Genomic DNA, 69227 nt, shown 5'->3' with positions numbered 1-69227 from the left:
TTAATGGGCACCAAACCTTTCTCTTTGACGATCTTAATTAACCCACACTGGCTCTTTATTCTTCATCATCTCAGCCAAGCTCAATCTCTTCGAACCCGTAATCCGCAATATCAAACTGCTCGGCCAATAGCTTCTACAAATGCTTCCACTTGAACACATTCTCATTACTGCAATTAAAAGCTTCATTTTTTATATGGATCCCCAGCTTCCCAAATCTGCATCAGAAGCATCCGAATAGGCCTTCCCGCCCATTAATTCCAATTCCCTGGAAACATCAGCGGAAGATGTGGCATATATATACCTTCCCCGGATCTGGAGAAAGTACATGTGCCAGAAGTTATCATCACTTTTGATAATCACATAACCATCATCTGCATTAGATTCAAAATTAACTCCAATCAAACGAAGGAATGTATATGGTAAAGTTTGAGAAATTAGACAGCGCGCTAGGGTTATACAGTTTTGTGAAATTATAAGATTTGGCGAAGATGTGGCTTGCGGGTTATTCTTAGGGACAAATCTTGTATGCTCCAGCTTTTGTTTCCTTTCTTTATTTGAGCCTTACGGCGTCATGGTGTTTTATATACTGAACCAAACTCCGGTCATCGAAAGCAAAAATTTTACTTCTGTTGTTTTGCTATTGTGATGAGCAACAAGAATCTCTCAACCTATAATTAAGAAATCGAAACTGATTTCCGACGTAACATATTTTCGGTGACTAAGCAAATCTCACTTCTTCTTTTTTATTCGCATTGAGACCTAATTAGTAAAAGCAACTAACCATATAACATATAATGTGTAAGAAATTATAGTACAACGTGAGCTAGTATCCATTAATTATTCGATATTCTATTAATTTATTCAAAACCGATCGAGTCTTATAAACTATTTGATATATCACATTATTATATAAATTGAGATGATCTAAATAATTTAGTAAAATAGAAACAACATAAAAAACAAAAATAAAAATCTTTGATGCAATACATAAATTAATATATATAACTTAATTTAAATGGATAGAATATCAAATGGGTGAGCACTCATGATACAGTATTGAAGTTTTTTTTAAAAAAATCTCCATCTCCTGAATCTCTACCGCTCTTATTAAGAGAATATTTGAAAATATGATAATAATTTTTTTTAAAGTGTTTTTTTTATTTAAAAATATATCAAAATAATAATTTTTAATTTATAAAAAATTATTTTTTTTATTAACACATCAAATGATCTAAAAATATATAAAAAAATAATTTGAAACAAAAATCAATAAAACAAATTAATTTTTTAAAATATACTTTTAAAACACAAAAATAAAACTTAAATTTAAAAGCTGAGAGTAATTCTAATAAATCTTTCAGTATAGAGTCTTGAAATATCAGTAACTAACCCAACGTGCATTACTAGTAATAAATATCTAAAGATCAAATTGGGTAGCTGTAGGCCCACCTGGTTTTCTACGGGAGAGAGACAGAGAGCGCGCGATCATGAGACATTGACTGCATGTAAATTACCAGTATTAGTGGTCCTAGTCTTTAAAACGACCACGTTATATTCTTTAATTTACCATGCAAAAGGTGCCATTGAATTATTGACTTTTTATAACCACCTCCCACCCACACCCACATATATACACTCGTCCACCTCGATCGATTGCAGACTTTAATGTACAGTGAAAGATCGATATTAAGTGATAATTATTTTCTTACAATTTTCACATAATGTAATATATATATATACACACACACACTCGGCCACCTCGATTGCAGACTTTAATGTGCATAGTGAAAGATTAATAATATTTAGTGAGAATTATTTTTTTTACAATTTTCACATCATTTAATATTAATTTATCACCACTATTGAACCCTAAAAATGGCAGCACGATCCATGATTAATTATGAGAATTTTGAAAACCTATGCGTTATAATTACATCTTTGGTGGCTATTGACTCTACCAATGGTTTGTATGGCGACATGGTGATAAAACCACTGTTTCTTGCCTTTTTTTTAGTGCATACACAGTTCGATCATGCATTGATCTCACACTCCCATTGTAATCGTTAATGGTGATGAATATATAAAACAACGCAAATTCTATGCGTGGTACTTTTAACCTAGCTTCAGTTCCTTTAATTATCTCGTTTTCTATCGCCAGTTTGTTTTTGAAGGGAAAAAAAATTGAGATCTTGACTAAGGGTTTAAATATATCGATTTATAGCTTGTTCACGTGTTATCATGCAGACAGTTATTTGATCATGAAGATCTTGCCAGTGCTTCTCGTTGCTTTCATCTTGTTGATCTTGGTAACTCTGCGAGCTGATGCAGAAGTTGTCACCGTGGAGTCTAAGTGGCCAACCGTCATCTATTGAGTGAACCGTCATCTCTTGGTCAAAAGGGTTAACGCCGGTGCTAATGTTCAAACAAGGGCAACAGCGACACAAACTAGAACTGACAGTAGCGTGATGATGATGATGATGGCAAAACGAACCAAAGCCTTCGCAGCTATGGAGGTGGATCATCCATTGACACACATCTCTATTATCCAGATGGTGGTAGTCCTAGATCACCATACAAATTAAAACTAAGCTTGAGAATTGAAGTCAGTGCTGAAGCTTTGACCATGTATGTAGCCATGGAAACACAGTTTGTGAGTGGCACACGTATTGTTTCCTGGGATATAGTAATCAGTTTTCACAAAAGATATTGTTTGAGATGCAAGTCTGGCTCTAATTTGGCCAGATAATATTAATTATAACTTAATTGCAGGGAGAAGCAGTAGTTTTGGTTTACAACTAAACAGCATCTAGACTTACAGAGGCAATACTGAATTAAACATTAATTATTCTCACAGGAATTTAATGAAAATGAGGGACAGTCAATTCAAAAGGTATTACTTTTTGAGTATTGATCATAATGTTTTTTCTCATTAATGGACTATGAAGTAAGATTTTTATAATACTGTCTCTTGAATAAAAAAATAATAATGATATGCGACTTTGACATTTGCAAGATGTGTTTGATGTTATTTTTAATTATATATGTAATTATAGGCTATTTAGTATTGATTTTCAATATATTTATTAAGAGAAGAATTAATCAAGTAACGAATAATTTGGTCAACTAAGGAGTTTTTGATGATACTGATGGCTATAGTTTTTATTCATTTAATTTTTCCTGCCTTTGATTAGGATTCTTTTGTTTTGTTTGTAAATTTTCTGGCTTAATTTTGTTAAGTAATGTTTTTAATGGCTATAACATGTAACTAATAGATGATTCGTAATTCATAAAAAAAAAAAATTATTTCTCATAGTTAATTGAAATAAATAGGATCATCGAAATAATCCAGGAAATAATATGTGCTGGCAAATTTTTATTGGTTAATTAATAAGCCCCCTCCTAGCTTGCTAGATCAGCGTTTATTGGGTTATCACCCTGCCAGGGGTTTAGGCTCCCAAACACTCTCGAACCTCCCGGACATGACTCTCTCAAAGAATACTTCAAAGGCAAGTAGTCCGTGTGGATTTCCACAATCGAATTCGAAGGAAGACAGATGCGAACCGCCCTATTAACAGAGCACAAAAAGTTTTGGCCACAGTGTTCTTCATTCAACAACCTCCCAACTCCGTTCCTGCCTATAAAAAGCCATTCCACACAAAACCCATTCACAACATTTTTTTATTTTTCATTTTTTTTAATCTAAAAGCCCTCAACAAGCCCATTTTCTCTACTAAAAAGAGGACTCATATCTCTAGTTTGTTCGTGGATCTGACGCCATCACAACCGTTCATTTCACGACCATCCAATGGCGTTAGATTCACGCACAAACTCGCGATCTGTCTCCTCTAAACACCATATTGCTCCTTTTTGGCGCCGCCTATTCCGATTTTACTTTGATATTTTCCCTCCCTAGTTAACATCGACACTTTCAATTAATCTTTCCATAACAGATTTTGAAAGTCAAAAGAGAAAAGATCAGAGAGATTCAGAAGTAATCAGATCATGGATACGGAGGAATCAACGAGCGTGATGGATGATTAAGAGACGTTGATTTCGTCGACCGCTGTTGAGCTCTTGAAAAGAGCGTGGCGTCACGAGAAATCTGCTCCGGAGATTCTTCAGTTTAAGGCTTCTTTAGTTCAAAGAATTAAAGAGCATATCGAATTAGTGGTACCTTTTCTTTTTGGCATCATAAACCCCAACCTTCTGTTTGTTTCCTGAGAAAATCAAAATCGAACTAGAGAGTACAATTTTTTATGGTCGCGTAAAATACAATAAAATAATTGATCGTGCTAACGTTTTGATTTTATTATTGTTAAGTAATCCTTCCTCGAGATGTTGGCTTTAGCGCTGAATTTTGAATGATTTGTTATTTTATTTTATTTATGTATTTGTTTGATATTATCATAATTATTATTATTATTATTTGTAAATACAATTATATGAAGCTAAAAAATAAGAAGCCTAAATTGAATTATTGTTGTTTTTTTTTTTTTTTTGTCGCTATTTTACTACATAAACTAGTCTGTCGGAAATGAAAACTGCGTCACGATTTTGCTTCCTAAATCATTTAAATGGAGGTGAATTTGTGTGTATTTTATAGGAACAAAATGTGGAAATATTTGAAGCAAATAATATAGATCCTCACTGTCTCGCTTTACCAAATGGACTTTGGATAGAACTCAATTTTTGTTGAGATCGTATTTTCGGTTCGCCTTCAAAAGGTAGCAAGTTCTTGTGTTTTGTTACGGTGTGTCCGGAGAGTATGTTGAAGTTGATTTGCTTGTTGGGTTCCGAATGCAGATTGAGAAGTATTTATTCTATATTTTGAAAACTGATGAGTATCTAAACCGGCTTTCTAAGCAGGAGCAAATGTTTGCTAGAAGGTTAAGAGTTTGATTCACTGTCTTGTTTGTGATAAAGACATGGGGCTTGGGGTTAATTGGATTATTAATTTGTAAAGTTGGTTATGGGATAACAGGTGCACGGATGATTTGGGAAGGCATCTTGACGATACTGTTTTGGCAAAGTTGCCTGATAATTACCCGTCCATGTTAAAGCAATCTATTACCAGTGAAGAGGATGATATGGGTACTCAATTCTTCTCTAAATCGTTTCTACATTTGTTTTGAAGTGTTGAAACATTATTGTCATTTACTAAGTATGTATGCATGTATGGTTCCAGAGCTATGTACTCTTCAATCTCATGTGGTGATGCCGGTTGTATATTGACCCATAACATGCAGATATTTTTATATTTTGTTTGGAAGCTTGTGAGGTAGCTTTGCCTGGTAACCCTTTCGTTCCTTAGTTGGCATTTTCAATCATTATCGAAGAAGCTCAAGCTATTTGTTGTGTTTGGAATATGCAAATGGAATATAGAAATTGTTTACATTTTCCAATAAGCATTTTGTAGAAATCCTAATATTCTTGGCAAGAGAATATTTATCTGCTTTTGTAAAAAAAAAATTGTTTTACCTGTAATTTTCACAATCTAAGTGACAAAGGAAGGATTTCTAGTATAGTCAGCCATTCTATCATCGGATGCACCCAACTATTGCTCTCATAATGTATTGATGTTATTTTGTGATGATGATGTTAATACGGTCTGGTTAATGCTTGAAACGTGATTGTGAAACCAGACCTAAGAATGCAATTAGCTCGAACATTGCTGAAATTGCTGCTTAAGTTCCTTGAGATACTGGCCCTGTAAGTTGCAATGCACTTAAAGCAGTGAACGATGTCCACATCACATGCCTTGTTACTCGGAAAGGCATCTAAATTCTTGGCACCGAGGAGTAGTGTTCTCTTATTGAGCTTTTTGTGTCCATGCTTTGTCCTGTCATTTTATCCTGGAATTGATGGTTTACTTGCTAATTTGCATATGTATTCTGTCTGTGCCTTTGAATCTTTCTGCTCACTGAATTGTATTTTGGTGTTTGAATTTGACTACTTTTTCACTATTAGTCGTTTCCAAATAAGGTTGTCACCGTCTTTCTAACACTATATGATCACTAACAACACTACGGATGATTTGGAAAGTCATCTTAATGAGACTGTTCTGTCAAATCTGCTGACATTTACCGGTCCATATAAAGCAATCAATTAGTGAAGAGTGTAATATGGGTACTCATTCTTCTGCATATCACTTTTGTTTTTACTTTTGAAGCATTGCTGTCATTTATTTATTTGGTTCTGATGCTTTTGATTCACCTATTCTGCAATTTAAAGTTGCATATTGAATCAACACATGCCAGTCTTTTTAATTTGCTTGGAAGCTTTAGATGTAGCTTTACATGTTAATGGGTCATTCCTGAGCTGGCTTTTACAGAATCAGTTTCCAAGAGGCTAAGGTTGTTTGTTGTGTTGGGACTATGAAAATGGAATATTGGAATGATTTTCCTTTTTTCTGTTAAGCATGTTGTAGGAACTATAATATTCTCAATGAGAGAATATTTTTGGATTTGTGGACAAATCTGTTTTAGTTGCAACTTCCTAAAGCTCTATGATTGAGAGAAGGATTTGACCGTACTTGACCTTTATACTGTTAGATGTGCCAACCAAGAACTGCTATCGTGAGGTTACTCTTTGATCATAATGCCAATCCAATCATAGGCTACACAATGATTGAATTAGCTTGTTTGAAGCTTTGTCGCTGCGCTCTGTTTCATGAAATTGTTGATCAAGTACCTTGTAATACTATTCCTTAGGTCATCGTGCACAAACACTCAATGATCCTCACATCATATGCCTCGATAACTGAAAGGCATGCATCTATAAATCTTAGGACTGGTGAACGTAGTGTTCTTTATTAAGCTTGTTCTATCCAAGATTTCACGTGTTATTTTATTCTAGAATTGGTTTTCTTGCTAATCTGCCAGTCAATTGTTTTCATGGTTGTGAACTTCTCACTTTTTAAATTTCACCTTGGTCTGCTGATTATATTACCCTCTATCTTTAATTGTTTATGAAACAATATTGTCACTTTATTTGTAGCATCATATGCTCACTAACAACATCACTGGCTTTGTGCATCTCTTTTTTCTCCCTTGCTTTTGTTTAGCCAGCCCTTACTTTCATTTAGCCATCTAGTTTGTATATTTACCACGGCTGGACACATTCGTTATCTGCGAAGCCAAGCAATATCTTTGTAGCCTTGACTTTGAGCCTGGGTACAGGTAATTTAAATGCAATAATTATTGGCCTGTACATGGCAACCCTTCTTCATCGGCTGTGTTACATTTGAAATGTTGTAACAAAGAAAATGATATATTTGTTTGCTGGCGGATAAGATTTCTATTCTGTGGCAGCATGAAAATCACAGAGATGGAGCGTGATTTACTTACCTTCGTATGTTACAAGTTCATAAAGAAGCCTTTGGAGAATGGGAAAATAGGTTTGATGTAAGCAATCCTGCTGCTCTGGGTCAATTCATTGCTAGACCAACGAGCCAGAAATTAAGGATGGCTGAGTACTTCAGTGTCTGAGCAGGATGTGGCAGTTGATGGTGTCTCTCATGACGCTCATGAATGCGATGCCAAACGTCTTGTAATATTGATTTTGAGTCAAGTGTCTCGTGTTTTAGTTATACATAATAATGTCTTTTAACTATGGATTGATTTTACAAATGATTTGCCGAACAGTTTTTAGTTTCTGCTGTGTCCTTTGCGCGGAGAAATTTTTTAGCGTCCTAGCCCTTTTTTGGGTTACAAGGGAGACGTGAAACAGAGACATGGGTGCTCTCTTGGTCCTCCGCAGGCGCTTGTGGATTCAGGGCCACAAGAGCGGGTAAAGCTCAAGGCTCGTTACTTAGCCTTTCCACGCCTAATGGCGTGCTCTGCCCCCAGAAAAGTAGGAAGTTAGCATTGAGCAACGGTTCTTGAATTTTTAACACTCCTCCCTATGCCCATCTTTGGGAACAGATTGTCAGTATAAAGGCACAGTATAAGACAGAAATTGAGTTGGTGAATCGAAATTTAGTGCGCGCTATAATATGCCCTTCTTGAGAGATTTCAGTAGAGACCTCGGAAGCGATGTAGAATGTATTATTTTAATTAAGCTTCATACAGAGTCATTTTTCCTAATACCCAACGGTTTGTCTATTGCCTGATTTCTACTGTACTACGTTTTTCCTAAACAAAAACAAAAAAATTATATTTTGTGGTGACAAGAAGCTAAACGTGGATATGACTGAAAAAGACCAGCACAAGTTTTGTGACCCCAGAAAGCAGAGGAATATCTTAATAGAAACGCAGTATTGAGACAGAAAATAAGACATTAAAATGGAAGCATCAATATCACAAACAAAGCTGGCAGTGCATCGAATATAAGACGGATTCAATTTCAATTGGCAACTCACATTCCACCAAGAATCGTGATTTACAATAGAACAATTTCATGTGGCAGAACACGAACAAGAACATGTCTTGTTCATAATTAATGAGCATCCAAGTATTGTTCTTTCAAAAAAAAGAAGGGACAATCTAAGATTAAAATTACAAAAGTACTATGCTACATGAGAATTATCAAGAGCCAAGATCTTAAGCAAACCATCGTAAGTGACAACATCTTCATCACCACCACCAGCACAACCAGCCAATTTAATCATAGCTTTAATATCATCATCAGGAGCATCAAACCCTGCCCATTGCATATAACTTTTCAAATCTTCAACACTCAATTTTCCATCTCCGTCTTTATCCATAACCTTGAACACATCCTCCATAACCCCAGAAGTAGATCTTGTCGATATCGAAGTTTCCTTGTTTTCACTAAAACCATCCAAAACACGTTCAAATTCATCATACTCAACAAACCCATCTTTGTTAAAATCAGCGACAGACATCATTGAACCTATAACATCATCGTCAGCATCATTTCTTGAAAACCCCGCGTAAAACATGCGAAGGTCATCTTTGCTTATCTTCCCATCATGGTCTGCATCAAGAACATCAAACGCTGGCCTAAAATCTGATCTTGCACCACCCCTTTTGGTCTCTGCAGCTAAACTTGTTGCAGATGGGCTCATGCTGGGTGAGAAAGGTCAGGCTGAGGTTTTCTTTCTAAAAAGTTGTTGATGAAATTAAGTAAAACAAGACAATAAGATAATTGGGCAAGTTGGTTGAATTATATAGAAAAAGGTTGGCTGGGTCCAATCAAAGAAATTAGGAGCATGTGACTTGATTGCCAAGATTTTGGAAGTATAAGAACTGTACACGTGGGCTGTTTTTATTTGTGAGGTACGTTTGTAGTGACGTAAGGGAGTGTAGAAGATGGTGAGTCATCGTTAAGTTTTATTTGCCAAGATTGCCCATCTGCTTTTTTGAGATGCGAGGTCGGCAGTTCATTATTGCTGGTAGATTTGTTTTGTTCTCTTGTCTTGGAAGTTCCGAGGTCGATATCGACTATTCCTCGCTATAATAATTTGATTCTAAGCGGCACATCACTGTTTATATGAAGAGGCACGACTTTTATTCTGAAATCAATGTTTTTCTTCTTCTTAATGGTTAGAAATTAAAGTGGTGTTTTCAAAAATATAAAAAGAATTTGAGCTTTCTTTGGCTTTCAATGCGAGTAGTACTTAGAATCTTTGGCTATTTTTTTTTTTTGTTATTAGTATATTTTAAAAAGGTATCAGTGAAATAACATGGATGGAAAAAGAAGTGGCGAAATTATACACGTCGCAAAATTAAAAAACATGATATTTATAATTTGTTGATATTTATAATAGTAACATTTAATAAAAAATATTAAATGAACAAAAGAGTAAAGAAGAAAAAATTGAATAAAGAAAAATATTTTAGAAACACATTGAAACTCTGATTATGACATAACTGGTATCGTTGACAAGATCTCAACGAGACGAATCTAACAATATCAAGAAAGGCCATCAACTGTGACCTGAGTCGGTCACACTTGCAGCCAAAGGCAAGTGAGTTACTCGCCTCCTTTGAGTGGTAATTATGACCAATTCATGTTATCATTTGTGATTTTTTTTGGTATTATTAGATTTGATTTGTTAATATTTTTCTGATGGTATTGTTGATGTCGTGATCGGAGCTTCGAAGTATCTCTGCGATTCTTTTCTTCATTTCTCTTTTCTCTCTCTTGTTCATTTAATGTTTTTTTATTGAAAGTTGTTATTTTGAATAAAAACAGGCTATAAATATCATGTTTTTTTAATTGCAACAAATATTTTTTTTTCAACTATACTATTATGCCAATATTTTTAATTTACTATGCTATTTTTTTTATAATAAAAAAAGTCTAGAATCTTGCTTTTGAACTTTGAGAGGAGATGTGGATATTTAATTAGAGAAAGCAAACCCATTAAAATTTAAACAGTGTTGGAAGAGTAATGAGCTGTCTTGAGAATTTTAGGGGTGGCAAAGAGATAATACTATTTCAAATAAATAATTAAAGACCCATCTATCATCTCAATGGATAGATTGGGATCTCCTCGTGTTCCATGATTAATTGATATTTATCTACAATAATTTATGACTCGAAGTTTAATTTTGACCTTTTCTTTTTCTTTTTCATTTTATAACAGTATTATATTTCATTACAATTACAAATTATACTAAAATGTCTACTTAAAATAGGATAGCAACTCATGATAGCTTCTTCTTTTTTTTTTTTTGGTTCTTAAACTTTTTTTTTCAACTGCAACATTCCATGTTTAAATTAATGATCAAATTATTCAAAAAATAAAAATACTAACAAAAAAATTATCAACATGTAAAATAAAGATAAATTATATGAGAAATCTTAAATTTGCTATAAAAAATTCTTGTAGTCCATCTATTTTTTTTTCCTTACTCCTATATGACAACATTGTCCAATCTGGATTTGAATCCAGGTGGGCCTGTTGTCCTTTTAGATTTTTACAAAACTAATTTTGTTTTAAAAAATTATTTTTTTATCATTTCAATTTTTAATTTTAAGACATAAAAGAGAAAGTCGCAATAGGATTTTTAGGGAGAGATTCTTCTCAATTATTATTTCATATTTAGTTTATAAAAATATTTTTTTATAGTGTTTTTATTTTTTTTCCTATTTAGTTTAGGAAATCAAATATTGATACTAGTAATTTATTTTTTTCTAATTTGTTTAGGATTTTTATTGCTCTTCCTTTAATTTCAAGTTTTCTATTTAGTTTAGGTTGGTTTTTGATAATATTTAAGAAACTGTAAACCTCTTAAAGAGGCATACTATATCATAGTTATTTATTCAATAATAAAAATATGAATTATAATTATGTGTGATAACCTTATTTGGCTTTAATTTTATATTTTTAGCTTGTTATTTTCTGCTGTATTATTTATATCTATGCCAGTTGATATTAAAAGCTAATGATCCTATTGGTTATTTGTTTATTATATGCTTGAACAATTGTGATCGAAAGAGATGGAAGAACATGACTTGGTCGTATAGGAGGAATGAGGAGGTTTCCATTTTAGAAAAGGATGTCCATGAACTTGCGATGGAAGATAAGTAGAGACTAGTTGTATAATTGAAGATAAGTGTTGAGAAACTAATGATAGAAGATATGCAAAGACATGCTGTAAAAATAATTTGTCAGTTGGCAGAGGCGTGGAGCCTGAAGAATTGTGAGAAGAGTGATCATTGATCCATAAATATTTTTGAGAACTCGTTTTAGAGGCATGAAGTGAGAAATCAACTTCTTAGTTGAGATAGATATGATGTTAAAAATAAAAGTTTTAATAATTATAATTCCTTTATGGATTTGAATGAACCATAAAAAATTGACGAGGACTATAACGATGATGTTGAAGGAGGAGTTTTAGATCTAAAATTCTTGGTTTGTGATGTTCATGATAAGGGAACAAAATTAAATATGGTTACAGAGATGATTTTTTACGAAGCATGTTGTGAAGGATGTGTCTCACACGTGATTAAGAAGAATTTTAGAATTGATAGGGTCAAAGTTGATGTCGATGTTATTATACTTCATATAAAAACTATTATTTTTTATTTAGTTTATGAAAATATTTTCCTTTAAGTTTTTTTTTTCTATTTAATTTATAAAATCAAATATTGATGTTAGTAATTTTATTTTTCTTAATCTATTTAGTACTTTTATTGCATTTTTTTTTATTTTTCAAGTTTCCTAGCAGGTTGATTTTTTAGCTTATTTAAGTAGTTGCAAGGCTTTTAGATAAGCTTACTACATCAAAATTATTTATTCATTAATAAAAACATGAATCATGGTTATGAGTGACAACCTATTAAGCTATAATTTTATCTTTCTAGCTTCTTGTTTTTTAGTATGTTATTTGTGTCAGCGTAAGAGAAAATTGTTGAATGATTATTTTTCAACGATGAAACTCTATGTCCTTGGTGTCAATGAGATTTATTTTATGAGAAACGTTTGATAGTAATGATTATTTTTATAAACTTGTTTGAAAAAAAATAGATCAAATTCCATCTAGATTTGTTGATTCAATTAATTTTTTTTTTTGTTTTTTAGTGATTCTATAGTATTTCAAGGGTGGTTGATGGTTTATAGAGATTTTTATGGTATTTTACGGATGGTTGGTGGTTAAAATTGGTTAATAAATGGATTTTCAAATAAAAACCCACCTCGATTTTCAGCCTTCATAATGGTTGCTGGATTTGAAGCAGCAAACATTAAGATGACAAGTCGTTTGCCACTGCAGGACACCCATTGCCCATTTAATAATAAAAAAACAAATGATTGTTTTAAGAGTCTAATTGTCAGACATACATACATACATACATACATACATATATATATATATATATATATATATATATATATATATTTTTTTTTTAAAAAAAAAAATTCCATTTAAAATTTAGTCCAACACCCTTACTTACCTTAAACCCTGGTTGAGAAACTAAGTTGCTAGTGGATTCAAGAACACAGGAGGGGCTAATTAATTATCTTCTCAAACCATGAAGGTTAATTAATCATCGTTTTAAACTACAGAAACTAAATTATAACCTGCTCTAACAAATGTTGTAGTCAATTACACCTCATCGTAATTGGTCTCGTGCAATGCCAGGTTGGTGGGAGAAGCGTGGGCTGGTGACTGGTGAACATACATGAACTGTGCGGAACCTGCTGTGAATGTGCTTTGGAAGTAGGAAATATATCTTCTTTCAGGCTAATTAGAAGAACACGTGCAAGGGTAGTTTTATCTCGTTTTTAAAACATTAAGGGTAAAATTAATACAGTCAAAAAAGTTCGGGATTCAATAAAAATAAAGGCATACATTTGGAGCAAATTTGAGTTGTTATAATTTTTTCAAGCCTTTTAATTTCTATAATGTTGGGTGTTTAAAAGTGTGGTAGCGGTTGCGGTTTAAAATAATTTTTACTTGGAAATACATCAAAATTTTTTTTTTTATTTTTTAAAAATTATTTTGATATCAGCACATCAAAACAATTTAAGAAAAAAATTAAATAAAAAAATTAAACTTTTAAAAAATATAATTTCAACCGCGTTACGTAGACTATCTTATCTATGTAGGTGATAAAAAAAAATAATAAAAAGCATCGTATAATTTATGTTTTTTTCTCATTTACAGGGAAAAAACTGTTTAATTACAAAATAATTTATGTGTTTTTACTAAATCACATATAATTGTTTTATATTTTAGCTTTGTAAAAAATAAAATAATTTATTTTTTATTTATATAGACTTATTTTTTATTTATTTTATATATAAAAATCCATCCCATAGCATTTTTAACAAAAACATATATTTTTAAAATTTATTTTTTAAAAAATTAAAATTAAAAATATTATTTTAAAATCTATTTTTCTTATAAACCACACTTACAAAAATTAACACAGTGCCAAATATATAGATGTATGAATTACTAGTGTTAGATAGTTTTGGACGATGGATCAATACGGAACTTGGGTTGTGCTGTCGGCGGGTAAAGGTATTTAATAAGATAACGTTCAGAGGCTGAGCTAATCATGGGTCCTTTTTGGCACTCTGGATTCTGGAAGCCTCCGGTTAGCATGACGTTTGTTCCAAATTTGAATATCCTCATGCAACGGATATTTTTCAAAGTGTGCCCGCGATACATTTTATTTCGTGAATATTTGAATAACCTCATGCAACGGATACATTTTATTTTTCAAATTAATAAATTAAGTTTTGCTTAATTATTTATCGGGGTTTACTTCGATGAGGTTAGTTTCGGGCTTATGACTAGGGTTAAATGTTTCAAATATTAACACGGATTGACCTTAATTTTTTTTAGGTTCTTTATTATTTATTTTTTACAAATTCATCCTTCATTGTTTGATTTGTAGGAAATTAGTTTTCATGTTTTTTTTTGTTTTGTTCGCTTTTCTTTCTATGGTATATCTAAATTCTATATCCATAGTCCCAAAGTTAACAGGTTAACTCAGTTTATCTATGATATATATTTTTTCATTGTTTTTTTTTCTTCTAGTTTCGCCCTTCAACATTAAATTGTTTGATATTTGAGCTTTCAATTTATTTTTGATGGGGTTACCCTGATATCATAGCTAGATCGCAGATTTTGCATGCTATCTCAAATGGATTCGGGTTGGTTTTTTTAACTTTTTTTTCTTTGTATTTTTTTTATTTATATTATAGAAATTACACGAACTTAATGATTTGGGTCAAATCAATAACCCGGGTCTTGTTTTTTTTTCTTTGAAAATGCTTGCATCGCCGTGACTTTCCTTTATGATGGAAAAAATATTATGTCAGCCCGCGGCATAGCAAAGATAACCCATCTAATATAAAAGATTTATCGTAAGTTGCCACTATTGTTTCCAAATACAAATCCAAACTATAATGTACAGAGCAAACTCATTTGCCATCCAAGCTAATTCGCTACATTTACTTTTTATTTCAATGAACTATATTTGATCTCATGTTCTCACAACCAAAACAAGTTGAAAGAAAATAAAATTTAATGCCTCTGGATAGTAAAAACAACTAAAAACGAATAGAAAGAAAGAACGAACAATATGGATTGGGTTTGGACTCAAAGCTTTAACAAAGAGCTATGGACAACTTGCAACTGGGCCTCTTTCAAGCCTGCTTTATCATATACTTTATACATATTGGGGTATCTCGGTAATTTCCAGAGACGAAAAACCCTAGCAGCTCTTGCAGTCTACCACTATATAACGATTGACATATTTCACTTAGCTTCTTCGATTCTTGTTCTCTGCTTTATTTATGCGTGTTCTTAAATTTGTTTTTGTCAAGGTAAGTCGTTGATGCCTTTTGAAAGAAACCTTAAATACAATGAAGATTGTCTTCGGGTTTCATGAACATATATTTTGTTTACAAGAGAGAGTCTAAGCGGGAATTGAGTCTTTGTACTCCACAGGCGGAGTGAATTTTAGCCTGCCAAATCTTCTTGTCTTCTTTCTTGTCGTGATAGTCTCTGTGTTTTTTTATTATGGGGTTACTAATTACTTCTGTTATTCTTTATTTTGCATTGGTGTGAATGACTCGGGGATCCTATGATGGCATGAAATCTTTGAGACCTGATTGTATTCATCTGATGACAACTATAAGCATTATTGCTGAGGACCCATTTGCCAATCCTTTTTTTTTTATTTTATTGTTGTTGTTTCTCATTGATGGGGTTTTCTTGTCGTGTGGTGATTTTGTTTCACTTAATGATGTGGAGATGATGAATATGCACTGGGCTCTGAGCAAGCTGTTTATCAGCTGCTTAATTGATGCATAATTGCTGCCTAGAAAGCTATGTCTGATCTATTTTAACTTCAAATTGTTTGTTTCTTTTTTGATTTTTGGTGTCCATGGAATGTAATGTAATGTAACAAATCTAAGTAATATAGATTTTTCCTGCTACTACAACGATTACAGAAAACTTTAAAGATGATTAAACTTTACAGAGAACTAGATAGATTGATCTATTGAAAGTGCTTGTAATGTTGCCTCTTCCAAATGGACTGTTGGATGATTCTAAGAGCTTGCAATGGAGAAAAATGCGACCTCAGGAAGTGGTCAAATAAATTTAAGATAGCAATACGAGGACTTTGCAAGTTTGGTCATACGAAAGAGAGGCTGAATAAAAAATGAAAGGGAGGACGAATCAAAATCACGTAACAATTTCACGAGGCAAAAGTAGGAACTAACAATCTCAGGATTTTAAATTTTAAATTTACGTTGTGAAAGACGATATGTCTTGCATCCTTTTTTATTTTGGCATTTAAAAAAAAATTAATTTATTTTTATTGATTCAAATTAATATTTTTTATTATTTTCAAAATAATAATGTAAAAAATAATATTTAATATTTTCAAATAAAAAACATCTTCAAACCTCACTCCTAAACACCCCCAAAAGTCTCGTAAAAGTTGATAACCACAAAAGATTTAGCTGTAGACATATTATCAAAATTTCCCCTTCTTGCGACAAGACTTCCACAGCCCTCAGTCCCCTGTTCATTTTGCCTGTATCGATTTTAAGGTTCTGAACCGACTTAGATAATACGTTAAAGAAACCATAAACCTCAATGGGAAACAGTAACCGCTAATCAATGGAACACAAGGGGGAACTCAGGGGGGGATGGTAAAAACGATGAACAAGTGAGAGAAGCTGTAATCTATCATATTGTGCTTTAAACTACAAAAGGATTAGTCAATTTCTTTTCAACATTATACTTTCGGTATAGGGCTTTACCCCACCCACCCACCCACAGTAAAACATCAGTGCCTTCAAAAATTGAGAACAGTTCCTCGGCTGGGATCGTATCATCAACGGACAGGATTAGAAAAGAAAATGACGACAAAATACACAAAGAACCCAGCAAGAAGAATCCCTCCATAGATATAAGTCTGTGAAGAATGCACAGGATATTTGTATTCAATGTCACAGCATCTCATTTTCTCTCTCTCAGAGATCAAAACATATTCAACATACCTGCATCGTGGACCCAAAACTTAATCAACTGAAATAGTCAAATTAAAGCATAATGACAGTTTGGAGGAGAATAAACAAAGACAAATCATCATCGTGCAGGATGTAATAGGTCAAAGTTAACTTACTGATGGGTGAAAAGAGCACTTTGAAGAATTTCGGAACTGTTCAAATGTGCTTCTTGTAACCGGTGATCATATAACAAAGAAGACAGATCTACAAGCTGTTCCTCAAGGCTCTGTTATTTAAACAGGAAATAAAATCAACACAGCAATTTTGCAAGTGTAAATCCCAAGGCGCTATTCTGGTCATGGGTGACTTACGTCTAGGTACTTCTCCAACCGTTCAACTAATTCATGTGGAAAAGGTTCTGGCAAGTTCGTTGTCTTTTTGTAGAACTTCTCCAACCACAATTCCGTTGTTGTCTTGTTCTTCTTGCCTTTGACAGGTTCACCAAGAGGGGTTTTTAGATACTCCGCAGCAAAAGTTTGGACATCCTGACAAAGCAGAAAGATTCCACAAGCATCAAATTATGCGAATAATTCTCATTTGAATACTTAGTGATGAAATGCGACCGAAATACCTCTGACATTTCACGAATTCTATGCAGTGCAGAATCCACACGAGCATAAATTGTGTTCCTCTGCCAAGAAAATAGAGTGAAACAGTTTCAGATACATATTAAATGTTACAAATTCAATTTTAACAAAACAAAGATAAAAGCAACACGAAATGTCAGAGGAAAAACAAGCACTTTCAATATTAATAGATCAATCTATCTAGTTCTCCAGTATTAAGTTCTGTAAGTAAAGCCATTCACAAAATCAGAAGTTTTGACAATGAAATGACCTTACCAAGGCTACATCCTGTAGCATTTTACTGACTTTAGAAGTATTAGAGAATGGTCCAAATGGGTGGCAACCAGTCGCCCAGAGCCAATTTACAATTGGCCTTTCATGCACATGAGATGCCTTTTCATATGGTGCGCTCAACCCGCCCACAGTAGAAGCAAGTCCTGCCAATATGTGGCGCTGTGCGAGTGATGGAAAGGCATGCCTTCTCTCTATCTCCGAAACATAACTGCCCAGCATGGAATCACAAATGAATTGAATTATACAAGGGGAAATATGGAAAACAAAAAAGAGGAAAGAAAAAAAGAAATGAACCTTTCCTTCTTTCTAAGAGATCCTACATAAATACCACAGTGAAATGCTAATTGTGATCACAATAAACAGTGTCATCCTTATGTTACAAACACATCATGAGAGGATACCACAGGACAAGTTCAGGCACATGTGCAAGGACAAAAGAAAAACCCAAATTCATTATTCAACTCCAAAGATAATCAGCAATAGAGTATATATAGTGTAGCCAGAAATTTTTTTCATTGGGGTCCACTTAATAGCCATCACTTCCAAAACTATTATACTTCAAATAAAGTAATTATTGTAACAAAAATACATATATAAATAAAATCAAGAGCAAAAACAGTGTATTTGATTCACCAGGTTGAAAAAACACTTACATAGTGTGGAGGAAATTTTTGAGCAAAAACAGGATTTTTTTGGCAGAAAAAATAATCTTTTTGGTTAAATTGTTAGAAAACTATTCATACTAAGGAAAGCCTTGCTTGTGGTTGTTTTTTTATACAAAGACAAACTGCCTTGAAAAAACAGTTCGAGAAACAAAGAAGCTAAATGGTTATTAGGGACCAAAATCCATGTGGTAATAGAAAAGAGAGGTTCTTAAACTTTTGAGGCAAAAGTATTGAGATGATCACATTCATTCAAGTATCTCATTATTTTGAGAGGAGTCAACATGCAATAAGCAATATAACTCCTACTGTCAAGTGACTGTAGAAATTCAAGTCAGAATTTAGCTGGGCAGATGCAAGTCAGAGAAAAACCGTACATGCAACATGAGAAATTAGCTCGGTAAAGAAAGAGCAACTAACACCAGTTAGATTCATCTTTTAGTTTCTGTTAAATACAGCTACTGTGGCACTAGAAACTTTTAAACTAGCGCTACTCACCTCAGAGGTATCTTTTCATTTAGATGCTGGAGAACAATCACAACATCTTTGCTTGTCCAAACAAGGCTTTCGTCCTCCATCATAAGATTTGGATCCACATCAGCCAGCGATAGCACAAAGCTGCAAAATAATACCATAAAACATTTAAAAAATGTAAAACGAATTCACAGCAGAGCAGGAGAGATTGGAAAGAAACACAGCTACACGAGCAAATTTATTGACTGATGCTACAATGATACTCTGAGCAAGTGAGCATCACTAGTTGAGCATCACTAGTTACAAGACAGGAAATCCCAGAAACTGACCTTATATTTATCAAATTCTTTGATCTAGGAGATGAACTTGAAGTGGAATTATTAAAATATATAGTACATTTGGATGCAATATAGTTTAACCAGTGCCATGAACACCAAGCTTCTGTGTCCGTCAAGACAAAGGAAGAAATGCTCAACGAAGTTTCAAAAGATATTACTATCTAGGTTGAAAAAGTTATACTATAAATAAATTATTAACCACCATACGATGCCAATTGTCTGTACTAACAAATGAAAGGCCAAGACAATGCTCACACAGGAATAACTCTTGTCCCATAAGTCCGTTGCAGATCTCCTTGTTTCTTTTGCAATTGCTTTCTCCTCTTCTTGACACTATTAGAGGTTTGACTGGCCCAAAGAGGTTTATGCTTAAGAATTGAATCACTTGAACCGTTAGATTCGTCCATCCAGTTCTGGGGGATACAGAATTCAATTTCATTTTAGCTGAGTACAGACAACAGGATCTAGAAAAATAAATAAATAAATAAATAAATATATATATATATATCCTATGTACAGTAAATTCCCAAAAGCCAGCAATAATGTATTAGCATAATGATTGTAAGAAGACCTGTCGAAGGAAAAATTTGCTTGAAAGAGCTGGGTCGGCAATCTCAACTAAACCTGCAGCAAGCACATCGCCAGACCGTTCCATCTCCTGCAATAAGCAATGGATACTTAGGATCTTCCAACAAGACATTAGCAAGCACAAGAAACCAAGAACAAGGTAGCAAGCTAAGATAGAATTATAGCTCAAGAGAGATAAGAACTCATCAGATTTTGCAAGATGCACCGGCTGTTCACCGGGCATCATCAAGATAGCAAGAAAATAGAATCAGCTCCTTGAACAATTAAGATGATTTGGCTGATGCACCACACCAGGGAGTGGGCTTGCCAATGCCTCTTGAAGACCATTAATGAACATTGGAAAACCAAGTGTACCTTACCAATTCACAGCCAACTTTCCAAATGATTAATGAGTAAACTATAAACATGCAGCTATTTTTATCAACAGATAAATGAATTATTTGCCATGTAATATTAGGTAATTCAATAAGTACAAGATAATACAAGAAACAAAGAAGGATGAGCCCGTGCCATCCAGAAATGTTTTGGTATGAACAAGGGAAACCAAGCGTGTCTTTATCTTATCACAGTAGACTACCAAACGGTTAAAGACTAAACTGCAAACACACGGATAATTTTTACCAACAGATAAAATGAATCATCTGCCATGCAATACTAGGTAAGTCAACAAGTATAAGATAATACAATAAACAAAGAAAGACAAACCCACTTCTTTAAGTACAGCTCCATCCAGAAATGTCTTGGTGTGGACATGGAAACGTCCATCCTTTTTAGTTTCTTGCAAGGAATGACCCCGCATTGCTTTTGATACAGCGATAGCCAACTTCTCATGACTATGTAAAGCATACGAACCACCAACAATCACAACTTCTTGTCCATCATGAACCATCTTCTTCACCTGAAATGGAAAGAGAACAGATGGCATAAATTGTCAGTCTTTCTAGTTTTATCAGAGATGCCGACATGATATCAGATAAAACATTAAAAAGTAGTTCTATCATGCAATCTTAAGGTTATAGATACAAAAGTCACATGGCTAATTAATCAATTGAGATCAGCTCATGCTAGTAAATTGACATAGTAGATCCACTTGAAAAATGGGAACATCTTATAACCAAAAAGGGAATTTATTTCATATTTAACTAACTACACAGTCAATTCAGTGAGCGAAGTGTAAAAATTACCCTGTCCAAACACATTTTGTACTTATAAAACAAATTTTTCGATAATTCATAAAAAAGCACCGAGCGAAAGGGTTCCCTTCACCCAACTAATTTGGATTAAGAGAAACTTGCGCAAGTGAGGCCATAGATCCATAAAGTTATACAATGATTTTTAATTGTGATGGAGTAAGGATGTATTAAGTTACAGACTGGGGGTAACACTCTTTATATAGACAGGAAAAGTTTCTTTTGCAAACTGAACTTGGATGCCCTCCCAGTCCCAGTTCTTTTCTGATATAGTAACTGATGAGAACAATGATTGGGATACTCAGATCCCTTTTCTGAGATGAAACAAAGTCTGGTCTACAAACTTACAAATAATATCTTGGTTTTCTCAGCGATCTCCACATGAGTATATAAAATCCCTTTAAGCATATTAAACATTCAAACTCCACATTCTTAAGTTTAGATTCTTGGATGGAGAGAAAAACAAGGCAATTGAATGCATAAATCATTTTATCAACTACTTTAGGTTGGAGTTCTTCATAAAATTCTTTTGTTGCTTTTATTAATTGTTATCCTACAAACAAAGTACAATGAACAGGAAAGTTACTTGGCACTACACCAATTTTAGAATTCAAATCAGCAAAAGTTTCATGTAGAGAATAACTCACCTCTGATTCAATTTCTTCAACATTGATGCTGTAATTATGACCGTTCTCAATAACATTATATCTGTTATGATTATGTAGAACAATGATTGGTATGAGCAATCTTGTTGTCAGATCAACAGTCTCAAACCTAAATCCAAAGAGGAAAAGCAAGTAATCAGATTCTGCAAAACTGCAGAAACCAGGAAAAATATAGCGAGCATCAGATCTGCTACATGGTTGACACTCAAACCATGATTTGTTTAATTGTCCAAATAGTGTCGGTGTTAGGGATAATATAGGAAAATAATGATGTCGCATCCCCTGATCAATGAACAAAAGACTTCATACATGTACCTAACATCTGGAGCCACAACATGCTCTACCGTGGTTGATATTAAAGCAGCAAGTTGTCCAACAAAAGTATCACGAGTAGAATGATCACCAGCAGCACCTACACCTCCTGGAAACATCATGTTCCGTATGCGCGGCAGTGTTCTGGAACTGACACTTCCCTCTTCAGTTTCAATCTTTCCATATGTGCAAGGGCCTGCTGACAGGTCGATCACGACAAATCTGAATAGTATGGGCACAATATTAAACTCGGTAAAAGACAGAGAACTGAAGAGAGCATTTTCTGAAATCAGGGCACTGAAATTAATGAGCCAAGTACACAATGCACTATAACATGAACATCTGGTTCTAACATCATGAAAACTTGCCACAACATTGCAATTGTCCTAAGATTCACAACCATCAAAGTAATTTACCTACTGCAGTTTATGTCAAGTCCAACTTGATAGAAACTAGAAATCCACAGCTCAAATAAAATATTGTGAGTAGTTGGTAATAAACTTTCACATGATTTTCAATGGAGTTTCATATGCCAGAAATAGGTTTTACGATTTCATAGATTACTATTTCAAGGTAACTGTATTCTGAAGCTGAACCAAGGATCATAGCTTAAAGATTTCATGAAAAAGAAGAAGAAGAAGAAACGTATTTTCTAGTTGCATCACCTCATACATGCTTGGTAAAAGTTCATGTGATATTGAGCAACGAACACACCATAGAAGCAACATTTGCCTATTAAGTACGGATTTTTTATTCAATCTAAGTCCTTAACCACAGAATATATTCAGAATGTTATATTTGCATTTTTATACGATCCAAAGTTAAACTCAAGGAAACTTCAGGCACAGCCAATACTGCTCCACAAATGATTCTCTCTTACTTCAACACATGATACCAAGTTGACCGCATTAAGTACCTGTCCGAACTCAGCCAAACTTGAGTTGCTCCTCCTCCGTTATACCGATACCGATAAATGTAATCTCCCTCTTGTTTCCTCAAATCTTCATCAGACAACTCCTTAAGGTTTCCATACATCAAATTGTCTAGGTCAATTTCCCTGTTTCTAGGATCCATTCTCACCTGCAAGGGAGGGTCAAACCAAGTCACACATGATCGCAAGAAAGTAAAATCATACACCATTATGCAAAATACCAATATAAAACTGAAACCAATAACAATATAGTCTGGAAAAAACATTATAAGCATTTGACTTCAAACTCAAAATGGTTATCTCATATGCAAATTAGAAAACAAAATGAACTGATTTTCTCAGAAAAGAGAACTGAAATTGAAAACCATACCTTATCAAAATTTACAAGAAAGATCGCATTAGGAGCAGGTCTGTCATTATCTTTGGCAGAGTACTCTGAATTATCCAAATCAAATATGTAGGAATATAGTTTGTGAAATACTGGTTCCACGGTCGCTGCTTCTACCTCAAACAATGGCACCTCCCTTCCAAAATCAGTCTAAACAAAAGGAAAGACAGAAAATTCAGAACTTAACTTAGAAACGCACTCCACCTAACAACCCCCCCAAAAAAATGAACATATTATATTTACAGCATCACTCACTTCTCTTGCATTCCCAGCAGGAACCATAGTCTCTTTCAATGCCTTCTCAAGCGCAATCAGTTCCGGCTGCCCAGCCTATTGTCAAAAGCAACACAAAAGGCACAGCTCATGTCATTCCTATCATTAAACAAAAAAAAAAACAAAAAACAAAAAACTACTAATTCTCAGTAAATTCTCCAATTCTCCCATTGTAATGCATCTCCTGTCTATGGGTCCCTTCATGCGAGACCCAGATGCGACCCACAAACGCTGAAATCTTTGCTGAAAATGTATCGGGACACTGGTAGCAAAGATGATTTTCCACTAGAAAATTACAAATACAACCTTTTGACTTAAAGCTTGCAAAATACAATTACTTAACAATACTAACTCTAGGGAGAGCTTACCGGAAACACGTTAAAAACGACATGATGTTCAATATCAAGAGGCTCGCCAGTCTCCATACATGAAGGCCTGTGAGTTTGGAAGCCGATCTTCAAAAACTCTTCTAATTTATGCGAATCTACACCAAACCTATACCCTCCATCACCATTAAAACCTACGAGCACTACATTCACCTCCAACGGAACCTGAAATGGAACCTACACGATAACACATAAAATCAAGCATCTCATAAACACAAAATAAAGAAATTCAAAGTTATTAGAAATGCAGAAATCCGTAGTTGAGCTTAAAAGGACGTAAAATTTAACCAAAACAAAACAATAGATAATCAAAGCTGGAATTACGGACTATTTGGCAGCTGAAAATAAAAGGACGCAGTTCAGTGGAATTACATTTACTACATAGTTCAAAACGAGGTCAAAATTATTGCGAGTCTAAATTGTTATTTTAACCTAATTGTAGTCAGATACCTCGGCGCGAGAGTGGAGCATGCGGCTGACGTCGGATCGGACGCTGTCACGGACATCTTGAAAAGCGCTATGATGCCACTGAGGGTGGCCGGGGTCACGACGGAAGGCTTGTGGTGCTGAGTCGGAGTGAGGCAAGATGAAACCCAACGTTAAGTTTAATAATAATAATAATAAACCGCTTGAGATGGATTCCATAGCCATGGATTGAAGAAGAGGAATTAGGGATTTGATGGATTGCGAAGAAAGAAATAACTGCTACTGCGGATTCTGATTTCTGCTATACGTCAGGTCAAGCTCACTCACACCGGGAAAGACCACCTACACAGCACTACACTGGAAAATGGAATTGAATTTTGTTGATTTTGATAAAAATGCCCTCATGTTTCTTTGTTGATTACGATATGCTCCCCGAGAGACCAAGGCATGGTTGACATGTCGTTCAAGTTAAACAAACTTCCCCCCTCTTTTTTTTCCACATTATTATGCTCACCTCTCTAGTCCTATCACCCATCCATTGTACTGAGGTTTGGGGATTCATTAATATCTTGCTTTGAATCGTGACAGGAAAAAAAAAAAAACCCTCTTGCAGCCTGTATGTTTGCTGGAAAATAGTTTTTTTCGAAAAGTAAATTCTAAAAAAAATAAATTCCGAGAAAGTATTTTCCGATATTTGGTAATGTAATGGAAAATAAAGTTGGAAAACACTTTCCAGTGTTTGGTTATGTCATGGAAAATAAGCTGGAAAATAACTTATTAATGTTTTATTTTTCTCAAGTTTATTAAAATAATGAGGAACAAATCTTACAAATTAAAAAGTTGAATGAGAATGAAATTGAAAAAAAATATAATTTCATAAATTATCTCAAATAAAATAAATAATAATCAAAATAATAGAGATCAAATCTAAAAAATTAAAAAAAATAAAAGGTGAATAAATTAAAATAATAATAATTAACATTTCATAAATTATTTCAAATAAAATAAGTAACAATCAAAAGAATGAGGACCAAATTTGATAGATAAAAAATTTCAATAAAAAAATGATAAGGAAAAAGCAAATAGCAATTATAAAAATAAGGACCAAAATTAATATAAAAATTAAATTTTAAGAGATGGAATTGAAAAATAAATATACAAAACAAATTATATATAGCAATCAAAAGTTTGAGGATCAAATTTGATATAATCAGCAAATAATGACATTTCTAAATTTTTCACAACTTCCGGAAAGTGTTTTCCGTCCAAATTTTCCAGGAAAACACTTTCCTGAAAACCAAGCCAAATTTTTCTTTGACTGGAAAGTGTTTTCCGTTGACCAACTTTTCTAATGGCAAACAAACACAGGAAAGTTTGGAAAGTGGTTTCCCGGAAACCATTTTCCGGAAAACAAACACAGCCAAAGGGAAAACACTTTTCTGGGAACTAAACCAAATTTTTCTTTGACCGGAAAGTGTTTTCCGTTGACCAACTTTTCTAATGGCAAACAAATACAGGAAAGTTTGGAAAGTAGTTTCCTGGAAAGTGAATTCCGGGAAACAAACATGGCCTTAAATTATAACTAAGATATGTTTAATATTGTAATATATTTTTAAATATTATTTTAATATATTTTTAAATAAAAAATTTCAACATCAAACAAACACTAAACATATACATATAATTTGAATGTGATGGTTGTCAGCGTAATATCAATACTAGAATATGGGTTTTGTAGCAACCCTCACACCTTGTATGATGTGAGATGTCTTGAGAACCATCGACGGAGCTGCAGGATGCCCTGTCTACATCCAATCAGCGTTTTTGCCTTAACATGGTGGGCGTAGCGCATGACATCCACTGATTTCAGTCTAACGGCTTCACCAAAAATAAAACACAGCAGCCACTCTATTACGCTATTCTGGTTATTGTTACCAGACCCGATCCAGAGTCATCCTGGTCTTCCACTTGAGTTGCGAGTTCGATTCATGTAAACCTGATTTTTTTATTTTTTTTTACAGTCAGGCTGAATTAACAGATTATTGTATTTAGAATCTGGTTGAAAATATAATAACAGTTATTTTTTAAAGTGCTTCTTACTCAAAAATATATCAAAATAATATTTTTTTTATTTTTTAAAAATTATTTTTGATATCAACGCATCAAAATTATCTAAAAACACAAAAAAAAACATTTTAAAACAAAGAAAAAAATAAAAAAAATTTAAATTTCTTCAAAAATACTTTTGAAACGTAAAAATAAACATGACTTAAGTGCTGCACAACACGTCACCTTACCTGTTTGAAAATATAATAAAATATAATAGAGATTATTTTACAAAGTATTTTTTTTCTTGAAAATACATCAAAGAAAATATATTAAAGCTAAGACAAAATTAATTTATTTCAAAAATATAATTAAAACACCATACCAATCACCACCACCGAATTCCAGTATTTTAACATCTCATACTGCAGCTCGACAACTTCCTTGCATCTGCATATGCTGTTCCGTTAGAAGACATAATCGGGGTATACATGGACTTAGCTGCTATTATTTTTAATTTTTTTCTGACAAACAACATTTTACAAATTCATAATCTCTCAAATAAGAGAGGTCTTGGCATTAGCATCCAGGCACGGCAACCGCTTTGTCAATGTGCAGCTGTATAGCCATACATATTGATACATGTCTTGATCTGCTGATATGTTCTTGGTAGTTGTCCACAATAAGGCAGCAGAAATATGGGTTATCAGTGCTCCAAAGCACTTCGGATGGAAACTGGTGGGGTTTGCACTGCGCCTTTGGATATGAGATCGTGGTTTAAGAATAAAACAATTACAGTTATATCGTCATGAAAGTGCCTCCGAACCTTCTTGTCAATCTTCTGCAGATCTGAATATCTCGTTTCTCTTTTTCTTGCTGCTTCTTGTAGGGCAGCCTTGACAAGCCTTTTGGCACTTCCCTGCATTATAACAAGCATCCGTTATGAAACAACTATATAATTTTTGATAATGGTGCATGATATACATTTCCGTGCACAACTCCATATCCCAGCAATCCACAAGTCTTATGGAAGATAGAATTGGCACGTCATGTACTTTTGTTGTCAATAATAGCCATCTAAATTGCCAAAATATGCATAAAGAATTCATGACAATTCACGAGTGCGGAGAGAAGTCAATCTAAAAGGTCAGTTTCGAGATGCTATGATGATGCAAATCAATAATATTCAATCTCATGGATTGATTCCTTGGCATACATCCCAGCTTATTGATCCACAAGCTAACAAATTTATCAAACACATTTAACTCCAAGGCTGCTCTATGTCTAATTATACATGAAAATGAATTGACCATGGATTACATTGGATATCAATGCATAATCCACGCACAGAACTAGAGAAAATAGATAGTGGATGAATAATCCAAATAAGATGCAAAGTAACTCATCGATGAAACTACTTGCAGTTCTCTTCTGTGTCAAAACTTTAAAAAAGATCATATTAACAATTCATGAATTGACAAACATATATATATATATATATATATATATATATATATATATATATATATATATATATATATATATATATATATATATAGTGCTATAATGCTTCCATTAGTTTTCATTCCAAACTCTTCCAAGAGATATTGCTTTACCATATATATCCTAGAGAAAAGGTCATTTGAGTTTTTTATGAAATAACTAAGCATGCAAGTTTTAGTAATAAGGCTAACACCAAGCAGCATATGAGTACCAAAATAAGGTTAAAACTTTATGGTCATTTGCTACCTAATCAAATAGAAGCACAAAAGCATGAAAGTAACTCAATGCAGAAAGCCTGACTACCAAATAATTAAGTACAAACACTTACTGCTCGTGGATTACTGTGGACAATATCCACAACTTTTTCATTACTCAATTGTTCCCAAAGACCATCAGATGCAAATACAAGGAATGAATCATTCGGATGGAGAGGATGTGAAAGGATAGTTGGATTGGCACTCAAGATTGGCATGTCCATTGGTTCAGGAAGTCTGAACTTTGCATCAATTGGTTCCCTGTTGAATCGTGCATGTTTCATATATACATCTCCTATGGATCTAGAAACCTGCATCCAATACAATCATTGAGTCCATGATAATATTATTTGTAAAGGAACATGCAATGAATATTAAGAAGCTAGATGCTGATAATCCAATGCAACCCACAATGTAAACCAAGGAATTTCCATAACATTTGACTTCAAAGTAATCTTCATCGATGCAAAGGCTGGATGAAGAATATTTAAATTCTCTTTCATAATAAACGTACTTATTTCGTACAGCGTATCAACAATATAAATAACAAAGCATCTAGCTCGATATGCGGTGCATTTTATCTGTTAGCACAAAAAGGAATGCCTGGGACACTGAAATTTTTAGTTACCTGGAACAAGGAAGAATATCATCAATCAACTAATTTGCCTCTATAAATGAAGCCATGCTCTGACCAATGACTATAAAAATCATCTCAATTATACTCAAAGACATATATGCAAGACATGGATTTGTCAGAGCATGTGAATCTTGCAGGGGTTTGGTATTGGTTTATATGTTGTTCTTTTTGATCTCCTGTTTGTGGTTCTTGCACCTTGTAGACACAATTCTATAACTCCAACAAATTGTTTTAAAAATAATTTTATCTATCCTAAACAGGAAAGCAACAGGTAAATTGGTATAGCATTAACAACCACAACAAAATTGATGACTTCCTGAAAGCAGTCAGGACTGGTCTTACCAAATGATAAGCAATGCTATTTTGTATTTAGTTCTCAACCCAAGAACCACAAAAATTCCATCCAACCTAGTAGTTCCATAATTTATCACCCCGAAAGTGTTTTTGTTTTTTTTAAAAAAATAACTTCAAGAATAGAAAAGCACCTAAGATGTGTTTTAATTTGAAATAGTCTGAAAGTTAAATTGGGATTTGAAATAACCTGAATAATCCCCTTCACTTTCCAAACTCCACGCTTAAGGACAGCAATCTGGGAATCATTTGGATGTAAGTCCTCGAGTTCGTGCCTGATGGCCTCAAGGTTAGCATTATGTTCAGTTGATAATTGTATTGCAGCAATACCTCCTGTGTTGCCGACTTTCTTGCCCAGCACAACACGGGAATCACCCAGGTTTGCCACGAAGAGGGTCTGTTGACATATGACTCCAACTAGACAGCATGACCCAACTGTTGCCATTTGGGGACGAGTGCTCCATAACTCGGACACGAAATTGGTAAACCCTTCCTCTGTTAAGCAGAAAGCTCTTTGGATGGTCTCACTTGTCACAACACCCTGCGTCTCTGCTGAAATTGGTGCATAACCACAAAGCCTAAGATTGCCAACATAAGGCACAATCCTTTTCTAAAGTTAAATGAAATAAAACCAAAAAAAGATCAAAATAATTGAGAAACAAAAATAATAAAAAAATAGAAGATATATGCCCTGCTTTTTCACTGGAATTCAAAGTCTCAAATCCATTATCCTCGAGCAAATCTATTTTCTAACTAGAGCTAATGCATTTGGCCAGCACACATTTTAGAAGCACTGACTTAGATTTCAATCTAAAGTGGCTCTACTAAAAACTAATCATAAAGCTTACATTTAATCACCCTGTTCCAAGTTTAAACTGTTATTTAAAGTACAAAGCATTGCAAACTCATAAAAGCCAATCAAAAGCTTACACAAAAAGCAAAATCCGATTGAATATCACTACAAACAGTATCCATGAAATTGACAAGACAGAGATAACCACAAACGTGAACAGCTCCAAAAAACTGCATCACTTTCAGTAATTAAAAGCAAGAAAGCTACCGATAGGTACCAATACCTTCCAATCAATGATATTCGCATGCAAAATTCCATCTTTAAATACCGATAATTGTTTTTTTTATTAATTTATAGTCCTAAAAAAAGAAAGCTGCTTTCTATGATCCAATTAAACTACACAAAATAGTTTTTCATCTAGACTCGCAAAAAAAGGAGCAGAGCCTGTTAAAGTCTCCAAAAAAGCAAAAAAGCAAACTGATTGAAAATCCCACAAGAAGAACCCAGCAAAGTTTTCTTTTAAGGCAAGATTTTAATAGATATAAAAGGGCTGATAAAAAAATGTTTTTTAAAAGAACAGACCTTGAAAGTGCCTGAACAAGTGATCACAGACAAAACGTGCAGCTTCAGGTCCACCATGACCATCATAAACACCGACAAAAGTTCCAAAAGGTCCAGACTCAATCTGGCTTTGGTCTTCAAGTACTTGATTAGCTTGAACAACAGCCATTGAAAATTCACCAGACCCATATCTTCCAATATCTCTATACCAAAGCAATCCATCTTTCCCTTCTTTGCTGATACCAACAAAAGACTGAAACTTTGTACCACTGTTACTACTGCTACCTTGCCCAAATGGCCTAAAACATAAAGAAAGCAGATTCATCAATGCCTGAAGCATCCCACATCTCTCAATCAAACTAACCCCCAAACCAAACCAATCTCTCCCACTCACTTAATCTTTCTTGATGTTTTGCAGTATGTGTTTTTAATATAATATAACGATCTAAATTTATTGGTGCTGATAGTGATAAAAGAAGGGTGTGCTCGGTTGTAGAGGAACAGAGGAAAGGTCATTACTTTGTTGAAGAGGAGGGGAGAAATGGTGTGGGGGATGGTTTTGCTGGGTGTTGTTATCCATGTCTTTTGTTTGTATGTATATATGCATGCAAGTAATGCATGTATGTCAAAAGAAAGTGTCTTGGTGATGGATCATGTCTAAAAAGGGTTAATTTTCACTTTGGCTTGGGACATTTTTGCTTCTTTGCTCAGTTTGGTTTTTTTTTTCCCTGATTTTTTAACTGTGAACTGTTTATGTGAATGGTGTATGTACCTCATACCTGGCTGAAAAAAAAATAGTTTCGATACACAAAAGTTGGTGAATGACTCTTAACATTAAAAAGTAAAATATGCATAAAGTAAGGTGTAGATACAATGGAGTATAGATTTTTTAAAAAAAAAACCCAATGAATTATAAACATGAATGCGAAAATAAAAATGTCAAAATCTTTATTACTCTTGAGGCGAATAGAATAGACAAGTGAAGAACCGAGGCTTGTAGTGTTGGGGAATTCCGGCTCCCCCATGCGCGGACCGGGGGTGTACTGATAGTTGCTCAAAGGAGGATAAAGCACACCGACACAATATTTAACGTGGTTCGGCAAAACCGCCTACATCCACGGGAGAGGTTCATTTTATTAGATATAGAGATACATGGAGGAGGAGGATTACATCCACTCTAACTCAACTCTCAGCTCACTTTGGTGCTCTTGCAGCTGCTGCAATGGCAGCAAGGCTGCTGCCATTGCAGCTCACTCTTTCTCTCTATTCTCACGTTCACTTCACTCTCTCAACCCTCTCACTTTGCTCTCAAATAATTGCCTCTTTTATAGGCAAACATGGTGAGCCCCTCCAGCACATTTGTCAACATGGAGGGGTCAACAAAGCCTTAAACCAAGCCACCATTAGTGGCACTAATGGAGCAACCACTTGTTTAGTGGTGGGGTATTGCCACAAATGGCAATATCCTAACAATCACCCCCTTTGCCATTTGTGTGGGCAATTGTCCTCTTGCTTCTTCAGCACAAGCTTGCATTCTGCAGCTCTTCCAAGCTTACCATTCTGAGAGCGTCTTCAACACAACATTCCCCTTCGAGCGTATCAACCATGCTCGGTCCGGAATGATTTTTCAAGCCTTACACCAAGGCTTCCAACACCCCTTCAAACGAATATTTCCAAGTGTGACAGTCATTGAGTATTTCAATGTGATCACAAGCTCACCACTCTTCCAAGAGTCTACTCATCCAGGAGTTGCGCCTGCCCTCTGTTCCACCCTAGGAACCACGCCTTACTTCTCCGTGAGTCTCTCGCTCTTAGTCGTAAGAGTCCAGGTAGCTCTCCACCTTTAACCATGAGGGCAGCCCATAAAGGTTGATCCATATCTGTCTTCATACTCTGAGTATTACAATGCCATTACCGAGCTCACCACCTTGACAAGAGTCAACTCGTTCTCGGAACCTGCGCATGCCCTTCTGCTTCTTCATAGCAGCTGCGTCTTAATGCTCCACAAGTCACACACTTATTGTCCAAGGCAAATGTCTTCTAGCTCATTGATCTTTAGCATGGGGGCAATATCCATGAAAGTCAATCCTGCATTTATCTCCATACTCATCATAGCCACTTCATTGGCTATCCATACACCTGTCCACTTGTATCTAGCCATCACATCGGCTTTGGGGTTGTTCTGAACTGGGCTCATATCGTGGCCCACACACCTTCTCCTTAGGTGTCTCCGCTCGTCGCCATGCGGCGGTCTGAACTGGGCTCCTATCATGGCCCTCACACCTTCTCTAAGGCGTCTTCGCCCGTTGTCATGGGGCGGTCTGATCCGGGGCTCCTATTAAGGCCCTCACACCTTCTCTAAGGCGTCTTCGCCCGTTTTCATGGGGCGGTCGCATCCTCCTTCAGCTGAGATGCTTTAAAGTGGCTCCAAAATTCTCTACCACCATGTGCACTATGAGAGAGATTACTGCCACTGACTACATAGAAAAAGAAAGTTGTGGTATACTCCTCGCAATCCTCCACCTCGATTTCTATGTTTGGAGCTTCTATGCCTTTCTGCTTGACAGCTCCACCTACACCAACTCTCTTTGGTGTCTTCGCCTTTCATCATAGGCGGTTGCCTTGTATCACAGGCATTTGCACCCCCTCAATTAGGTGCTTCTACAACAGCTCTCTTTCCATCCTTGTATGCATTGGAAAGGTCTTCGCCTGTTGTCTTCATCAAGAGCATAAGAGACTTCCTGTTGTACAAACTTTAACAGTCTCTGCTCTGAGCTTCATCTAGGAACACTTCTTCTCCTTGCACCTGTTGTCTCATTACAGTACCTCGTTGGATCCTACGGGTACTCCTGCACAATCTCCGTGTGCTCTCGTGCAATTTCTGTTCTCCAGATTTCTCCCTATTCCTTACTTATGTTTGACAGCAGCTCATCTTGTCACAACACCTGTTCAAGTCAAAATAGGGTGCCAATCTTTATCCCTTGCCGTATTTCTCTACCATTATCAGGGTCTTCATCAATTCTCCCCTCGAGAAATCACAGTCACCGAATCTAACTTCTTTGGAGAAATCACCACTTCATCAGATCCTTGATCATACGGAACCCAACTGTTCCCTTGTGCCGTCATCCTGCTAGTCTTCAACTGTTTCATTACAAACTGCTATATATACGAAAATAGTATCGTATGGATAATCCTTCCACTAAGCAAGTTCCCAGGAAAGATTGGAGGGGTCACACTGGTCCCGCTTAAAACCCAATCTCCTAGACAGAACTTCTTAGGCCATATCTATCCATCGTACTGTCTTTCCGTATATACAATCATTTGCTAGCTTTGTTGCGGCTTTCCTTTACAAGTGATCTGGAATATACTAGTTTAATACATGATTTCTCAACATCTGGCGAGACTACCAGTTCTTAGATTCGTTAAGATTGGTCTTCATCAATTTCCACTCTTCACCTCAAATTATCCACATGATCGGGTGTACAGAGTGTCCCAATTTTTCCTTCCCTCAAGGCAGTTAAATTTCTCCCCACTTAGCAGTTCAGCACATGTAATTGGGTAAACATGTGCATCTTCTTCTTCTTCTCTTCAACGACCACCATGATGACCTTCAGATGCCTCCTGATCGGGCAATCTCTTTTGTTAATTCACCACCGCCATTTTTGGTCTCAAATCTCAACGATCGGACCGTACCATTGCATCCGGAATGATCAACTTAGCTGGAAACAAGTCTGAAATCGTCCAAATCGCATTTCAGACGACTAAGATTTGATCAAAACAATTCTAGCCTGATGAGCGGCCCAGATTCAATCTCAGATCCGGTTGCACGTAGACTCTGCTGCACAGAATCTTATCCCTCGGCTCGCGGCTCGGCTCGGCTTCAAAACGGCTCGGCTTCAAAACAGCTCGGCTCAACTCGGCTTGGCTCGGCTCGCGGCTGATGATGTGGCAGGTGGGTCCCACTTTGCTGACGTGTCTGCTGACTGGTCGATGACGTGTCTAATGACATGTCATGCCTACTGTGCATGCTGACATCACAATTACATCATGCTGATGTCATCCCTGGCATGCCTACTGTGCATGCTGACATCACAATTATGTCATGCTGACGTCATTCATATCCGGGTCAGCCATGTGGGTCGGGTCAACTGGTATTCGGGTCGGGTCAGCCCATCCGGGCGAAGAAGACGCGTGGGGCGCGTCTGCGCGCGTGGGCAGACGCCCTGCCGGAGAGTGATGGAGAGTGCGGCCATGTCCGACGTCCGATTTTGACGCCGTTTTCACCAGTGGCTTCGTCTCGGCCTCCTCTACACAGTGGTATGGTCAAAACACAATTTTGACAACTTTTATTTTTGAGCAAAAATCAAACACCCCTTTAAACCATCAGCTCTGATACCAATTGTTGGGGAATTCCGGCTCCCCCATGTGCGGACCGGGGGTGTACTGATAGTTGCTCAAAGGAGGATAAAGCACACCGACACAATATTTAACGTGGTTCGGCAAAACCGCCTACATCCACGGGAGAGGTTCATTTTATTAGATATAGAGATACATGGAGGAGGAGGATTACATCCACTCTAACTCAACTCTCAGCTCACTTTGGTGCTCTTGCAGCTGCTGCAATGGCAGCAAGGCTGCTGCCATTGCAGCTCACTCTTTCTCTCTATTCTCACGTTCACTTCACTCTCTCAACCCTCTCACTTTGCTCTCAAATAATTGCCTCTTTTATAGGCAAACATGGTGAGCCCCTCCAGCACATTTGTCAACATGGAGGGGTCAACAAAGCCTTAAACCAAGCCACCATTAGTGGCACTAATGGAGCAACCACTTGTTTAGTGGTGGGGTATTGCCACAAATGGCAATATCCTAACATGTAGCCCAGCGGCAAAGGCAAGGTTTTGCTTGCCTCTGTCACCTGGGTTCGAGTCTTAGCGTGCACGCCTGTTATCTCTGCGGTGTCTTATCTGTCTACTGGGCTTGCAGGGTGTTCAGTGGGTCCGAGGATTAGTTGTGGTACGCGTAAGCTGGCCCGAACACCCCTGGTTAAAAAAAAAAAATAGACAAGTGAAGGAAAAGTTAGTTGCAAAGATTACCAGGCATTCGTCTCCCCTGGTCTCATCAACATAAGTATTTGAGACTCGATATTATTATTATTTTTTGTAGTCAGCAATTTCTCTTCTAGAATCTGCGGTATCTTCAACCATGTTGATTTTCTAACCTTAGTTCTAGTTCGAGGGGAAAAGCTTTTTCGTGTGGTTAAAGCTACTTCGAAAATGTAGCAAATCCTTTTTGACGATTGTTCGATTAGCGACCAAACAAAAAAAAATGACAGAGTGGGTTGATAATTATAAGTTGCCGCTTCTCTCTCGGTTGTTGACAATAATTTAGCTGTGCAAGACATTTCGTTAGTTGACAGTTTTATGATCACATTTGAAGATGGAGACGTCCACCCCGTTGCCAAAAGAGCTGAAAGCCACAGCTCCACTGACATTGCTGCAATGTTGTTTTTTGTTGTTGTTATTGGTCTTGTTGAAACACCTGGGCCTATATGCTGCCAGGGAAACACGACATAGAAAGTGTTCTGTACTCCTCAAAAATCGTAGTCACTGTGTGGTTTCTTGTGGTTAAGATGTAAATAATGTCACAGTACACATCAAGCTAGTTTCCCCTTTTTTGAAATTTCGAACATGAACTGCTTCTTAGTTGTTGAGGATTTATTCAGGGATAGAAGACATCATTCTTTTTCTGCGAACAATCCGAGGACACATTGACATAAGTTAAGCAGAGAAGTCTCTTTACTGCTAATCCTACAGTGCAACGTGGTACCCAGGGGGGCAGCGGCCTGCTTCGCATCTAAGAAATAATTTGATTTCATGGTTGATATAACTTGCTCGGCAGCTGAACTTTATCATGTCAGATACCTTATGCGCTTGTGGTAGCTTCGAGTTCCATCAAAGCTCAACTTGCTCGTCTGCATTCCATCCGTTCCAGCAAGAACTGCTGACATAAATTGACCCGGAAAATAGTCCATTCTTGATTGGGGGCAGCGCAAATTTGTGTTTCCGTTGAATAATTCAGTAGGGCCGATTGAGCACAGGGAATTGGCATAAGATTTTCCTTCTCCGATTGTCATTATGTGGTACATGAGGGGACATCGCACGCAATTTTATGTTCCTGCCGGGATAGTTCGGGAACACAATTGAAATTGTATTTTTTTAATTTTAAAATAGTTTTAGTTAAAAAATATTCTTTTATAATTTTAGATCGTTTTAATGTCCTGATTTTAAAAATAATTTTTTAAAAATAAAAAAAATTATTTAAATATATTTTTAAATAAAAAACATTTTAAACTATAACAATTATTATAATCTCAAACAGGCCAAGATATATAGATGCATTCTGATGCATTAATGTCTCACATGAACCAAATCACAGTCATATATGTGTGTGCATGTATATGAAGGGATGATGTGATTTTGAGTGCTTAAATTTACTTGATTTTATTGATTGACTCTCTGATTTTTAATTTTGTTCCAGTAAATGTCTGAGTTTTTTTATATAAAAAATTCTGGACATAAAGAGATTTTTTTCTGATCATCAAAAAAATTAAAGTTTGAAAAGCAAAATAAGTTTCCTATATCTAAACCATCACTGTTTGTTTATAAATATATATAACTATTGTTATTGTTATTTAATTTTCAACTAGATTTATATAAAATTTTCTAGTTAATAACTTTGTTTTTAAATATTATTTTAGTTGTTAGAGTCCACATAATCATTAACAGACGTATCAGCATTTAATAAAACACACTCACTTAAAAACTTTATTATTAAAAACTAAAAACCCAATAATAAAACTAAATACAAGACATTAAATTGTTAGAATTATATAAGTTCAAGTATTTAAAATGGCTTTATCGCTGAATGACTTAGATTGTCTTGGTTAAATTGACTGTTTGAGGGATGTTTTGATATTACCGCATCTTTATTTTTTAAAAATATTTTTTATTTATAAAATATATTAAAATAATTTATTTTAATATTAATAAATCAAAATAATATAAAAACATAAAAATTAAAATTTTGACAAGCAGTGTTAGGATCGCGGTACGAAACGCTAGATGGACATTCAAGAATTGCCTGCCTTGAAGGAACACAGATGTCAATAGTCATCATCCCGTGTACAAAAAGCTAGCAAGCTCTGTATGCCAGGTCTGGCAATCCCTAGAACAACGAATGATGGGCGGTCACCCATGGGATGGGGGCCTATTGGGTGGAGATTTGAGTAGCGAAAATGACAAGCAGATTCAAGCGTAGGGGAACATTACCCAAGCAGGTTCATGACAGATTCCGAACCGGTTTGGCAACGCATTAGCGTTCGTGTTTTTACAAAAACACAAGAAATGGCCGTTTGGTTACAAATACTGAATGTTTCAAAACACATGGGTCCCGTCATTTATATGCGGCAGGACCATGAGTTTTCAGAAGCAATATTTTACTGTTTTTCTACGAGTTTCAACCTGTGAAACACAGAATTGCACTGTTCACGTGCATTTTTTTTTGGCAGTTTGTTAATTTTTTTAACAATTTTTTTTAAAAAAAAACTAGTTTAGAGTGAATTAAATTCACTCGCATTGTGATGTGAACAATATTTTTTTCATGAAAAACTAGTATAAAGTAAATTAAATTCACTCGTACTGCAATATCAATTTTATACCTGATAATATTTTATCTGATTTTATTACACGCTCACAAAATTATAAAAACTGTAGTTTTTATCTGCTGAATTTTGTATGTAATGGAATTATAAATAGTTTAATGGAATAATAAAAAATATTTTATATCAAGTATTATTTATTTCATGATGTAATAGGAGAAGTTAATTCTACTCTATTTAAATTTAAAACCATCAATATATATATATATATATATATATATATATATATATTAAAATTATTTTATAACTTCAATTTCAAAAGTATTCTTAACCAAACACATTAAACTATTTTTTCTTCAACTTCAATTTCAACCACAGTTTTAACCAAACACCTATTTTTTCAAACCAACCTCAACTAAAAATATTTTTTATAAAACAATTTTTTTTAAACCACAACCACAACAACTACCGCAATACCAAACATACTCGTCTATCTTATTTGTTTGTGGGTCGTGGACGGATGGTTTTGGTTTCTAGAAACAGTGCCTGTTGCTTACCAAAATGTTATTAGTAAATAGCAGCCATCTAGGTGATTTCAGTGGTGTTTAAAATTATGATATAATATATTTTTTAAAATATTTTTTTATTTAAAAATATAATAATAGTTTTTTTTAATTTTCCATATCATTATATCAAAATCATAAAAAAATAATGAAAAAAATATTAATTTAATATTTTTAACTTAAAAACACTTTTAAAAAATATGTTAAAGCAGAAGTTATGTTACTGATCTCTAAATTACAACATAAAACGTAGCCATCATGGTGACGGTGACTTCATGGCTTTGCAGTAAATTATTTCTTTGTTGTTCAGAATTTCAAACGATTAAAAGTCTATAAAAAATAAAAGAATTTGTTCAATACTTAGATTTGGCCCGATGTAGGCTAAATCAATATATATATAAAGCGAACACAACAAAAATATAAAATTTAATATTGAATAATAAAATTAAAAATATCAATTAAAAACAATAGTTAAAAAAGTGATATTAGTTAATTTGAGTTAATCTGTTAAATTTATAATCTAGTTCATGAGATCATGATAAATTCATAGAAATAAAATATTAAAAAATATGAAACTCTACTTCTAATATATTCAATGTTGAAAGTTGAAATAAAAAAAAATTTAATTTATAAATGACTCAAGTCAAGTTGTTAAATCCGTGGTTCGGTTCATGAAATCATGATAAATTCATATAAAGAAAATACAAAGAAATCATGAAACTCCTTGCAACATATTTAGTGCTGAAAGTTAAAATAAAGAAAAAAAATTAAATCTACAAAACCTATACATAACCCAGTGTATAAAAATAAAATAAAAAAACATAATTTCCAAGATAATCTAATATTTAAATGCAAAATTGAAAAAATAAACGAAACGCTGTTTAAATAAAACAATGTCTTGTAAGTATCACTATAATAATTTAGTCACGCTCTGCAGTGTTTTATTAATGATCGTATGTGTAGTTTTCAATTCATCACAACGAGTTTAATTATTTTTAATTTATCTTCAAATATAAAATCACTCCTCAATTTATTATTGCCATATGTTTTCACCTCAATTTACCAAATCACCCTCTGTAAGAAACTCAATTCTCAAACCAAACATTCTTTATTTAAAAAAATAACAATAAAAAAAGAAGTTTAACACCATATAAAAAAAGATAATCGAAAAACAACCTAAAATATAAAGATAGATTAAGAACAACTACGCTGACTAAATAGAGAAGGAGTCTAAAATTGAAGGACAAATAAAGCTTACTCACCTCACAAGTACGGTGTAGATGTAAATGGTCATGGGCCCAATTTTGCACATGCGGTCATTGATAGCCCAAACATAGATTCTTGGGCTGGATATGGAAGGCCCACCGTGGCTCTTGCTATGGTCAGCCTTGATTACTAGCAGTTTGAGGGAAGAGTGAAGGGGCTGTGCCGCGGATGGGCTGTCAAGGGTACCACCTAAAGCCTTCAAGGGGCCCATTGGATCTGACGTGTCGAGTGATTCAAAGGGTCCAGGTCTACCAGGCGTCAGAGGCGTGCAGACAATCCTTGTGTGTTGAGCGTGGCTCTACCAAAGCAAAAGGAAAATCTCTCAATTGTTGTGTATATTTACATTTTGGAGACAATCCTTATGATCTCATGAGGGATGTCTTTTCTGCCGTACATGTTCATTTGGGGACTTTCAGGCTCCTGGAAGAGAGAACGCTGGTTTATTGCATGGTGTCCAAAGCTTGACTGAAAATGAATTCCCTCCAATATTTTTTTATCATTGACGATGGTTGGCAAAGGACAAACATGGATCACGAGTCTCCTTCTAAAGACTCGAAAGATCTCACTGGACCCGGGTCCCAAATGCTCTACAGGCTCTACAAGTTCAAGGAGAATGAAAAGTTCACCAAGAACCAAGCTGGTACCATGCCACGGCCTGACACACCAATATTTGATCAAGATAAACATGACATTACTGTCAAAGAGATTGGTACTTTAGCTAAGACAAAGGAAAGCTAAAACTAGAGGGGCTGATGTTTCAGGCCTCCCCGAGCCAAACCAATTAAGCATTTGAAGAAGAGGGATTGGATAGATGAGGATCGAAGGCACTAGCGAGTGATTTGTAGTCAAAATTTCCAGGCTTGGATGATGTTCATGTGTGGCATGCTCTGGATGGTTCCTGGGGAGGATTTACGCCTGGGACTGGCCCTGACGCCAAGGTTACTGCTGCATAGTTGACTGCTGGGGTAGAAAAGACTATGCCTGATTTGGCTGCTGATATGATTATTAAAGATGGACTTGGACTTGTCAATCCTGATCAAGCTGGAGACTTTTATGAGGCCATGCATTCTTATCTTGTTGATGTTGGTATTACTGGAGTTAAAGTAGACGTTATCCATATAAGTGTTGTTTATCCATGTCAATTTTTTTTTCTTCGGTCATTTTTCAGCATTTTAACACCATTCCACCATCAACATTCAACATCATCATCATTATCCTGATAACAAAGTGTTTTTTGATCGATTCGTTCTTTAATAAAACTTTTCGAGACTGTCAAGTAGTTAATTAGCATGGTGTCCCTATATAGTTTTTCTTTCAGAAGCTCTCTGTTAGTGCTTAAATGGGGTTCTGTTTTAAGCTCTTTATAAACACTCATTTAAGTAATCCTGACAGACAATGGTAAAAAACAAATCAGGGTAAAGGGTAACGGAATCTTTTGTTGCATATAGAATCGTATGCATGGTTTTTTCCCTCACAAAGATCATATATATGCTACGTCTAAGTTCGGTTAAAGGAAAAAGCGAAGTTTTAAAAAATTGGCTCTATATATGTAATAAAATGTTTTGGGAACAGGATCAACAATTTTGGAAACATTAATCTCTTCTCTTGTTGATCCTTGTTTTCATAATCACGAGGTTCTGGAATATGTATCTGAGGACCAAGGTGGCGGAGTTAAGCTTGCCAAGGCACACTATGATGGGTTGAACCAATCTACGAATAAGAACTTTGAATGGTCTGGGCTTATTGCAAGCATGGAGCAATTCAATGGCTTCTTCTTTCTGGGCACAAGAACATATTGTTGGGATATTTCCAGAACTCAAACACACACAATTTACGTGGTTCGGCAACTTGCCTACTCCACGGAGCTACTGGTTTGTATTAATGAAGCTTACAAACAATACAAACAAAGGAGGAGGAGAATCTTCTCAACTCAACTCTACACTCAAGCTCTCTCTACACTTCTCTGTTCTCTCTTCTCTCTGTGTTTTCACTCTCTGCAACTCGTCGGTTCTTCTTCTCTGTGTTCTCTCGATACACTTACAAACACTTCACAAGGGGGCACATTAATATACAATTAATGGGAGTGAGGGGGAGTCCTCCACCATGTGCTAAGTGGGAGATTAGGTAATCCCACTTGCACATGGTGGGGCTTGCTTGTCTCCAATAATTAACAATCTCCCACTTGGAGACAAACAATGAAATTATCTTTTATCCTTGAAGGCCAACTGAAGTTTTGCACAACTTCAGTTTATCAAGTGTAACTCCTTTGGTTAACATGTCAGCTGGATTCTTGCTTCCACAGACCTTTTCTAGCATTAGTTGCTCGTCGTCCAGCAGTTGTCGGATGAAGTGATATTTGATCTGAATATGCTTCGTCCTGGAGTGAAATGCTGGATTCTTGGCAAGGAAGATTGCACTCTGACTATCGCTATACAAAGTACCCTTTCCATTCATCTTGCCCAATTCTTTCAGGAAACTCTGCAACCATACTATCTCTTTTGCAGATTCTGAGACTGCAACATATTCAGCTTCTGTTGTTGAAAGAGCAACGATCTTTTGCAAGGTAGAACTCCAGGAAACAGCAGTACCTCCTAGAGTATAAACATATCCTGTAGTGCTCTTTCTGCTATCAACATCTCCTGCTAGATCAGCATCTACAAAACCTTCAAGTTTCAAACCACCAGCTGTGAAGGTAAGACAAGTTTCCGATGAACCTTTTAAGTACCTCATGATCCATTTGACCGCCTCCCAATGCTGCTTTCCAGGATTGCTCATATATCGGCTTACAACTCCCACTGCATGGGCAATGTCTGGTCTGGTACAGACCATAGCATACATTAAAGAGCCGATAGCTGAGGCGTATGGAATCTTATCCATGTATCCACATTCTTGCTCAGTTTTTGGTGACTGATCTTTGCTGAGCTTGAAATGATTCCCCAGTGGTGTACTTACTGGTTTAGTATTATCCATACTAAACCTGCTGAGAACCTTCTTGACATACTCTGTTTGTGAAAGCTTTAGTACGCCTTTGTCTTTATCTCTGAAGATTCTCATGCCAAGTATTTGTTTAGCAGCTCCCAGATCCTTCATTTCAAACTGTTTTGACAACTGCTGTTTCAGCTTATCAATCTCCTCAATGCTGGATCCTGCAATCAACATATCATCTACATATAATAGTAGAATGATGTAGGAGTTGTCAAAATGTTTGACATAGCAACAATGATCAGCTTGGCATCTTGTATATCCGGAACTGCACATGAAGTTGTCAAACTTCTTGTACCACTGTCTTGGAGCTTGCTTCAAACCGTATAGGCTTTTCTGTAGCTTGCAGACTTGATTCTCCTTTCCTTGCATTGCAAACCCCTCTGGCTGTTGCATATAAATATCTTCCTCCAAGTCACCATGAAGGAATGCTGTTTTTACATCTAACTGTTCAAGATGTAAATTTTCTGCAGCTACTATCCCCAGAACAACTCTGATTGTTGTGAGCTTCACAACTGGAGAAAATATCTCAGAGTAGTCAATGCCTTTCTTTTGTTGAAACCCTTTGACAACAAGTCTTGCCTTGAACCGTTTACTTCCGTCATGCTCAGTTTTCACTCTGTAAACCCACTTGTTTTGTAAAGCCTTCTTTCCTTCAGGCAGTGTGGTTAGCTCCCAAGTCTTGTTCTTCAGCAACGAACTCATCTCATCCTTCATGGCTAACTCCCACTTGCTTGAGTTTCCATCTTGTAAGGATTCTTCATAAGTTAGCGGTTCACCACCATCTGTCAACAAAATGTAATTCAGTAAAAGTGTGAACCGTTGCGGGGGCTTTATCGTCCTCGAAGACCTGCGAACAGCTGGTTCAATTTGCTCCGCATCTTCTTGTGTAGTAGCGGGTACAGATATGCTTGAGTCTTCTTGTAAAGACTCTTGATTGTTGTTCTGCTCAGTAACATCGGGAAGGCCTTCTAATCTTATGAATTCAGATTCTTGTGGCCTTGTATCTGAATCAGCCTTATCTGTTTCTGCACTTGATCTGTCTTTGTACATAACTTTCTCATTGAAGATCACGTTCCTGCTTCTGATAATCTTTCTATTCTGATCATCCCAGAACCGAAAGCCAAATTCTTCATCTCCATAGCCGATGAAGAAACATTTCTTGGATTTGGCATCCAACTTGTTGCGAGCATCAGAATCTATATGAACATAGGAAACACACCCAAAGACCTTTAAATGAGAGAGTTGTACCTCTTTTCCTCTCCATACTTCCTCGGGCAGTCTGAACTCCAAAGGAACTGATGGTCCACGGTTGATCAAGTAAACTGCGGTATGAACTGCGTCGGCCCAGAATGTTTGAGGTAACCCTGAATGCAACCTCATGCTTCTAGCTCGTTCATTGATGGTCCTGTTCATCCGTTCAGCAACGCCATTCTGTTGCGGTGTGCCTGGAACGGTCTTTTCCATTCTGATACCATTGACAGCACAATACTCCTTGAAACCTCCATCAATGTATTCTCCTCCATTATCAGATCTTAAGCATTTCAACTTTAGACCTGATTCAGTCTCAACCATAGCCTTCCATTTCTTGAATGTTTCAAACACATCAGATTTATTTTTCAGAAAGTAAACCCATACCTTCCTGCTGAAATCATCAATGAAAGTCACGTAATACCGAGAACCTCCAAGAGATGCTACTGGAGCCGGTCCCCATAAATCTGTGTGTACCAGCTCTAGCTTTCTTGGTCTTAAAGTCCTGCCAACCTTCAAGAAACTGAGCTTTTTCTGTTTTCCAAGAACACAGCTTTCACAAATGTCTAGATCGACATTTTTTAATTCTGCCAGTTTTCCCTTCGACTGAAGTATCTTCATCCCCTTTTGACTCATATGGCCGAGTCTACAGTGCCATAGATGTGCTTGATTTTCTGCTTCAGTAGAGGCAATAATGTCTGCAAATCTTGTGGTCATATACAGGGTGCCGGTTTTCTTTCCACGAGCCAAAACCATTGCTCCCTTTGATACCTTCCACATACCTCCAGAAAAAAGGATTGAATGACCACTATCATCAAGTTGTCCGACCGAGATCAGCTTCTTCTTTAGATCAGGAACATGCCTTACATTTTGCAAGGTCCATATAGATCCATTCATTGTCTTGATTTGTACATCTCCTAAACCCACAATATCCAATGGTTGTCCATCGGCCAGATAGACTACACCGTGATCTCCAGCAATATAGTTTTGCATCATTTCATGGTGTGGTGTACAGTGAAATGAAGCACCAGAATCAAGAACCCAATCATCAACAGGACTATGCACAGCAAGAATCAAAGCATCTTGCACCTCATTTGTGGTAGCGTTTGCAGAGTCAGCTTCAGGTTTTTTCGGTTTTGTGCAATTCCTCATGAAATGACCAGGTTTGCCACAATTCCAACATTCAACCTGCTTTCTGGGTCCAAACTTGCTTTTACTTCTATATCTTGATTTTGATCTGCCTCTGGATAAGCCTCTATCATGTCTCCTCCCTCGAGTGTTGATGTTGAGAGCTGATCCTGAGCTTGAACTTTCACCCGAGTCTTTCCTTCGCACTTCTTCAGCCAAAATCAAGTCTCGAATGTCATCATACTTCAGTTTGGATTTTCCAGCTGAATTGCTCACGGCTGTCCTCATGCCTTCCCAACTGCTTGGAAGTGAAGCTAGCAAGATGAGTGCACGAATCTCATCATCAAACTCAATCTCAACAGATGATAATTGATTTGTGATGGTATTGAAGTTGTTGAGGTGTTGCGTAACGGAAGTGTTTTCGACCATCTTCAAGTTAAACAACTTTTTCATCAGGTGCACTTTATTATTTGCTGATGGCTTCTCATACATCCCAGACAAGGCTTCCATCAATCTTGCAGTGGATCTTTCTTTCGTAACATTGTGAGCAACTCTTCTTGATAAGGATAACCGGACAATGCCCAGAACTTGTCTATCAAGAAGTAGCCAATCTTCTTCTTGCATATTTTCTGGTTTACTCCCCAACAAGGGAAGATGAAGTTTCTTCCCATATAGATAATCCTCAATTTGCATTTTCCAGTATCCAAAATCTGTCCCGTCAAATTTTTCAATTCCAGCTGCTTTTATTTCATCTGCCATTTTTACTACTTCTCCGATTCGAATTTCCCAAATCTGACCTTACAGATGTGTCCGGAACAGCCGAAAACCTTGGAAATGACACTGAGATCACCCCAATCGGACTTCGGATGGCTCCGATTTTAGCAATCAAAGTTTAGAATTAACGGACGGTGCAGATGCAGCCGCGTGTCAACCAGAGTACCGCCTGCGCCGCACCGGATCAAAACCTAAGTAGCGGTTCTGATGAAGCCACGTGTCAGCCGATTAGGTCCTGCGTCACACCGTATCAAAACTCAGTAACGGTTATGATGAGGCCACGTGTCAGAAGATTATGGCCTGAGTCACACTGGATCAATACTCAATAGTGGTCCTGATTTAACCACGTGTCAACTGATTGGGTCCTGCGTCGTACTGGATCAAAACCCCTCAACGGTTATGATGTAGCCACGTGTCAGAATATCAGCTTCTGCGACACATCGGAACAAAACTCATCGATGACGTGGCAGGTGACGTGGCAGGTGACGTGGACGGTGACCGTACGGCTGTGCTGACGTGGCGGGTCAGCCCGACCCGTTTTGCAGAAGCCGGGCGAAGATGGAGCGTGGCGCGCGTACGGCGCGTTGGTGCGCGTGGGCAGTCTGGGCGTAGGCGCGTGTTGGCGCGTGCGGGCATGCAGGACGTCGGTTCTTCGCCGGGTTTGCAACAGTGGATTCGTCCGGTTGTCCTCTACACGATGGTATGTTCAAAAACACATTTGAAGAACTTTGATTTTTGAGTTTGGATCAAACACCCTCTTTGTCAAGAACAAGCTCTGATACCAGTTGTTGGGATATTTCCAGAACTCAAACACACACAATTTACGTGGTTCGGCAACTTGCCTACTCCACGGAGCTACTGGTTTGTATTAATGAAGCTTACAAACAATACAAACAAAGGAGGAGGAGAATCTTCTCAACTCAACTCTACACTCAAGCTCTCTCTACACTTCTCTGTTCTCTCTTCTCTCTGTGTTTTCACTCTCTGCAACTCGTCGGTTCTTCTTCTCTGTGTTCTCTCGATACACTTACAAACACTTCACAAGGGGGCACATTAATATACAATTAATGGGAGTGAGGGGGAGTCCTCCACCATGTGCTAAGTGGGAGATTAGGTAATCCCACTTGCACATGGTGGGGCTTGCTTGTCTCCAATAATTAACACATATTTCCATGGGTAGGGTTGGTAAGTTCCAAACCACAGAAGTAATTGCTTTGGCTACTTGAAAATTGTGGAGGATAGAGCAATGTTATGATAGCAATGTAGGGTTCTATCTTTTATACGAAACAAATATGTTTCCTAGGCTAATATAGATAAGTTCATTTTCATTTAGGTGATGATTTCTGGTTGGAAGACCCAAATGGAGATCCTATGGGAGTGTACTGGTTACAAGGAGTCCACATGATTCATTTGTGGCAGGGACAAATTCATTCAACCTGATTGGAACATGTTCCAATCAGGTCATCTTTGTGCTGAGTCTCATGCTGGATCAAGAGCCATATGTGGTGGTCCTGTTTATGTTAGTGACAAAGTCGGCCACCACAATTTTGATCTGCTGAAGAAGCTTGTCCTTCCTGATGGAAACATATTCAGATGCCAGAATAATGCCCTTCCGACCAGAGATCGCCTCTTTGAAAACCCACTCTTTGGTGGCAAGACCCTACTCAAAATCTGGAACCTGAACAAGGTAATTTGAAACAAAGAGGCAATCTACCAATAGAAGGATGCTAGATCATGTATGCTTGTGTTTCACGAACGTGCAACATCATTTCTCAAGGTTTGTGTTTCTCAAAACATAGCTTTTTCTGCTGAATGCCGTATACTAGGGTGGTTGGCGTATTTAACTGCCAAGGAGATGGATGGTACCCTGAAGAGTACAGGTGCAAGTCAATGTCCGGGCCTGTGTCATCAGATGGTGTTGAATGGGAGCAGAAAGACTGAGCTATCTACCATTAGAAGGACGCTAGATCATGTATGCTTGCATGATCTTCAAATAAAACCTTGCTCTTAATTACATGAAAACCTATTTGGATTGAGATTTGTATTTAGTGTTTTTGATGAATGTTTTTGAGCTTTTCATGATTTGAGTGTTTGAATTATTTTTTTATAAAAAATTTTATGTTTTGTGTTAATTTTAAACTTTGTTTTTGTTTCAGTTGAAGTCTTTGTTTTGGTTTAGTTTTTAGATCAAATTTTAGTTCGGTTTATGATTGAATCAATATTTTTAGGTCGATTCATTTAATTTTGTTTTGGATTAAGTATTTAAAACTTTGTTTGTTTGAACAATTTTTTGTTAAGGATTTCTTTTACCTAAGAGGCTGTTTAGGAAACATATCCTTAAGTTTATTTTGACAGTTTTCTAGAGAAAAAAAAAGTTTTGCCAAACAAAATCTTACAGAAATAAATAATAAAAAATAAAAAAATAATTTTTACTCGTTACATAATACCAATCCTTATAAAAATTATATTTTATTTATAAAATGAAGAGAAAAATATTTTTAGCATTATTTTAGAAAATTTCTGTGTGTTTTTTTGTATTTTTTTTTGAATTTACAATAAATTTATAACTTTTTTAAAGAATTTAATTACCAATTGATATTTAAATACTAAGAGTTACACTAGAAAATGCCTACATCAGCAAAGTCAGATTAACTAATATAGTGTAAACATTGTTATTAGAAGAGAAAAACACAACACAACACGCAAGGAGAAACAAGAATGTAACAAACAAGAAACAAACTCCCGACAAATCGTATCCTTTACACAACAACCAGGTTTAAACTTTATTTATCTTCTAATAAAAAAGCTATAATATTTCCATCTCAACAGCATAAGATTCATGGTTGAATCAATATCTTTAGGTCGATCCATTTAATTTTGTTTTGGGTTAAGTACTTAAAATTTTGTTTACTTGGACAACTTTTTGTTAAAGATTTCTTTTACCTAAGAGGCTGTTTAGGAAACATATCCTTAAGTTTATTTTGATAGTTTTCTAGAGAAAAAAAAAGTTTTGCCAAACAAAATCTTACATAAATAAATAATAAAAAAAAATAATTTTTACTCGTTAGATACTACTAATCCTTATAAAAATTATATTTTATTTATAAAATGGAGAGAAAAATATTTTTAGCATTATTTTAGAAAATTTCTCTGTGTTTTTTTTTTGTATTTTTTTGGAATTTACAATAAATTTATAACTTTTTTAAAGAATTTGACTACCAATTGATATTTAAATACTGAGAGTTACACTAAAAAATTTCTATATCAGCAAAATTAGATTAACTAATATAGTGTAAACATTGTCATTAGAAGAGAGAAAAACACAACACAACACAACACGCACAAAGAAACAAGAGTGTAACAAACAAGAAACAAACTCCCGACAAATCGTATCCTTTACTCAACAACTAAGTTTAAACTTTATTTATCTTCTAATAAAAAAGCTATAATATTTCCATATTAACAACATAAGTTTCATGGTTGAATCAATATCTTTAGGTCGATCCATTTAATTTTATTTTGGGTTAAGTACTTAAAACTTTGTTTGCTTGGATAACTTTTTGTTAAGGATTTCTTTTACCTAAGGGGCTATTTAGGAAACATATCCTTAAGTTTATTTTGATAGTTTTCTAGAGAAATTTTTTTTTTGCAAAGCAAAATCTTACAGAAATAAATAATAAAAAAATAATTTTTACTTGTTCCATACTACTAATCCTTATAAAAAATATATTTTATTTATACAATGGAGAGAAAAATATTTTTAGTATTATTTTAAAAAAAATTTGTGTGTTTTGTTTTTGTATTTTTTTTGGAATTTACAATAAATTTATAATTTTTTTAAAGAATTTGACTACCAATTGATATTTAAATATTGAGAATTACACTAGAAAATTCATACATCAACAAAGTTAAATTAACTAATATAATGTAAACATTGTCATTAGAAAAAAAAAAAACACAATACAACACAACACAACACAACATACAAAGAAAAATAAAAATGTAACAAACAAGAAACAAACTCCCGACAAATTTTATCCTTTACACAACAACCAGGTTTAAACTTTATTTATCTTCTAATAAAAAAAACTATAATATTTCCATGATAACAGCATAAGATTCAAAATCTTATAACAGTAGTAGCCATCCTCGTCATCATCAAAAATTGTAAAAATTCTAAAGTAACTTAATAAAGCAAAATTAAAAATCCCGCCGCGGTCCCTTTCACCTCCATCAAGAACCCTTCCCTTCGACCCCACTTTTGCCACTGCTATTCTCCTTCTTTAACCCCAAAACTTTCTTTAGTTTCCCAAAAAACATCTTGACTGTTTTCCATTTAAACGACAGCGTTTTCTTCTCGACCGGCTGCTTTAACTGCTCCAGAAAATCCCCCAAAGAAGCTCCATTTCTCTTGAAAGCCGAAACCAACTGTGGATATAGTTGACCCATCAACCCTTTAAATTTCTCTGAGACATGAACAGGCGACGATGATTTACAACTTGAACATGACCCATCGTTTCTATAAAGCCCAACTCTAACCTGACCATTAATATAGGCATTACAAGCTGATAAGATAACACTCGCCTTCTCTCTAAAATGACTAGCAACAAAACCCTCAAAATTTTTTGGTGGCCTACGTAATAAAAACAACATTGTCTTGCAAGACAAGAAAAAAACATTCTCGCTGTAAGCATTAGATTTCTTCTCCCATATGGCCCGACCCGGTAACACCCCACTACCCGGTTCGTTATAATAAGGTTTCTCATTCAAAACGAGGGCCTGCAAGGAGACCAGGACTTGAAGTACTGTGGATTCACTTGAATTCCATTTCTCTTTTTTTTTACCAGGCCAAGTGTTTAATAGACTTAAGCAAACCCGCCCATTGGCGTATAAATTCGGGTTGATTCTTAACCCGAATGATCTGTAATAAACCAAAGGGGGTTGGACCGGGTAATCCGGTGGGAAAGCAATGTCAAAGAAGTAAAGTCCATCATGGTATGGTGTACCTGCGGCTCCTATGATTACTGCCCTTAAGAGATCGATTCGATTCTCGTACACACGAACGTAGATTGAATCAGGGAGGTGTTTTTCCAGGATTTTCCATTCCTGCATGATCTTCTTGGAAGCCCCGCTTGAGATATCTGTGAAAGAATCTCCCTCACCTTTGGTTTTTTTGCTGCTACTGTTTTTTTCGTTGTTGTTGTTGATGTGAAGGTAGTGGTGGTCTGATGAGTCAGATACGACGTCGAATCGATGAAAAATGTCGATCTCTTGGATCTCACGATTGGTGGTGGTTTGCTGTTGCTGTTGTTGGGGTTCTAGAGAGGGTAAAGGGAGAGCCATTTTGATAAGAAGACGATCGAGTTGCAGAGGGGGAGAGGTTTTGTGTTTTTAATTGTTTGGTAGAATACGAATAGAATCAATCGTGTACTGCGAGGCATTGGTGGGTCCATGATGCGAAATGGAATTTGACGGTGATTTGAGCATCATCGAAAGGAAAGTTGGATTTGTGGGCTAGGCACTCTGGGCTCTCTTAAGATGTGATTTATTAGCCAAGTTGTGGGCAGATCCGACTAATCTTATTCTCCATTATTTTCGTTTTTCAAAATAAACAAATAAATGAAATTTCTCCGAAGAAATTAACACTGCAAAACCGATGCAAGTTTAAAAGGCTTTACACAAAATGCCTTAAATCCTGGGTGGGCTATGTGATGTTGGACCCTTCGGGTGCCAAGTGAAAAAGCAGCGATCGAGCAGCAGCTGAGCGTGATGGGTCAGCAGCTGAGCGTGATGGGTTCCACTAAGGGTCCTTAAAGCACACGTGGCTGGTCTGGTTGATTTATGGCACTGCAATCCTATAAATTTTATAACGCAAGCTCCCGTTCAATGTAGAATCACTTTCAGCACAAACACGCTAGCTAGCTTCCGTTTACTTCTCGTGAAAACACTAAGGAGTCGCGTTGTATCGATCTTATATTTTTAATTTCTTCTTAAAAAATATACTTTTAATTATAAAAAAAATACCTTGTAATGCGTTGCCGAAGACACCCAGTAGCCCTTGAGCATGAACTCCGAGCAAGATTCACATACAACATCCAAGTTTTATTTTACTTTCGGGAACATCCAAATTTCCCAGAATCCTCATAGAAGAATTCTCTTCATATTTTGCATTGAAAAGGATATGATCGCGACGTTTTGTTCAAGTAGTGAAAGAATTGTACGATGGTGACTGGTAACTAACCATGTGATAAGGCCTTATCCTTGAAAAAATAGCAATATATTCTGTTTATGGAGTGAGAGAGAGCCTCCACCGTGAGTGAGTGTGGGAGCCGTTAAGAAAAGGCTCGCCTAAGAAAACTGCTTGTTCAGTCAAACTATAAAACGGGACAGGAAGGAGGGTAAGCTAATTCTGACTGGACTGACCGTCCACGTTGCAGAGCAACCATGGATTGATGCCAGAGGAATGTTCCTTGTGTGAAGTGACGATGACGGACTGTCTTCCTAGTTTTTAATTCATTCAAGTCTTTTTTGAAAAAAAAAAAAAAAACAATTGTCAATCAAACTTCCTACTTCCAATCGAGCTCTAATAAGTGTATTTATTAAATCTCTTATTAGAAATATGTGGTGTTACCTTTCTGCCCCCGAGCTTCTTCTTCGAAGAAAATCTCGCTTCAAGCCGAATCATCAAAGACACGCAACAATACCTTGGCAATAATCCAAACAGACAGAAGTATGCCTTATCCTCTTAAATGGTAGTGAATTCTACCAATTGTTGGAGTGAGGGGATAAATTGGCCAAAATCTAAGAGCATAAGGATTTGATTGACCAGATTTATTTTATAGGGATCAATTCGAATAATCGATACAAACATAAGAGCAAATCAATGTATTTAGCCAAAACGACATGCACAAATTACTCAATGTAACATACAAGAAACAAACTTCCCACGGAAGACAGAACTATCATCAACCGAGCAAGTTCTGAACTACAATCCCTCCGATTAAAACTATCATTATTAATTAACAGTAATTTCCCCACTTTGTCCCTACAAAAAAAAAAAAAAAGTCACTAACCTATACATTGAGAGGTGATTTAATTTTTTTTACAGGATATATTAGTCATCAAGAACAAAACTAACTTCTGACTTCCTTTATAAAAAGTATAATGACCTAATTAGTTTTTTAAAAATTATTAACTTGTATCTAGAGGAGCTTTTTCATCTTGATATTTTGGTTTTTTTATTATTATAAAGCTGACTTATGAATATTTTAGTTTTTTATAAATATAAAATATATATAAAATAAAATAAAATAAAAAGCTAAAATATAAGAGTGTTCTACCATTTATATTTCGTATTCAATTTAGTTTTTATTGTTATTTATTTTATTTTATTTTATTTTTATTAATATTTTTTTTCAATTTTATTCATAATCATTGAGTTTCATTTAGTTTTTTATATCAAATTTAATTCTTTTTTTTATATATATTTTTAATCCCTTCACTAATTAAATTTATTTTAATTTCATTTCTTATAATTTAATTTCAATTTTTTTTCATTTCGAATTTAAATCTTATTTTTTTATTGATGTTTATTTTATTTTAGATTTTTTTATTGTATATTTTTTTCAATTTAATCAAGTTCTAAAAATTAACATGAATATTGCTATTTTGATTTTTTTTAGATTCTTCTATAATTTTTTTTTTAAATTTCATCCATTAATATTTAATTTTTATAATATTGGTTTTGGTAATTTTAGCTCTTCAGTTTCAACAAATAGAGAGGTCTACCAAGTCCAAACCATCCAATCAGGTTATACATGAAATAATTTTATTGATCTCAGATTTCCCACTTTTAAGGATCAAAACATGGTTTTTAGAATAACAGAACAGTTTGGTGATTTACAAAGTTACAGCTTCGAAGGTTTCTTGGAGCTCCGACCAGCTATGAATTCCTGCATCTTCTGAAACTGGTCCTTACTCATGCCACTGTAATATGCGTGAGCCCTCTCCTGAAACAAACCATTTTGCAATCAGGGAAAAAAAATATTTGTTAGCATAACATAAGGATGTAGTTGATGGTAAAAACAAGCACATTTATGCAAAACCATAGCAAAGCGAGTTCGCTGAAACACGAAATTAGGTAAAACATAAGCAAGTAACCAAAAAACAAACAATTCAAGAGAGAAGTAGTATATGCTTATAAAACTTTTGGAAAATCCCTCAGCTAAGAGACATGAAAGATCTACATTTATGTGACAGAGTACGTGTCAAAAAGAGAGATTGGAGCAAGTTCCATCAAGAAGCAGATGAACAGAAATGGCTTTGCTATGGTTCCATTTGACTTCTAGAGTGACGCTAGCATATTTCATTAACACTACATCAACTGTAGAATCTCATAAAAGAATACAAGTATAGTTTACAACGAGTTAAGAGGGGGTTGTTTCGTAAAGGCCCTCCATATGTTCCTTTTTCTCCTCATTTTATTCACCTTCTACTCTAGGAAATTAATAGCAAAGAAAATGGCAGACCGAAAAATATGCAGTCTTAGAACAGCAACCTAAATCGCAAAAATGAAATGCTCCATTGTTTTATCATATGATGCTAGACTCAGAACAGTGAACAAATAACTACCTTTTCTAAAGAAAGAGCATGACCCAGGTCCAACTTCAGGCCATCATTAATAACAGCCTTGTATCTCAACACCAAGTCTTGATTTTTTGTCACAATGGCCTCTGCAACTTCTTGGGCTTTCCTCAACACTTCACCTTCTTCCACAACATGGTTAACCAAACCCCACCTCTCAGCTTGCTCTGCAGAAATTGGCATAGCTGTTAGAGATGCTTCGCGTGCCCTGTTGGCCCCTATAATGCGTGAAAGCTTCTGCGAGAGGCCCCATGAAGGAAATATCCCAAACCTTCACAGGCAATTCAAGCAAACATTATTATTTTGAACACACACTAAAAAGATTGCCCTAGAGGGGACAAGCTAAGTACAAGAACACAAAAGTTAACATTAGATAACATTACACATTAAATTAACACAGCTTTTGTGTGGCATCATGAGCCTATCGCTTAAAAGCATTGACTGGCAACAACATAAGACCTTAGATATATAAGCAAGAATGGTGCCATTGAAATGAGAGACGCCGGCCATTACACAGGATTTTAAAGAGTTGGGATTATTAAATCGCAGAAGGACCAACTCCGTGTAGACCATAATTGTTTGGTAATGGACTCCATCATTTTTACAATTCAGTTAATGCAGTAGTTGTAACTCAATAAACATGGGAGATGCTACGAGTCGACTAGGGGTGGCCACAGCACAAACCCCCTCCCCCTCCCCCCAAAAAAAAAACTTTAGTGCTCATTATGTGCCCTGACTATAGCACCTCAAAATTATATGGTACCGGCCTTTACATAAGCGAGAGAAAAAGCGAGAGAAACTGGATGCATTCTCCAAAAATTGAACATAGTTCCTTTCTAAGTATGAAATATCGATTCCCTTGTAAACTAAGTAGATAGAGTCTAGCAAAGTAGCCTAATAACCTAAAAGCAAGTAAGCAAGTGTCCAGGCAAAGGTCCAGTTTTCCACGTTTTGCCTCTTATTTCCAAGAATAATCCATGCAATAAGCCAATAGCTAACATACAATTTCTTTCACATGTGTTATTAGTCTCTCTTTCTTCTCCATCTCTGTGGCCTGTGGCTGCTTGTTCTTTAAGGTGGTATCATTAAATGTTTTGATAAAAGGGCATTCAGCATTCTCTTTATCTTACTTAGCGTTGAGTCTTTTATTTCTCTATTTTTTGTTAGATTTTTTATTATGTATAGAACTTCTTTATCACTATGGATGTGGATTATGAATACAAACTTATCTTTCTATAAAAAAATTTCTCCGCTTGTACAAGATTAAAAAGTTTATTATTTGAATGGAAAACCTTGTTTTATCTGGAAAAAAAATATAAATAAATCAAAATTATATGAAACGAAGGGTGGGCAGGGGCGGCTCCAAACTCGGCAGCTGCAGTAAACGAATCGGATGGTAATTACCACGGATGAAACCTTAGTCATTCATAAGGGATTAAGATAGGAGATTGTAATTCTAAAGCAAAAGAAAAGAAAAGATAGGAAGGTGTAGTCTAAGATAAAATGAGCCCCTCGATGTTAAACCAGAATTGCACGGAACATTTAACAGATTAAAAGTGAATTCAATCACAAATTCCACCAAAAAAGTGAATACCTTCTATATCCCAAAAAACATTCAACTGTTGCTCATTCAAGCTAAGCAGATACTACTATGAACACTAGAATAGCTCTTTCTTTCAAGCTCCTAAACCGTTTTACCATATTCATCGAAGAGTGAAACCAAAATACAAGCACGCACAACTTTACCTTAACGGCATATAAAATACAACGAACCTGGAATGAGTATCCATAAACTTAGCTCCTTTAGCAGCAATCAAAATATCACAAGCAAGTGCAATTTCAAACCCAGCAGTAACTGCAAACCCATTAATGGCTCCAATAATGGGCTTTTTGCACAGCTCCATTTGGGCAACCGTGTCGGTCTCCACATCCTTCACATCCCCTTTAAACACCTTCTCCGCGGCAGTCAGATCCACACCCGAACAAAATGCCCGACCCGACCCCGTTAAAATGATGACCCGAACTGATTCGTCCTTGCCCAAGGCATTGATTTGACGGGCTAAACGCACCATCATAGGCCTCGTCAAGGAGTTTAGCGATTTGGGTCGGTTTATTGTGATCGTCGCGATGCCGTTTCGGTCTCGAGTGACTAGGATGAGGTTTTCGATTCGGGTTTGATCCATTTTCAAGTCGGAGAAGTGAACGTTACTTGTCTTTCGGTGGCTTGATTGATCTGAATGACGTTTTTGTTGAGGTTTTGTTGTTTATTGGTTTGCGTGTAAGAAAGCTTAGTGGGTATGGTCTGAGTAACTGTGACGACCACTTGAATTATAGGGTTTTGGACTTTGGAATTGGATAGGATCAGGATCAGGATCAACGTCGTGACTTTGCCTTGATAAGTGTTCTAACCAGTGCTCGTATAAGGCAAATCTTAAAATTGCTAAAATTGCTAAAATTGGAGTCTTCTATTTTGATTCTTTAATAGAAAATATTAAATTTTCTGAAAAAACGACGTTGTTTATGAAAAAAAAAAAGACGTGCAATTTGATGTCCAGGGATAAAATTGTAATTGTGAGAGAGCATATTTAAATTTTACCGTGTAATATAAAGTTACAGTGCGAAGCAATCATCATAGTCGTAATGTGCATCGAACATGACAGAGAATTGGTCACATAGTTAATTTTTGTCTTATCTAGAAAAATTAGCGGTAAGTGTACGAGGGTTGTGAAGTTGTCAATATTGTCGTAGAAGTGAAAAATAAATTTAAAAAAATAAAAGATATATTATTTTAATATATTTTTAAATAAAAAATATTTTAAAAAATAACCCTATCCAATCCAATACATATAATTTAAATTTTTAACTATCTTTGCAATACATCATAAATGGATTATTTCAATGTTATTGGAGATAGAATATAATACTTTAGTTTTAGGTATTTTTTTTATTTTTTTATTTTTTTATTAACGTGGGTGTCCGAGTCAGCTTGCGCGTACCTCGACTAATCTCACAAGCCCTGAAGTTAACGACCATGTAAGCTTCCAGTGATCCTGAGGTTTGTGAGACTCGAACTGATGATCTCTAGGGAACAAACCTAAAGTCTGATCATTTGAGTTATAACCCTCGAGGTTTTTTAGGTATTTATTTAGAATATATATATATATATATATATATAATTTTACAAAATGCATGCAACAAAAATTAAGATTTGAAATAGAGTTTAAGACTCAAAGTGGTATAGAAGGTGTTATAGCTCGCACTTCTGTTCTGCTTTGGGACGGGTTTCTGTTTGCGTCCATGTAAAAAGGCAACTACCTCTCAAAAGGCAGGATCGAAAGCCAACTAGCACTTATCTCTATGCCTGACAATGCTCACACCAATGGGTTATGCCTGTATAGACCTCCAGGAATTGGTAATTCCGCGATGAGCATTTTTAACCCATAATGCATTATTGTTATTCCACGTAGCAATGATTCTTTTAAAGTTATTTAACTGTGGAAGCAATGATATTCCAGAGGCAAAGGGTCACCCTAGCTATAATCAGTCAATTCATCTCAGTTAGATAACACCATCAATGGGCAAAGTCTGTGAAATCCCCACTTTCGCACAACTAACAAATTTAGAACATGGATTTTGAGTGCTTTCTAAACCGAGAATAAAGACTAACTAAAAGATAAAGAATTTGCTGGTAAAAACACCATCTGCGAGGCTATGTAGCTTGAAGAATTTAGAAAAAAAACTCCTTTTTTGTATGATTCTTTTTGGACTTGAAAATAGCAGTTTGAGGGACAGTAAATTTCTCTTTATTCAATAAACTGATGGACATTCCTTTTCACAATCATTACAAACACTCAGCATCACATTGTGGAATTCTCGTCATTTATGTGAACAATTCAAGAATTCAGAATTTGTTGAATATTCATCGGTGATCTGTAATTTAAGCCGCCATGCATCAGATGTTTTGCTGCAATTAGATTTCCAGTTTCAGTTAGATGATAAGGATCCCGAAAGACATACTTTTAGATTTCCAGTTTTAGTTAGATGATAAGGTTCCCGAAAGACATACTTTGTTCTTTCAGGACAAACTAGTGACATATTTCCACATGGTAGCAGTCCCCCATGAGGTCCTATAAGATGGCAGCAAGCATAGTTCGCATTTTCGAAGCCTGTGAAACAAAAATGAATAATAAGTCAATTATAATCATGCAGAACTTTAAGCATTCCCAGTATGAACATAATGTACTGCAACAAACACGCACCATATAGTATAAATATCAGCATAGATACATCTTGATCCTGAAAGATTTGCGGTAAGCTCTTCAATTTTTTGTTGTAAGACTGAGCTAACTGATTCAGAGAAGGACACAGCCATCAATAAATGAAGTTACTGCTTGAAAAGCTTACTAAGATCTTCCAGGATCAAAACATATTTATGCACAAATTAATATATATTTACACTACTGCAAAAGATTCAAAGCAACATCTCATTTGGTGCGTGAATGTTGTGCATCATGTTCATATTGGAAATTCGTAAATTTTGCATGATTTATAATGTGGCTGATTATTTACTTTTGTTTCACGGGCTTCAAAAATGCAAACTATGCTTGCGGACACGTTTTAGGATTCCCCCGGGGACTTCTTGCATGTGGAAATAGATCACTAATTTGTCCAGACAGAATCCAGTACGTTTTTTGGTATCCATATCATCTCACTGAAACTGGAAACCTTGTTGCAGCAAAGCATTTGATCTATGACAGCTTAAATATGTAACACATCACCGATAAATATTCAACAGCTGCTATATTCTTGGATGGTCACGGAAAATAGGATAATTTGGCAAACGTAACGCTACCTTTTTAATAAACGGGAAAAGGAATGGCCATCTTTTTATCTGAATTAGAAGAAAATCATTCTCTCTCAAACAGACAACTGATCAAATTAAATCCACCTAATGCATATGGAGTCCTCTGCTAAGTTGTATCAGCATTCAAGTTTCGTTAGTGCCCCATTGCTTAAAAATATATGGAACACCTTATACTTTCTAGCCTTTCAGAAAGGATAAAATGCACAGGGAACAGGCAGCTCTGGTATTTCTGCTAATATTCAATTTTGGCAAACTGTCATTATTTTTGCATGTTTTGAATAAGACATGAGAAATATGATTAACATGCTTCTCCACAACCAACGAAGGCAAATTCATTGAAAGAGGGAGTAAGCCTCATTTCCATGTTTGGTCCTACAATTCTGAAATGCATCTCAGTACAATTCATTACAGGTCTTCCTAATGATACCTTGGCTTCCTGTTAGGACTACTGAAGAAGAGAGTTTCAGAAAAGCAGAAGAAAATCCACGGAAGAAACCTTCCTGGCCACTTGCAAAATGCTGGACAATACCAGCTGTTCTTGGATCCATTGCCATTTCAGCATTAATATAGTACTGGTTGTCAAAAACAAACGTGGTAGGATCGTTTTGGACAAAAGTCAAATTTGAGATTAGGGAGCCTCGAGGACAGTTAAACATCAAGAAAGCCTTAAATCCAGGTTCCATTCCCTCTGCACCACGAGCTTTGAGATAATACAGACGTTCCAGAATGTTTAAGCAATGTGTAACCCCTACTGTGTGTACGTGCACCTGCAAGGATTCAAAAAACAAGCACAACACCGAATGTTTACACAACAGTAGCAATTATAGGGAGAAAAATTAGGTGAATATACTTGTGTTGTTGTGAATTATTATCTGTAGGTAATTGTTTTATGCAAGGAATGATTTGGAGTTGTACCCATAATGGCAACAGATTCTTCAGCAGTCATCCCTTTCTTAGCAAAAATTAATATGAAGCACACCATCAACTCCAAGTGTTGGAGGTGGAAGCAAAGCATCAGCAAGTTCATAGTATATGTTCAGATTTTCGCTTTTCTAGCTTCTTGTTTATAATTTCCATTCTACTTCCAAGAGAATTTCTGCTTGCATAAAGCGATGCGGATAAGTTCAATTTCTTCCTCTTGTAAAGGATTGAATGTGTGTGTGTGTGTGTGTGTGTGTAAGAAAATGATGCAAGATAATACAAGCTTTATTTATTCGTTCGTGTTAAGATCTTCATTACTAGGTTACAACATGATAAAACTATTGATACATAATACGATTGCAAATATCCCATGCACAAGCATGACGTTACAAGCGCGCTTAATTTAGGAATTAATGCCCGCCACTAAAACCTCCTCCCCCACCTTTGCCTCCTCCAAATCCACCGCCACCTCCGGCTCCTCCACCAAATCCTCCTCCTGCACCACCACCACCTCCGGCTCCACCTCCAATGCCTCCTCCACCACCCTTGCCACCTCCAAAGCCGCCGCCAGCTCCACCTCCTGCACCCCCACCGACACCGGCACCACCACCTCCTCCGGCTCCACCTCCGAAGCCACCACCAGAGCCCCCACCTACACCACCCCCAATACCCCCACCTTTGCCACCTCCAACGCCGCCGCCACCACCCTTGCCTCCTCCGAAGCCACCGCCAGCACCACCCCCAATGCCTCCACCTTTTCCACCTCCAATACCTCCACCGCCACCCTTGCCTCCACTGAAGCCACCGCCAGCACCACCTCCTCCTCCAACACCGCCACCCTTTCCTCCTCCGAGGCCCCCACCTACACCACCCCCAATACCCCCACCTTTGCCACCTCCAACGCTGCCACCACCACCCTTGCCTCCTCCGAAGCCACCACCAGCACCACCCCCAATGCCTCCACCTTTGCCACCTCCAATACCTCCACCGCCACCCGTGCCTCCACCGAAGCCACCACCAGCACCACCGCCTGCACCACCCCCAATGCCTCCACCTTTGCCACCTCCAATACCTCCACCGCCACCCTTGCCTCCTCCGAAGCCACCGCCAGCACCACCTCCTCCTCCAACACCGCCACCTTTTCCTCCTCCGAGGCCACCACCAGAACCCCCACCTACACCACCCCCAATGCCCCCGCCTTTGCCACCTCCAATACCTCCACCTCCACCCTTGCCTCCTCCGAAGCCACCACCAGCACCACCCCCTCCTCCAACACCGCCACCTATTCCTCCACCTTTTCCTCCTCCGAGGCCACCGCCACCACCAAAGCCTCCACCTCCTCCAGCACCACCTCCTAAGCCATCTTTTTCTATTTTTCTACACTCTGCTAACCCCAACACTAACACAAACACCACAGCTAAAACGCCAACATATTTGCTTGAAAATCTCCCCATCTTTCAAATTTCTCTAGAGGAGGAGGGAATGTTTTGCTTGGTTATGAGAAGATCACCGGTAGGGTGAGCTTATTTATACTGAAGACCAGCTAATAGTAAAGCATTAATGACGCAGTTTGATTAAATCAAGATTTATTTCTTTCTATCAATATATCTGCATTATACACGGACTCTAGGGATTGTTGTTTTAACGAAATGGCGCAAAATTCAACTCTCTTTCAGCATGGCACTTATTGGCCGGTACTGAGCTCATTAAGATGCTGTCCTTGAGCTCTCAACTACTCACCTATTGTGCAAGTACCTCTCTTTCACTCACCGCCCCTTCTATCTCCACACAAACGCGCGCGCACAACGAATTACGAAGATTTGGATTCGTATAGCAATATATATATATATTCAGAAGGCGGACCAGGCCGGTTTCAAGAAAATTATAAAGAAAGCTGAATGCAGAATTTTCATTGTAGTTTTAGATATAAATTACTGTAAATTATGATAGTAAAATTTATTTGGGTATGGTGTATAATTAAGAGGATTGGGTATGGTGTATAATTAAGAGGATTACGAGGGGTGTTTTAGTATTTTCGCGTTATCATTTCTATTTTTTATTTGAAAAGCTGTTGGCACGTGTTCACATGCCCCAACGAATGAGTGACGTCTGCATCATTAAAGAGGTGTGTGGCCTCCTGGTGGCCAAACTGGTCATACACCGTCTAGATAGATACGCAAATCTCTTCCACATGGTGCGTCGCGTGTAAAGATACCATGGTTGGATTGCTGTCAGTAATCGATTGTTTGTATTTTTTTTTTTATTTTCTTTCTCTTTGTTGATTGCTTGAGTTTAGTTTGGCTGTCAAACCCAAGATTCTTGTCGTTTGATTTTGATATTACCATCAGACTCAAATTGTTTGGGTTTGGTATAATTATCAGATTCAAGAGATTTAAAATATTTTTTTGTATATTTAAAAAAAATATTAACCCGTTGTAAATTAACATATATAGATGGTAAAATATACACATCCTCGATCTAACTTCTCTGGTTTCGATTACGCAAGTTAGAGGTCATAAGATTGCATTCCCTCGTGGATTTTTACAGTCCTAGATTCGATGGCTTGGATATTTGACATGACCGTGCATGGATGGGAGCGTAAGATTAAACGATTTTTTTTAATGTAATCTTAAATTTAAATCACGTGGTCATTAATATAATAATTATTAAAAATTTATATGTTTGTTAATTTCAGAATTTATAAAATTAGTTAAGATACACGTAAGCTGGTCTAAACACTATAATTAATTAAAAAAAAATAGAATGACTCGTTAATTGGTTGGAAAATGAGATAAAATTTCTCTACAACTGGTGTGGATCCGAATTCGATCTCGTCATTAAAAAAAAAATTGTTCATAGAATATATACAGTATGACCGTCAAGATATAAAAGAGAGTGAGTACAAGATTTAATCTTCGTAGTATTTATGACATTGCTGACTTTTTGCTTAAAAATGTCAGATATCGCAGCGGCAAATAGGCTGGTGACGGTCAATTCCATGCTCGTTTTGGCCAGGCAAAAATTCGGCCATAATTTTTCAAACTTTATTTAATTAACTAGTACTACCGCCAGTACAGGGCTGTTTAAAAAAATAATAATTTAAAAAACAACCGACTCGCCAGTATTATCTATATACCCAGCTGGACTGGGTCCCCGGCCGACCAGCCCCTCCCCTACGGACGTGTACCCTCCTCCCCGGTGATTATCTTCCTCCAGCTTGTTTCTTCTTTGTGGCTACTGTGATCTTTAGAGCTACGACTATACTGGGAACCAAATTATGATCCAGTGCTTGAACTATACTTCGAAATACTTGTGAATACATTAAGAGTACTGTTTATGTACTTGACATGCACAATGGTGACGAGAGTCCGAATAAAAGAAATTGTCTAATTCAAAAACTCATGAGATATTAATAGTAATTTTATGTTTTTTCAACATGTATTTTTGAGAAAAATTATTTAAATTTAAAACTGGTATGGAATCTCCGTTACTGTATACTTAATTTTTAATTTAATTAAAAATGATAAGGATAAGGGTTTGATTATTAAAATTCTAATACTTATCAATTAATTATCTCAGTCAAGGGAATAAGTTTTTAAATGAGATATTGAAAATGGTTTAATATTATTTTATAGTAATTTGAATGATTATCAAACCTCAACTGCCTCTTAAATTTAATTTTTATAATTCATTCTAGAGATTTTATTTTTAATTAAAATTTAATTATTCATTATGTACGAGTATCTTCACTGAAAATCCATGACGTGATGAATGATCAAGACAACTAACTCGCAACTGAGGGGTCAATATATTTATTTTTTACTAAATATACGGTTAAATCATAAATGGTACCTTCAATAAATCTATTGGTACGGACCGCCACGTGGTGCAGATCCAGGTAACTCTTTCATGTGGGCTTGGATGTATAAATACTCACCTCGATTTCTTCTGTGCTCAGTGGTCAACAGAGGGCTTACTGCAGCCCATGTAATTACAGTGCAAATCCGGGTGAAAGTATGATTTATTGAAGCATGAATTTAGCCCATGTAATTCTATTTATTTACATCTTGGTCATGATTTTTTCCCCTTCATATTTCAGTTTTTAAAATGGCAAAAAGTTGACTTTGGTCCTTGGTGTTTTTGAAGGAGTTCAATTTGGGCCCCTGATCATATAGCAAAACACAACACAACAATTAAAAAAAAACTGAAGGGGGAGGGAAAACCACTACACGTATAGCTCATATTACTATTTACCATGACAATTTAATTATCATTTTGCTATTCCTAGAAAAAACACAAATGTCTTCGTGTTAGGGATATTTTGATATTTTCATACCATACACTAGTTATTAAAGGATTGACCAAAAAATCTGTGTCTTTTGTAACTTTTAAAGCACGGTAAAATATCTCAATTACCATCAAAGTCATTCTTTTTAAATGACAGATAAATATATTTTTGTCTTTTTATTTTTTTTACAGGATAAAATGACACCTCTACCCTAAAAAGATCAAATTATCCACTGTGTTTTTTTTTTGTTACTAGTTTCATGAAGGGTAATTTGATCTTTTTACATAGATTAAATGTTATTTTAGTTTAAAAAAATTGTAGGCGTATGAAAGGTGCCCGCAAACTTTAGGCGTCACGTGCAACATCTTTATGAAGCAAAAAATTCCATTTTCATTGTGCCAATAAAGCAACATCATGTTCTCTTCTTGTTGATATAACACGTGTTGATGGTGTCGAGGCGGTTTGTCGTTGTAGGAATTTTTTTTCTCTCTCTCTCCTTCCTTGTAAATCACAGATTGATCCTTTTTGTTATTGGTATTTCAACTTTAGTCCTTGTTCTTTTGATTTTTAATTTTTGTTCTTGGTTGTCTTATTAAGGTTTTATTTGTTTTCAATTTAATATTTGATTCTAATTTATCATATATATTTTTTCAATTTAATTCTTATTTTTTTGATTATTTTTCTTTGCTGAGCCTTTTTTAAAAAGTTTTATTGGTTTTCAATTTCATAACTCAATCTAAATTTATGGTATATTATGTTTTTTAATTTTATCCTCATTCTTTTGATTTTTTTATCATTTTGTTATAATTATTTTTCCATTCAATGTCACCCTCCAACAAAATACTTGTAGTTGCCCTCTTTTTTTTTTTTCAATTTCTATCTTTATTCTTTTAATTACTATTTCTTTGTTCTTGATCTTTTAGTGTGATTTATTTTTTGATTTCATCTTTTAACATTTTATTTATTGATGATTGTGGTTTTTCCATGTATGGTGCTCTCAATCCAACAACCCAAGTCATGATTTTAAAAAGTTAACGAGGCTAATATTTTTTTTTTATTTCATCGTTCAATATTTTTTTTGAAAAAATAGATTTTTGATTTTCTTTGATTTCTTTTATATTAGGTCATCTCGACCTCATGACCTAAAACACAGTTTTAGCGGGTGATCCTAGGCTGGCTCAACTCTTATCACACAGATTACATATCCATCATGCTAATCTTGGTTTACCCGAGCTCTCATTTGTTTATTTCTTACCCAATCCTATCATTCTATATTTAATTGACTAGAAATTAAACTATATTATTTTTTCACTATTGAAAAAAGGTTTGTTTTCCAAGTTATGATAATTGTTTTTTTTTGTCAATTTATTATTATTATTATTGTTTATTTTTTTATCACATGGTTAAAATAAAAACATCTTAATTGACTAATCATGATGATAACCTAAGTCATAAAATTTTATTTTTACTTTAAAATATGTTTAAGACACCTAAATATTATCTTTTTACAAAATAATAATGTCTAGTCCTATAACATAACTTTTTATTTATTTATTACTAATACTACTAATATTATTATTATCAACAAATAAAAAATCTTAATCCTCAAGACGTGAATGATGGTCCAAGCATGCTCGTCACGAACAAAAATAATAATAATAAAAAACAACTTCATATTCCATAGCCTCCAATTGATAGAATATTGAAGGAGTGCGGTGGGTTTTTTGTTTTTTTAATGTATTTTAAAAATATAATTAATTTAAAAATATTAAATTGATATATTTTTATGACTTTAATAAGTTGATGTAAAAAGTAAAATTAAGATTTTTTTTAAAAATATCATTTTAATATATTAAAAAAAAATCTCTTTTAAAAAACACCAAATTGCGGGGCTGGAAGGTGGTCGGGTCAGGTGAGGGCTACTTTAGTCCTTTCCTAACTTTAACCTCCTCCCTACTCGAGAATAGAAAAACAAACAGTCCTGGGGTGAGGCAATCTAGGGTTTTAGTAGCTAAAAAAATTAAGTAGAAGAAAGCAAAAGCTTGAAAATTGAAAAAATGGAAGGTGGGGACGAAGGAGGAATAGATAGAGTAGTCGATTCGAAAGATTTACAGCAACAAAGCAAAGCACTTGATAAACTCACTGACCGTGTTGAAGATCGCCAACTTGATTCTACCCGTGTTCAGGAAGCTATGGCTTCCATTGCTTCTTCTGCTGAAGCTGATGCCAATGCTATGAGATTGAGGTACCCGATTTTATTTGACTGTAACTGTAGACTTAATATCTTGATTATTAGAGCATTTAATAGTCGATGGTCTTATTAGGAGACTTTGCCTGTACGTGGATTATTTCTTTTCTTGATCGACTGAGAATTTTCTGTAGTAATTTGAAGCTAACTTTCATTTTATTCGGGGGAGGGGGTTTGGCTAAATAATTTAGAGCAGTAGCTTGTTCTTTATTTATTATTAAATCAAATGTTCTGGACTTGGTCACCACAAATGGATATGTTTTACTGAACGTGACATGATTTATGATATTTACATAATAATACAAACAGATTATTTTAGCCGGATCGGGTTTCTTAATGCTGTTCAGCCCTGGTTTAATTTTATTCAGGTGGATACGATGTGTTAATGCTTTGTTTTGAAGTTTAAATGAGAGTTACAGAGTAATAAAAAGGATAGGGGGGAAGAGAACTCTTAGTTATGTCAATCTTTAACGGGTATTTCTTAGCAAATATTTAGAAGACTTTGTCTTGAAAGACTGAAACTTCAATGGGTTCATCATAGTTTGATGACATCGGAGACCATCCTGTGATGTACTGGTTTGTGTATTACATTGAACATATCAGTATCCAATATATATGTGTTTTGAGTTCCTGTATAGGATAAATACTTCCACATAGCATTTGTTCAACAACTTTTATTTATTCTTTTTAGTCATTTCGTTTACACATAGATGTGAGTCTTTTTTCTCCCTCTGAGCTGGTATTTCAGATCTCTCGATCGCAGAATTCTGTGCCTTGCTCAGAAGTTCAATCATGCAATATTTCGTATGTAAAGCAGTAGGCACTGCAGCATAGCTATTTTCTTGGAAATTTATTTCCATCTTTTTGTATATCTTCATTTTTCTTGGGCTGTTACCTATTGAATGTCCTTTTCTTTTCAACTAAACATTATTCTTGTTCTGCTTGACAGGGAGAAAGAACTGGCTGCTGTGAAGATCAACGCAGCTGATGTTGACATAATTGCAAATGAATTAGAGGTTACTTTCCTAGTATTTTTCCATTTGCATTAACGGATTTCAATTTGCATCTGCCAGTGGCTTATAGCATTTTTCTTTGATGTCGACACCAGTTGGACAAGAAGGTAGCAGAGAGAACCTTACGAGAGCACAAAGGCGATGCTGTTGCTGCTATTCGACATCTTCTTCACTAGAAACACATTGGGAACGCCGGGGGTTTAAAATTTTCTGAGAACGAGCTACATGAAGAATTCTTTTCGAATGCCAATGTGGAAGTTAATTTTTCTTTTTTTCCTTTCCATTTGCATAAAATGTTTGGAGTTGATGGTCTCTGTAAACATGCTTGCTATGCTTTTCAAAAACTGTATCCAGGAAATCAGCGATTCCCAACTATATAGATTTATATCCTTGCCTAACATTTTTTTCAATTCCTGTGATCAGTAATCCACCATACATGGGAACTTCGAGGAAGAACTATTGCTCATCACATGTGTTCGGTAACGCTGAAGATGATTTAAATTGAAAATGCATGGTTTTAATATAAAAATATCAAAACCAGTTAAAAGCATCTTGAAAAAGCATTTTTAGACGCACTGAAACTCATCAAGTAACCTACCATCTCAGTAAACGATTTTTACCATCGGAGGCTTGGCAAAGCGTGTTTGTAGTGTTGCTGCAATTGGGGCAAAGCATCTTTTGTATTTTTAACTGGCTTTGCTCCCCCATTTTATCATTGCAAATAAGACGGTTCGCTTCCCTTGATGATAACTTTTTTTTATCCGTCTGTCTCTCCTCAAACACAAGTCAAACTGTATAACCGAACCTCAACTAGAAGAGCATCAAAGGGTATACGCCAACTTAGATCACACCATCTTATACAAATAAATAAAAAAGATAAAAAGAAACCTTGGATTAATTCATGCAAGCTGAGTGCTTACTTCTAGAATTGCCCGAATGGGAGAGATAGAAATGCAAAAATTAGGGCAACAAAATTCATCACGTTTAAACAAGCATGTAGAGAAATATTACCGAGGAAAGACAGTTATCTGATCTCACTCTTA

The 69227-nt window shown here is 35.7% G+C and overlaps 9 protein-coding genes, 2 long non-coding RNA genes and 2 other non-coding genes across 19 annotated transcripts in view; 4 read left to right on the top strand and 9 right to left on the bottom strand.

Annotated features, from left to right (window-relative positions):
- The first annotated feature begins 3622 nt into the window (after positions 1-3622).
- On the top strand, positions 3623-7652 carry LOC18102613 (uncharacterized). 2 transcript variants are annotated; one of them, XR_002984433.2, is made up of 5 exons: positions 3623-4170; positions 4604-4886; positions 4982-6126; positions 7064-7178; positions 7311-7652. It is a non-coding gene; the product is annotated as an uncharacterized LOC18102613 (long non-coding RNA). The 2 variants fall into 2 exon arrangements; XR_008060429.1 differs by lacking the exon at positions 4604-4886 and having other exon boundaries at positions 3629-4170.
- A 684-nt stretch (positions 7653-8336) lies between these two features.
- On the bottom strand, positions 8337-9114 carry LOC7468107 (calcium-binding protein CP1). The gene has a single exon (XM_002314922.4). The coding sequence runs from the start codon at positions 9026-9028 to the stop codon at positions 8507-8509; it is 522 nt and encodes a 173-aa protein (XP_002314958.1). The 5' UTR covers positions 9029-9114; the 3' UTR covers positions 8337-8506.
- A 6392-nt stretch (positions 9115-15506) lies between these two features.
- On the top strand, positions 15507-15581 carry LOC112329036 (small nucleolar RNA R66). Its single transcript, XR_002984532.2, has one exon. It is a non-coding gene; the product is annotated as a small nucleolar RNA R66 (small nucleolar RNA).
- Positions 15582-15676: 95 nt separating this feature from the next.
- On the top strand, positions 15677-15768 carry LOC112329050 (small nucleolar RNA snoR118). The gene has a single exon (XR_002984546.1). It is a non-coding gene; the product is annotated as a small nucleolar RNA snoR118 (small nucleolar RNA).
- An 838-nt stretch (positions 15769-16606) lies between these two features.
- On the bottom strand, positions 16607-24831 carry LOC7485833 (uncharacterized). 2 transcript variants are annotated; one of them, XM_024611176.2, is made up of 16 exons: positions 24466-24826; positions 23998-24192; positions 23612-23686; positions 23339-23506; positions 22954-23117; positions 22041-22259; positions 21708-21834; positions 20580-20768; positions 19854-19940; positions 19538-19695; positions 18969-19088; positions 17791-18016; positions 17520-17579; positions 17260-17433; positions 17065-17174; positions 16607-16939 (listed from the first exon to the last, which is right to left on the bottom strand). In XM_024611176.2, the coding sequence occupies exons 1-16, from the start codon at positions 24664-24666 to the stop codon at positions 16774-16776; spliced, it is 2439 nt and encodes an 812-aa protein (XP_024466944.1). In that variant the 5' UTR covers positions 24667-24826; the 3' UTR covers positions 16607-16773. The 2 variants fall into 2 exon arrangements, with proteins under 2 accessions (XP_024466944.1, XP_024466945.1); XM_024611177.2 differs by lacking the exons at positions 16607-16939; positions 17065-17174 and having other exon boundaries at positions 17266-17433; positions 17786-18016; positions 24466-24831.
- A 1988-nt stretch (positions 24832-26819) lies between these two features.
- Positions 26820-31194, bottom strand: LOC7468106 (probable protein phosphatase 2C 42). 4 transcript variants are annotated; one of them, XM_052456759.1, is made up of 4 exons: positions 30604-31194; positions 29423-29810; positions 28319-28555; positions 26820-27406 (listed from the first exon to the last, which is right to left on the bottom strand). In XM_052456759.1, exons 1-4 carry the CDS (start codon positions 30924-30926, stop codon positions 27194-27196), a joined length of 1161 nt encoding a protein of 386 aa, XP_052312719.1. In that variant the 5' UTR covers positions 30927-31194; the 3' UTR covers positions 26820-27193. The 4 variants fall into 4 exon arrangements, with proteins under 4 accessions (XP_052312719.1, XP_024465462.1, XP_024465461.1 ...); XM_024609694.2 differs by having other exon boundaries at positions 29423-29842; positions 30608-31194; XM_024609693.2 differs by having other exon boundaries at positions 29423-29781; positions 30608-31189.
- Positions 31195-50604: 19410 nt separating this feature from the next.
- LOC7485830 (putative ubiquitin-conjugating enzyme E2 39) lies at positions 50605-51665 on the bottom strand. The gene is made up of 2 exons (XM_024610270.2): positions 51214-51665; positions 50605-50746 (listed from the first exon to the last, which is right to left on the bottom strand). Exons 1-2 carry the CDS (start codon positions 51548-51550, stop codon positions 50742-50744), a joined length of 342 nt encoding a protein of 113 aa, XP_024466038.1. The 5' UTR covers positions 51551-51665; the 3' UTR covers positions 50605-50741.
- Positions 51666-54018: 2353 nt separating this feature from the next.
- On the bottom strand, positions 54019-57300 carry LOC7485829 (probable enoyl-CoA hydratase 1, peroxisomal). The gene is made up of 3 exons (XM_002314917.4): positions 56624-57300; positions 54839-55121; positions 54019-54216 (listed from the first exon to the last, which is right to left on the bottom strand). The coding sequence occupies exons 1-3, from the start codon at positions 57031-57033 to the stop codon at positions 54115-54117; spliced, it is 795 nt and encodes a 264-aa protein (XP_002314953.1). The 5' UTR covers positions 57034-57300; the 3' UTR covers positions 54019-54114.
- A 1330-nt stretch (positions 57301-58630) lies between these two features.
- Positions 58631-59356, bottom strand: LOC112328822 (uncharacterized). Its single transcript, XR_002984036.2, has 2 exons — positions 59110-59356; positions 58631-59016 (listed from the first exon to the last, which is right to left on the bottom strand). It is a non-coding gene; the product is annotated as an uncharacterized LOC112328822 (long non-coding RNA).
- A 750-nt stretch (positions 59357-60106) lies between these two features.
- LOC7485828 (peroxidase 29) lies at positions 60107-60660 on the bottom strand. The gene is made up of 2 exons (XM_052456486.1): positions 60643-60660; positions 60107-60481 (listed from the first exon to the last, which is right to left on the bottom strand). The coding sequence occupies exons 1-2, from the start codon at positions 60658-60660 to the stop codon at positions 60107-60109; spliced, it is 393 nt and encodes a 130-aa protein (XP_052312446.1).
- A 242-nt stretch (positions 60661-60902) lies between these two features.
- Positions 60903-62438, bottom strand: LOC127905902 (glycine-rich cell wall structural protein-like). 2 transcript variants are annotated; one of them, XM_052456757.1, is made up of 2 exons: positions 61708-62438; positions 60903-61617 (listed from the first exon to the last, which is right to left on the bottom strand). In XM_052456757.1, the coding sequence occupies exons 1-2, from the start codon at positions 62087-62089 to the stop codon at positions 61046-61048; spliced, it is 954 nt and encodes a 317-aa protein (XP_052312717.1). In that variant the 5' UTR covers positions 62090-62438; the 3' UTR covers positions 60903-61045. The 2 variants fall into 2 exon arrangements, with proteins under 2 accessions (XP_052312717.1, XP_052312718.1); XM_052456758.1 differs by having other exon boundaries at positions 60903-61752; positions 61897-62438.
- A 4445-nt stretch (positions 62439-66883) lies between these two features.
- Positions 66884-68582, top strand: LOC7485827 (uncharacterized). The gene is made up of 3 exons (XM_002316009.4): positions 66884-67168; positions 68121-68187; positions 68280-68582. The coding sequence occupies exons 1-3, from the start codon at positions 66981-66983 to the stop codon at positions 68358-68360; spliced, it is 336 nt and encodes a 111-aa protein (XP_002316045.1). The 5' UTR covers positions 66884-66980; the 3' UTR covers positions 68361-68582.
- A 609-nt stretch (positions 68583-69191) lies between these two features.
- LOC7485826 (serine/threonine-protein kinase STY46) overlaps positions 69192-69227 on the bottom strand; it is a 6480-nt gene continuing 6444 nt past the window's right edge. The window contains exon 13 of the mRNA XM_002314914.4: positions 69192-69227. This exon is cut by the window's right edge and continues 547 nt beyond it. The gene's annotated coding sequence lies outside the window, so the exon portion shown is untranslated.

The sequence above is a fragment of the Populus trichocarpa genome, chromosome 10, assembly GCF_000002775.5.
Source record: "Populus trichocarpa isolate Nisqually-1 chromosome 10, P.trichocarpa_v4.1, whole genome shotgun sequence".
In the NCBI taxonomy this organism is placed as follows: Eukaryota; Viridiplantae; Streptophyta; class Magnoliopsida; order Malpighiales; family Salicaceae; genus Populus; species Populus trichocarpa.
This window is presented reverse-complemented; position numbering and strand designations above follow the sequence as displayed.

Bases quoted from the DNA above. Each gene is read 5' to 3' on its own strand.
- LOC7468107 (XM_002314922.4), bottom strand. From the start codon at position 9,028: ATGAGCCCATCTGCAACAAGTTTAGCTGCAGAGACCAAAAGGGGTGGT.
- LOC7485833 (XM_024611176.2), bottom strand. From the start codon at position 24,666: ATGGCTATGGAATCCATCTCAAGCGGTTTATTATTATTATTATTAAAC. The intron at 23,507-23,611 runs GTGAGTGATGCT...CCTTTTGTTTAG, and splicing joins CTGCTGGGAATGCAAGAGAA to ACTGATTTTGGAAGGGAGGT. The intron at 20,769-21,707 runs GTGAGTTATTCT...TTTCCATTTCAG, and splicing joins TTGAAGAAATTGAATCAGAG to GTGAAGAAGATGGTTCATGA.
- LOC7468106 (XM_052456759.1), bottom strand. From the start codon at position 30,926: ATGCTTCAGGCATTGATGAATCTGCTTTCTTTATGTTTTAGGCCATTT. The intron at 29,811-30,603 runs GTTCTTTTAAAA...TGGCAATCTTAG, and splicing joins TTCAGGCACTTTCAAGGTCT to GCTTTGTGGTTATGCACCAA. The intron at 27,407-28,318 runs GTAAGTGTTTGT...GTTATAATGCAG, and splicing joins TCCACAGTAATCCACGAGCA to GGAAGTGCCAAAAGGCTTGT.
- LOC7485830 (XM_024610270.2), bottom strand. From the start codon at position 51,550: ATGGCTCTCCCTTTACCCTCTCTAGAACCCCAACAACAGCAACAGCAA.
- LOC7485829 (XM_002314917.4), bottom strand. From the start codon at position 57,033: ATGGATCAAACCCGAATCGAAAACCTCATCCTAGTCACTCGAGACCGA. The intron at 55,122-56,623 runs GTTCGTTGTATT...TTGCCTGTGAAG, and splicing joins TTTATGGATACTCATTCCAG to GTTTGGGATATTTCCTTCAT. The intron at 54,217-54,838 runs GTAGTTATTTGT...GGTTTGTTTCAG, and splicing joins ATGCTCTTTCTTTAGAAAAG to GAGAGGGCTCACGCATATTA.
- LOC127905902 (XM_052456757.1), bottom strand. From the start codon at position 62,089: ATGGGGAGATTTTCAAGCAAATATGTTGGCGTTTTAGCTGTGGTGTTT. The intron at 61,618-61,707 runs GTATTGGAGGTG...GTGGCGGTGGAG, and splicing joins AGGCAAGGGTGGCGGTGGAG to GTATTGGAGGTGGCAAAGGT.
- LOC7485827 (XM_002316009.4), top strand. From the start codon at position 66,981: ATGGAAGGTGGGGACGAAGGAGGAATAGATAGAGTAGTCGATTCGAAA. The intron at 67,169-68,120 runs GTACCCGATTTT...TCTGCTTGACAG, and splicing joins GCCAATGCTATGAGATTGAG to GGAGAAAGAACTGGCTGCTG. The intron at 68,188-68,279 runs GTTACTTTCCTA...TGTCGACACCAG, and splicing joins TAATTGCAAATGAATTAGAG to TTGGACAAGAAGGTAGCAGA.